This window comes from Astyanax mexicanus, chromosome 15, assembly GCF_023375975.1.
Source record: "Astyanax mexicanus isolate ESR-SI-001 chromosome 15, AstMex3_surface, whole genome shotgun sequence".
Taxonomy (NCBI): Eukaryota; Metazoa; Chordata; class Actinopteri; order Characiformes; family Acestrorhamphidae; genus Astyanax; species Astyanax mexicanus.
Window position 1 is genome coordinate 170,862 of NC_064422.1, and position 72,089 is coordinate 242,950.

General features: G+C 39.8%; 3 protein-coding genes and 1 non-coding gene across 4 annotated transcripts; 3 read left to right on the top strand and 1 right to left on the bottom strand.

Moving 5' to 3' along the window:
- The first annotated feature begins 889 nt into the window (after nt 1-889).
- LOC111188849 (uncharacterized) lies at nt 890-5,166 on the top strand. The gene is made up of 10 exons (XM_022662724.2): nt 890-2,752; nt 3,045-3,083; nt 3,181-3,274; nt 3,418-3,943; nt 4,033-4,207; nt 4,323-4,546; nt 4,643-4,714; nt 4,796-4,959; nt 5,045-5,106; nt 5,154-5,166. The coding sequence occupies exons 2-10, from the start codon at nt 3,046-3,048 to the stop codon at nt 5,164-5,166; spliced, it is 1,368 nt and encodes a 455-aa protein (XP_022518445.2). The 5' UTR covers nt 890-2,752; nt 3,045.
- Nucleotides 5,051-6,306, top strand: LOC111188851 (ESF1 homolog). The gene is made up of 4 exons (XM_022662727.2): nt 5,051-5,295; nt 5,402-5,656; nt 5,741-5,926; nt 6,013-6,306. The coding sequence occupies exons 1-4, from the start codon at nt 5,224-5,226 to the stop codon at nt 6,226-6,228; spliced, it is 729 nt and encodes a 242-aa protein (XP_022518448.2). The 5' UTR covers nt 5,051-5,223; the 3' UTR covers nt 6,229-6,306.
- A 34,593-nt stretch (nt 6,307-40,899) lies between these two features.
- Nucleotides 40,900-48,620, bottom strand: LOC125781301 (uncharacterized). The gene is made up of 3 exons (XM_049465038.1): nt 48,443-48,620; nt 48,014-48,176; nt 40,900-42,621 (listed from the first exon to the last, which is right to left on the bottom strand). Exons 1-3 carry the CDS (start codon nt 48,618-48,620, stop codon nt 41,706-41,708), a joined length of 1,257 nt encoding a protein of 418 aa, XP_049320995.1. The 3' UTR covers nt 40,900-41,705.
- A 20,226-nt stretch (nt 48,621-68,846) lies between these two features.
- On the top strand, nt 68,847-68,918 carry trnae-uuc (transfer RNA glutamic acid (anticodon UUC)). The gene has a single exon. It is a non-coding gene; the product is annotated as a tRNA-Glu (tRNA).
- Nucleotides 68,919-72,089: the final 3,171 nt, after the last annotated feature.

The window sequence follows — 72,089 nt, forward strand, 5'->3', positions numbered from 1 at the left end:
TTCTCCTCATAGCTCCCCATTCAAAATATAACGAAAAAATACCCCGAACTCTGTAAAACGTAAGTCCAAAAATGAACGGGGCTTCTGGGGCCCCTAGGTCAAAGTATGCCTTTGAGTCTTTTTCACTTACAGAGTGCCAGGCATGTCATGGGTTGGCCATTGTAGGGTTCTGGCAACACTTTGGGACTCCCTCCACACTTTGGTGATCCAGTACCTTACATGTCCCAATGTGTCATGATTTTTCATTTCTAGGGCTCTGGCAACACTTTGGGACTCCCTCCACACTTTGGGGCTCACATACCTACATCTACCTAACAAACACTATTTAGAAAAATTCAAACTTCAGCTTTTAAAAAAACAGCCTCAACAAATAAACAACACTAGGGTTAACTATTTACAAATTAACATACAAAAAAACATACTTATGACCGCATCTAAGGTGAGCAATTCTCAGATGAGCTCAGGCTGAGCGGAACTAAGGCTGAGTCATCGTCGGTGTCGCTCGTGCTCGACTGGGCAACCAGCTGCATCTTGGACCTGGGCTCGTCTTCTTCCTCTTCAGTGGAAGACTCGAACCTTAAAACCCGCTTCAGCCGAGGTCGCTTCTGCACTGGTGGGGTGCTGGAGCATCCGGCTTGCTGCCGATCTTCCGCCATCCTCCTCTCCTCCTTACCAGCCGCCGTCTCTTGCATCTCTCTGACATGTGCAGCTTCAGTCACCGTGTTGAGCGGAATATAGAATTTTGAAGCTACCGTGTCAGAGTGGCACATGGATCTGTGTAAAAGGGCCCTCTTGGCTGGGGAGATGTTCTTGGTCTGAAAAACAGGTCACAAAACAAGCATATCATTACAACAACGCTTTGGTGAACTGGCACCACTTTGGGACTCCCTCCACACTTTGGTGATCCAGTACCTTACATGTCCCAATGTGTCATGATTTTTCATTTCTAGGGCTCTGGCAACACTTTGGGACTCCCTCCACACTTTGGGGCTCTATCACGTTACATGTCCCAATGTGTCATGATTTTTCATTTCTAGGGCTCTGGCAACACTTTGGGACTCCCTCCACACTTTGGTGGTCGAGCACGTTGCATGTCCCAAAGTGTCATGATTTTTCATTGCTAGGGTTCTGTCAACACTTTGGGACTCCCTCCACACTTTGGTGATCCATTACCTAACATGTCCCAATGTGTCATGATTTTTCATTTCTAGGGCTCTGGCAACACTTTGGGACATTGTTTACATACTTGTTAATCTTGAATAAATGTTATTAATGGTTAAGAAATGTCTCTTTCTTGAACATACACATCAATATAATAAGTCAATATAATATACACGATGTATAAGTAGTGCAGGGTTCTTTTGCAGGGTCCATGGTGGTAAGTTAAATGTAAAACCTGAAGATACACCCCTTTAATTTTTTTTTTGGTTTAGGACTAAGGATCACGAAAGTGTGGCGGATCTCCAAAGTGCTTTTTTGTCATTTTTGACAGCAGCTTCAGTCACCGTGTTGAGCGGAATATAGAATTTTGAAGCTACCGTGTCAGAGTGGCACATGGATCTGTGTAAAAGGGCCCTCTTGGCTGGGGAGATGTTCTTGGTCTGAAAAACAGGTCACAAAACAAGCATATCATTACAACAACGCTTTGGTGAACTTAGTCCCTAATTTGGTGGTCTAGCACGTTACATGTCCCAAAGTGTCATGATTTTTCATTTTTAGGGTTCTGGCAACACTTTGGGACTCCCTCCACACTTTGGTGATCCAGTACCTTACATGTCCCAATGTGTCATGATTTTTCATTTCTAGGGCTCTGGCAACACTTTGGGACTCCCTCCACACTTTGGGGCTCTATCACGTTACATGTCCCAATGTGTCATGATTTTTCATTTCTAGGGCTCTGGCAACACTTTGGGACTCCCTCCACACTTTGGTGATCCAGTACCTTACATGTCCCAATGTGTCATGATTTTTCATTTCTAGGGCTCTGGCAACACTTTGGGACTCCCTCCACACTTTGGGGCTCTATCACGTTACATGTCCCAATGTGTCATGATTTTTCATTTCTAGGGCTCTGGCAACACTTTGGGACTCCCTCCACACTTTGGTGGTCGAGCATGTTGCATGTCCCAAAGTGTCATGATTTTTCATTGCTAGGGCTCTGGCAACACTTTGGGACTCCCTCCACACTTTGGTGATCCAGTACCTTACATGTCCCAATGTGTCATGATTTTTCATTTCTAGGGCTCTGGCAACACTTTGGGACATTGTTTACATACTTGTTAATCTTGAATAAATGTTATTAATGGTTAAGAAATGTCTCTTTCTTGAACATACACATCAATATAATAAGTCAATATAATATACACGATGTATAAGTAGTGCAGGGTTCTTTTGCAGGGTCCATGGTGGTAAGTTAAATGTATAACCTGAAGATACACCCCTTTAATTTTTTTTTTGGTTTAGGACTGAGGATCACGAAAGTGTGGCGGATCTCCAAAGTGCTTTTTTGTCATTTTTGGCTAAACCTTAAGTCCTATTTTCACCAAACCTATACCTATGTGTTGGGGACGGCAAGCCGCACCAGATGACACAAAATGTTTGACCAAAAATATTCCACATCCTGTTTTCAGTTAACCAGCAGGAAATTGCTGTTGCTGAGTAGGTGTTTGGAGAGAGAGGTTGGTTAGGAGAAAGCTCCAGAGAAAACAGGGAAAATTTAAGCAAAACTTTCTTTTCTTCAGTGGATTTGAAGGTAAGTGTGTTAAATTAAGTCTTCTGTAGTGTATTTTGTAGTTATTTTTGGTAGTTTTGGTAGTTTTTAGCATGGATAAAGTGTATTTTGATTGTGTTTTTGGCCAGTTGGCCTGTACTGAAACGTTTTGTGGCCTACACTTTGGGACTCCAATTACATGTAGGTGATCTTTTTACTAACAGTAGCTAATGGGTGAGGTCATTTAGTAATGTTTCCTGATTACGTTTTGGTGATCCCATGACATGTTGGGCCTATTTTATCCTAATACTGTAATTTTTTTTTGTTGTTTTAGAATGTCTTCCAGGAGTCAGTTGTGCCTGTCTAGTGGACGGTAATAACTGTTATTACATTGCTATGACATAGCAATAGTGAAGTAAAATGTATTACTTAAAGATTATACTTACCTGCAATATCATTGTTTTGTGTAGGGTGAAGGGCCAGTTTCGATGCCAGGTGTCCGATTGCAATGTCTCTTTGAAGAGGATTGACCTACATATGGCCAGTAAACACTTCGAACTAACGGTAACTTTGTTTGTTTTAAAAAATTAAATATATATATATATATATATATATAGATTTCATTATATGTGCTTAAAATATATTACATATGTACTGTAACTATTAAAAAATACTTTAATTCATTTCATTTAATTTCATTTTTCAAGACTGATGAACAGGAGGAGATGATTAAGAAGGCCAAACAGGAGTACATAATAAAAAAGCTGGCAGAGCTGAGGGCCAGCAACCCTAAAATTCCGATGGCCAGCTTTCTGGACCAGATCTCCACCATTAGTCACAACATTGGTGCTCCCCTCTTGACCTCCACCCCTATTGAGCCTGAAGAGCCATCCACCATTCCTGAAACTCAATGTTCAGACGCCCGAGGAGAGGAAGAACAAGATGAGGACCCACACCCCAGCACTTCGCAGTCATCCTCAGCCACAAACATGCCGTCTTCTATATGCACAAACTCATTGTGCATAACGGAGAAGGCAATCATGCGGGACGAGATCAAGAGGCTTACCGACCAGCTGAAGCGTAGCGGAGGGGAGTGTCGGAACACATCATGCGTTGCCAAAGCTGCCGAGTTGCAGAAGTATGCTGCCATGTTTATTGCCAGCCCTCACCTCAAAGCTTGCAAAAAGTTTTCCCGGAAGGACACTTTTAGTAAGGCACACAATCCTAAGTATGGTAAGTACTGTTTTGTTTGTTTTCTACAGTAATAGTGTATTTCTTAATTGTAACATATTTTTTGAGTTAGGGTTATTGTTGTTTTACAGAAAAAGTCCTACAGCAGTTCCTCAAATTCACTGTGGGATGCAACCCCTCATCCAAGAAGTCTGAGAATGTGAAGACCGCTATATCCCATGTCAGGAGGTTTCTCATTTACTCCGGGGAAGGCAAACTCCTGAGAGGGAATTTTGGCTTTTTGAAGGATTCCTCCAGCATTGCCAAGTAGGAATTAAGTGTATACATATGTTTGTGTATTGTTATACTTACCTGTTATACTTACCTGTAGTACTTACCTGCATTGTCATTGTGTTTTCTCCTGTTTTCTCATGTTTTTTAGGTGGGTGGATGTCCTTTGCGAAGATGGCTTCAAACCCACCACAATGCGGATCCAGCTACTGAACATAAAAAAGTTCTTCAAGTATATCCTACACATGTCCCAAAAAGAAACAAGGCTTAGCGGTCTGGACTTCCGGAAGCTGTTTATGGAGCTGGATGCGCGCATCAAGGACCTGTCAAGCTCCGTGATCACACACCGCCAGAAAATCCGGAAGAGCCAATCCCGTAAGTATCTTGTAACAAGAAATGTTAGTAATGAAGTTATTCAATATATATATATGTGTGTGTGTGTGTGTGTAATACTGGGTGTTTTGTGTTTAGATCACATCGTGCCAAAGGAGGACACAAAACGCTTCCGAAAAGGTGTTAGGCGTGTTCTGCCGAAGAAGCTCAGTAAGTACATTTCCTTTAATAATTGTTTTATTTTATTTTTTTCCTGTAAAGACAATATGATTTCATTAAATTTTCTCACAGAAACTTTGGAGAGCAACCCGTCCTGGGAGATTTTGGATCAGGTGTATGGAATGCTGGTGGGTTACTTTGTCAGTGTCAGTGGACATCGGAAAGGCGTCCTGCAAAATTTGAAGGTGTCCGAGGTAATGGACGCAGACGTCGAGGAGGACCACGTCGTTGTGGAAGTGAGTGTTGTGTGATCAGGGTTAAAAAGGATGTTGATTTTTTTATTATTTGCAACATGTGTTTTTCTATTTTTTCTATTTACAGGTCAGCAAACACAAATCGGCGAGTACATACGGACATGCCCAGTTGGCCATGAACCATGAGGAGTATTCCTGGTTCACGAAACTGGTGTCTCTCCGTGATTTCTTTGCAGGGGGGGATTCTGAACATTTTTTTTTAACCGTTCCGGAGGGGTTTGCAGCAGGCTGCTGCCACTTTTCCAAATGGAATGGAAGAGGATGGGGTTCGGAGGTCAGTTCACCTTTAAGAACTTCAGAACCTCCATGGTCCATTATGTGAGTATATATTATCTTTTTTTTAACATTTCATTTCAAGATTTCATAAAATTACATTTGTAACTTTTAAACTTTTAACTTGTAAATTTGTTTTGTGTTTTCTCAGAACAAGCACAAGAGCCCCAAGAAGAAGCAGCTCATCCACCGTGCTATGTGCCACTCTGAGGACGTGGCCTCCAGGTTCTACACAACCCTGAACACGGCCTCAGAGGCGGCCCAAGTGCGGAAGCTCCAGGCGGAAGAGAGTTCTCCCGAAAAGTCTATCACCTCCAGCCCGGAGAAAAAAAAAAGAGGTTCAAGGAGGTGCCTTTTTGTAGAGTCTTCCCAGGAAAGTGAGGAGGAAGAAGAGCAGCAAACACATGTAAGTCATTGTTTACATATGTCTATGTCGTAGCAATTATGTCATTATCATGGTTTTCTAATAATGTTTTTTTGTATAACTTAGGGGTCTCACCAATCCCTATCCAGACCGCCGGCTTCCAAGCGGAAGTTATCTTCTCTTTCTAGTTCTTCGGAGGATGATAGTGGCCCGGAACGTCAGGAGGAAGAACAAGAAGAAGAAGAACAACAACAACAAGGAGAAGGAGAATTATTCATCCTACAAAGCCCAGTGAAGAACCCTCAAACAGATGTAAGTCATTGGTTACATATATCTATATCGTAGTAAATATGTAATAATCTTTTTGTATAATGTAATAATCTTTTTGTATAAAGTAGGCCACCATGTGCAAGATAGGGGCAGATCCATCCGCTGGCCACACCTACTTGGGCAGGCCAGTCCTTGTGAGCCAGAAGGACATGAAGCTCCTAGAGGCGAAGGTGTCGCCGAGGGTCAAGATGGTTAAGGCCAAGTGTTCCACTGTCATGCTCAGCAGTTCGGATGATGAAGACATTGAAGAGTCTGCGGTGTATGAATCCTTCAAATTTGTTTAGTATTCATTGTTGCATTTTGCCCAATTTTTCTTGTTGTTGTTGTTGTTGTTGAATTGTTCTTATTGTTGTTTTACTATGTTTTACGGTAAATTTCATGCAAGTCTGTTGTTGACATTGTTTACATACTTGTTAATCTTGAATACATGTTATTAATGGTTAAGAAATGACTCTTTCTTGAACATACACATCAATATAATAAGTCAATATAATATACACGATGTATAAGTAGTGCAGGGTTCTTTTGCAGGGTCCATGGTGGTAAGTTAAATGTAAAACCTGAAGATACACCCCTTTTAAATTTTTCTTTTTGGTTTAGGACTAAGGATCACTAAAGCGTGGCGGATTTTTTCATTTTTGGCTAAACCTTAAGTCCTATTTTCACCAAACCTATACCTATGTGTTGGGGACGGCAAGCCGCACCAGATGACACAAAATTTTTGACCAAAAGTATTTACTGTAAGGAGATAGGGCCCAGTTGTTTTTTTACAGAAAGCGAAGGGTTAATCCACTAATTCATTGGCGTGCCGACCCACCCCAACAAGTTTGGTAGCGGTCAGACTTACGGCTTAGCCAAAAAATGCAAAAAAGCGCTTTGTAGATCCGACACGCTTTGGTGATAAAAGCCCTAACCAGATGATTTTACACTTAAAAAAGCTTTTTAATTGCAAAAAAGTGAAATGTGTGGAAGAAGACCCAAGTACAATGAACATATGCGAGTTTGGTGACCCTAGGGTCAAAGGTCGCTGAGATACGATTTTTTTTTCTAATTTTTTTGAAGCCTGAGGGTGTACTCACACTAGGCAATCCGAACCGTGCCCGGGCACAGTTACCTCCCAAAGCACGGTTCGTTTGGCTAGTGTGATCGCTCCGAACCGCGACGCTACTGTAAACAAGCATGGCGGCAAAGGGCTCTTTATGGTCTACGGCAGAGGTGCAGTGTTTGCTGGATATTTGGGCGGATGAGAGCATACAGCAACAGCTGGAAACCACGCATAAGAACTCAGATATATTCGGTAAAGTTCGTGAATATCCTTTAGCTCGTGGATATCAAAGATCTGTGGAACAATGTCGTGATAAACTGAAGAAACTGCGCAGTCAGTATCTCAAGGCGCGGGATACGCTCCGTAAGTCTGGCAGCTCATCAGAAGAAAAGGACAAATTCCCATGGTATGATGCTGTGGATAAAATAATCGGGCACAAACCAACTAGCCAGCCTAATATATTGGAGTCTGCTACACCGTCCGACCCATCGGACAGCTTTACGGAGGACACTGGACCGGCAAGCCCACTGAGCAGTGAGTAACGTTTAGCCTGTGATATCTTACAAAATAATATGAAAAACGTGAAAAAATGTCTGTGGGGTTTCTACCCTATACAGTCATATAGACGAGCATGTAACACACAAAGTATGCTCTATGTTTATGACCCTAACCCTACACCTTTTGACATGGTTAACTAGTTAGCTAGCTAACTAGTCCAGTAGCTTTAAATGAGCTATGTTTTTGTTGTTTAACTGGTCTACAAACATGATCAACCTGACCAAGCTTGACAACAAACGGTCGACTAGCATGATCAAGCATAATCATATTCAAATGCAACATACATTATGCTAGTTATGAGTTGGATTTTTTAACCAGTAATTAGTGATAAGCAATATTAGCTAGGTGCTCCAGGGCTTTGTTTCAGTATGGTGTACTTTTGTTTACGTTAAGCAATCATTTAGTGCTAGTCTGATGTTCAGCCTCTGCCTGTATATTCCCTGCTGAAAAAAATCCTGCTCAAAACCAGCTGGTCATCCAGACAAAACATACCCCATGCTGGTGGGCTAGCTCATTAACTTAGCTAGTATAGGGTATGTTTTTTTCCTAAATGACCAGCTGGTTTTGAGCAGATTTTTTTTTCAGCAGGGTTATATTTGTTATTATTACAGTGGGCTAATGTTTACGTTTGTGTTTCCTTTTTTTTTGCTTTTAACAGCCACCTCACTATCTTCAGATCAGTCAATCACTTGTGATGACAGACAAGCTGAGACCTCTAATGGTAGCACACTTCAAAGAACACCCTCAGAACAGAGGAAGAACAGGAAGAGGAAGACGAAGACAGATGTGGGTGATCTCATGGCCTCATGTTTGGACATGCAAAAGAAACAGCATGATGAATTCATGCAAGGGGAGCAGGTGCGTCACCAGCAAGAGAAGGACATGCTCGATAACTGGATGAAAGCACAAATAGAGATGGAGGAGCGTCGGCAACATCTACAGAGGGAAGAGCGCCAAGAGTCAAACAGGATGTTCCACCAAATGATGACCAGACTATTGGAGTCTGCTCCCTGCTCTGCTCCCTGCTCTGCTCTCTACTACTCTGGTCTGCTGCTGTGCTGCTCTGCTGCTGAAAGCTTGCTTTAATCTTCAGCTTCTACACTTTTCTCTGTTTTCTTCTCTTTTACTCTCTTCACACTTACTAATCCACTTTTAGTCTGCTTCCTCTTTGCTCTACACACCTATTAATCCACTCTCAGTCTACTTTTATAGACTTTTTCCTCAGGTTTGCTGGATTAGCTGTTTGCTGCTGCAGTTTGTTTGTGTAAGTTTTTAATTTCAACTGAAACAAGGTGAGTGCTTTTTTTCTCCATGGCTTCTGCTCAGGTTTACACCTGTTTAGAGTGTGGCATGTATAGCTTAGATCCCTTATCCACCGATACTGGTAACAATAGTGGTATTTGTACTAAGTGTGAGATAGTTAGCTCCTTGGTGGATAAGGTGAATAAGTTAGAGCTGCACGTCCGGGGTTTAATAAGGGATAGACAGCAGGATTCACTGTTAGCAGCCCCGGGTGTCTCAGGGAGAGTTAGTACCCCCTCGACTCCGGCCTTAGAGCCCTCACAGCGGGGCGAATGGGTAACGTCTCGGCGGCATAGTCGAAAGGCTAAGGCTAATGCTACCGCAAAGGCCACAGCCAGCCCACCTAAACACCACGCTCCCCCAGTTCACGTGTCAAACAGGTTTGCCCCGCTCAGTGAAGCACCAACTGAGGAGCCTGTTAAAGGTACTCTGGTGATAGGAGACTCTATCGTCCGACACGTGAAATTAGCTACTCCTTTAGGGGCACCAGCGGCAACAGTTACTTGTTTACCGGGAGCCAGAGCACCGGACATTAGTGGCAACCTTAGGTTAGGGAATAGGAGATATTCGAGGGTAGTAATTCATGTAGGGGCCAATGATATTCGTCTGCGGCAGTCTGAAGTAACTAAGGCTAATATTAAAGAGGTGATTAAACAGGCCCAGACGCTGTCCGAGGAGGTAATCTGCTCTGGCCCCATCCCAATGAGGCGTGGTGATGAAGCTTACAGCAGGCTTTCTTCGCTGAACCGCTGGATGTCCAAGTGGTGTGCAGAAAATCATGTGGGCTTTATAGATAACTGGCTACACTTTGAGGGCAAGCCTGGTCTTTTAGGTAGGGATGGTGTCCACCCCACGCGGGAGGGTGCTGCCTTACTTTCATGCAGCATAGCTCATAGTCTTTTAGTTAGTCGGCAGAGTAGTATTAGAAGCTGCTGACAATCCAGAGCCGGGACCAGGCCGCAGACAGAGAGGCTTAACCGACCGTCTGCGAGCTGCAAAGAGACGTTACCTAGATACCAATGTATTCAGACTGTGTCTGTCCCCCGAGTCAAACAAAAACATCAAAAAACTAAAACAGTAAATCTAAATAACTTAACTTATATTAAACAATCATATCCAGACTGTAGTACTAACATTTCAAGCCTAAAGATTGGTTTACTTAATATTAGATCTCTAAATTCAAAAGCAGTTCTGGTGAATGAAATGATAACTGATCAGAAATTCGATGTTCTGTGTCTGACAGAAACCTGGATTAGGCCAAATGAATATGTAGCATTAAATGAAGCCACCCCTGCAGGCTATAATTATATACACAATCCGAGATTGTCCGGTAGAGGAGGTGGGGTCTGCATATTTTTCCAAAGTACCTTAGTTAGCAATCAGAAACACTATGAAAATTTTACTTCTTTTGAGCTTCTTTACACCAGTATAATTAATCCAGTTACAAAAAAGAATGCATTTTCTTTAATTAACATCTACAGACCACCAGGGCCCTATTTAGAATTTTTAAAAGAATTTAGTGATTTTGTCACAGACTTAGCAGTAAGTAATGATAAAGTGATTATAGTTGGAGACTTCAACATTCATTTCGAAAAATTGGATGATCCATTAAAAACACATTCACATCGATTTTAGACTCAGTTGGTATTATTCAAAATATAACAGGACCTACTCATTACTGTAATCATACTCTGGATTTAGTTTTGACCCTGGGTGTGAGCATAGATAACCCGAATATTCGTTCTCAAACCTCCGCAATTTCAGATCATTACCTTATTTCATTTAAATTACATCTTAGTCATAATATACGTACATCCCCTAGCTACTCTGTAAAACGTTCAATTACGCCTTTTACAGCCCAACAATTTACAGATAAGCTTCCAGACTTATCAACTCTAATATATTCTCCTGTAGACCCAGTAGAACTAGACAAACTAACCGAAGGTTTAGAAAATACCTTTCGCTCTACCTTAGATGTTGTAGCACCCCTTAAACACAAAATAGAGAGACAGAAAAAGCTCGCACCGTGGTACAATGATCAAACTCGTACCTTAAAGCAGTTAGTACCAAATTTAGAGCGTAAATATCCATCAACTAAACTGGAAGTGTTTCACTCTGCGTGGAAAGACAGTCTTGTTAAATATAGAAAAGAACTAAATAAAGCCCGCTCAGCATATCTGACCTCACAGATCGAGATTAATAAAAATAATCCTAGAGTTCTCTTTAGTGTTATTTCCAAATTAACTAAAAACCAGGCAGGTACTGAACCTCAGATTCCAGCCATTCACACCAGCAACGATTTTATGGACTTCTTCAATAGTAAAATTGAAAACATTCGGGATAAAATTAAACAGATAAATATTACATCCTCTCTGTCATCTGGTCTGGCTGATCTAGAACAAAACCCTGTTACTGAAGTTAGGTTGGAAGTCTTTAACCCACTTCCACTGCTAGAACTAGAGAAAATTATCTCCTCTTCAAACAGCACAACCTGCACACTTGATGCTGTTCCCACAAAATTATTAAAACAGGTACTGCCAGATATAATTAAACCTCTGTTAATGATAATAAACTCATCGCTCACCCTGGGCCATGTACCCAAAGCCTTTAAAACAGCTGTAATTAAACCTCTGATCAAGAAACCAAATCTTGATCCTAGTGTACTGTCTAACTATAGACCTATTTCAAACTTACCGTTTATTTCTAAGATTTTAGAAAAAGCTGTAGCCCAACAACTTTGCTCTTACCTGCAAAGAAACCAGATCTATGAAAAATTTCAATCTGGATTTAGGCCTTATCATAGCACTGAGACAGCTTTAGTTAGAATAACAAACAATCTACTTATAGCCGCCGACCAAGGCTGTGTTTCCCTACTGGTACTTCTGGATCTGAGTGCAGCCTTTGATACAATAGATCATACTATCCTTTTAGAAAGACTAGAGAACATGGTCGGTGTAACCGGAACTGCCTTAGCATGGTTTAAATCGTACTTAACCGATCGCTATCAGTTTGTGAGGATAAATGATATGTCTTCCAGTTATACTAAGATAAGATATGGAATTCCACAAGGCTCTATATTAGGACCGTTATTATTTACATTATATATGCTCCCACTGGGCAAAGTTATTAGAAAATATGTAAATTTTCACTGTTATGCGGATGACACGCAGCTCTTCATATCAGCCAAACCTGATGACAGAGTGAGATTAAAGAAATCGAGGATTGTGTAGAAGATGTAAAATCATGGATGTCGCACAACTTCCTCCTATTAAATAGTGATAAAACAGAAGTTCTCCTATTAGGCCCCAAAGCTGCTAGAAATAAATTATCAGACTTAATGCTAAATCTGGCTGACTTCTCCGTCACACCTGGTTCAGCAGCTAAAAACCTTGGAGTTATCATAGATTCAGATCTAGCATTCGATAAACACATATCTAATGTTACTAGAACAGCTTTTCTACACCTCCGTAATATTGCCAAGCTAAGAAATGCCCGATCACTGCATGACGCAGAAAAATTAGTACATGCCTTTATTACCTCAAGGCTAGATTATTGTAATGCGCTACTGTCTGGATGTTCCGGCAGTAACTTAAATAAAGTTCAGCTAGTTCAGAATGCTGCAGCCAGGGTCCTTACTAAAACTAGAAAATTTGACCATATTAGTCCAGTACTATCAGCACTGCACTGGCTTCCAGTCAAATTCCACATAGACTATAAAATTCTCCTGTTAACGTATAAAGCCCTACACGGACTCGCTCCTGAGTATTTACAAGACCTCATCTCCTATTATGAACCACCGCGATTACTCAGATCTCAGGGTGCTGGTTTATTAGTAGTTCCTAAAATTCAGAGGAGCTCTGCAGGAGGAAGAGCTTTCTCTTATAAAGCGCCTCAACTCTGGAATAATCTCCCCGAATATGTTCGGGACTCAGACACAGTCTCAATCTTTAAGTCTAGACTGAAAACTTACTTGTTTAGTTTAGCTTTTGGTAATTAATGTTTTTCCCTTTAGATAAGGCTGCAGATTCAGGGGTTCATGGACAGAGGGAATTGTGGGTAAACTGAGATGCTGATGCTGTTGTTCTCCCACTGCACACGGTCACTCAGGTTTGTGGACGGTGGAGTGGGTGGATGCCAGTGTTTCAGGGAGCCTCCATGTCTATGTTACCTTCTGGCTCTCTGCCTTTAGTTAGGCTTTTATTCAGATCTGCCGGAGTCATTAGATAATCACACTCTGATAATGTTTTATATTCTCTGTTTTACATAAATCCAGTCAAAACTAATTCCATCTCTCTGCCTTCCTCCGAGTTACTGACTGCCCACCTGTCTGACCCGATACCGAGGGATGTTGGACCCTCAGGCTCTCATGTCCTCTGTCTGGCCAGACTGGAAGTTTCTGAAGTCAGCTCTTCTCCACCACCACCACAGATCAGCTGCTCATCATCCATCTTACTCTATAAGCTTTTTAAAATTAATTTAAAAGCCATTTGACCAGTGGTAGGATGGTCCCCCCTTTAATGTGAGTCTTGGTCCTCCCAAGGTTTCTTCCTCCTCCTGCAGCTCTGAGGGAGTTTTTCACTGGGGGTTCTGTATTCTGTATTTTCTGTGTTTAATGTTTTGCCTGATTCTTTGTCCTGTAATCATGTTTCTGTAAAGCTGCTTTGTGCCAACACCTGTTGTAAAAAGCGCTATTCAAATAAATTTGATTTGATTTGATACACTCTTATTTTAGTTATCACAGTCCTGTTCTCACATGTTCATGGTTGCAATTTGCCTGATGACAAAAGCACTGAAATTACAAATTCAGATTTTTTTGGAAAGCTTCTACTGCCATTTATTCAATACATGAATTCTTTTTACAACTAATGTCTGCACCATGTTACTGGGCATGCATTATCGGTGTCAGTGGGGCCCAGTACAGCCTTATTTGCCAGGGAGGCCAGAATGGATCTGTCGTGTGGTAAAAATCCTTACGGAACTGGCAGCACTGAGTATGTATTATCGGTGGCAGCGGGGCTTAGTATGGCCTTAGTCCCCAAGGAGGTCAAAAGGCAATATGGATTTTTTGGAAATTGTTTTCATTGCCACTTCAACTGGAGCAAATCTGGATTCTTTTCATACCTGGACACAATGATGCACTGATGGTTCCAATTATTAGAAAAAAATTGTTTGTTTTACACTCCCTTCTGCAATTTAACCAGGACAGAATATGTCTTCAAAAAAATCCTGTTGTTTCATTTCATACTTTATCAATGCTGAAGGTAAAAAATCAGTTCTGTAAATAGTTCAATGCATTTTTCCAAAATTCATTCAAAAAAAAATCTTGCATTTTCCAAGGCCAAATTAAAAAGATATCAGTTCTGTAAATAGTTCTATGCATTTTACATCCCACTCTTGGCCAGTACCTTGACGTGGTGAGTGGGTTTAAATCATGTGTTAGTCATCACATTAACACATGAAACTGCTAGATAATTTATTTTTCCTCCAGGTGCAAGAGGTAAACTAGAACAGCCAGGTGTTTAATTCAGTATGAGATGTTTTTTTTTTTAATTCATGGCTGAAGAATTCTAATAGATAATTATTTGAGACAAAAGCTGTAGATGAGTCAAAGACGTGACGCCGACTGAACTTTTTGCCTATTAATAAACATTAAAATGAATAAAATTATAACATGTATGTCTAACACCTTCCTTATATATGCCCACCCTTACTTCTTTAAACGTGTTTAAAGGCTATTGGCCATTTTCTGCCATCTGAAGTGTGAAAACATCATCTGACAACTGGTTTTAAATCAAATTAAAATAATTTAAATCCTTACCCTATTTGGCATAATTTTAAACTTGTTTTCCATTTAATGTTATGAAACATTTGTACACACATTTCAATCATAATAAACAAACAAATTTTTGAAAATCATCTCAAAGAAGACATTGCATCAGCCAGCCTCATGGTGAGGGACTTGCAGGTGAGTAGTCACTCTCAGTTTTACAAATCAATTCTTTTTAAAACTGCTGCAGTGTATACGTCACATTTTGATATCATGTGGGGCGACCAACCTAAAACTGTAAATAATAAGTTTTATATGCAAATCTTTATTTTTAATGTAAATGTGTCAGTGATATGTGGTGAGAAGTAGCTAGCTTGGGTTCTATAGCTAAGCATTAGCCTGTTATATTTGATTAAACTTAATGATCTGGAGAGATCGAGCATCATGTGGGGCTACCACCACTGATTGCTTAAATAATAGAAAACACATCCTGTATTGGTAGTTTCTGTATGCAAATGTTTTATTTATTATATGCATTTAGTTGTTTTAAATGACTTTCTATATTTCAACAAATAATTTCCATCCTACTTCAGAGATGACTAAGCTTATTTCTTTTTGATTATTTTGTTTTAATCAGAGAAATGTGTGAATATTAAGCATTCATTCTACTTTTTCAATTCCTTTTTTAACTCTGTGTATGTTTAACTATATAACCTTTTTCTAGACGGCCCCACTAACAAGCAAAGAAAAGACTGCTCGCTACAGGCAGCGGATCAGTGCAGATCCTGTAGCAAGAGCTGACTATCTTGCCAGGAAAAAAGAAAGGTAAAATCTATCATATAAAATGTAATATCACACATGTATGTTATTTAGGCCACCAGAATCAGTGACAGTATACTAATGTCAATCATTTGTTTAAGCTACTAGAGAAGAAAGCAAAAGGACCTGAGGACCCCTCAAGCTCTCCACCTGAGCCAGCTAGGCAAGAAGGAAGTGTCCAGGATCTATGTGGAAGGTTTGTGATAGTAACATACGATGAGCTTCCATATGTAGGTCCGGTCCTAAAGGTTGTGGAAGAGGATCTGCAGATCAGCTGTATGTGTTGCCGGCGCCAGGTCTAGGGGTTTCTGGGCCAGCAGCAAGGGATACACAGACCCATCAGCACTGTGTATCCTGAGAAATAACTGGATCTGCAAGTCTGCAAGTCAGTGGAGGACACAAAGCAATTAAGCACCTTGTTCGAAGGCAGCACGAGTTTATTTCTAAAAAATCAACATTTCTTTCATTCATTTCATCACTTCAATAATTATTATTTAGTTCTTTTCATATATAATAGCAAGGTATAAAATATAATTTGTTCATATAGAAATACACATACACATTCTTGTTGTAATTTACCCTGTATATACTTCCCATTGTAAATATGTTGTAAATATGTAAAATACAGAATACTTATTATATTCGGTTTCTTTGTCAACACATACAAGTTTAGCTAGTTTCATAGTATCTCCAATAACATGACAGTAAAATGCAGATATGCATTTCAGAGTATATGTAAAATATATGTATATGTAAATCTAAATATATATATATAAGATATTCAAATATTAGCTTATACTATCACACATTTACTCAACATTACATTTTCCCCATTACACAGCTACACATACAACATTTACACCAACATCTCAACAAACACATATACTCGAGGCAGCCAAGGTAGCTTAATACTGCCAGTATTACTGCTTACACTCACAGAAAAAATAGAAGTTGCACTGTAGTACATTTTAACTTTATGAACTGCACTAATAAGGCTTCGATTGATCAGAAACAACCATTTTTTAACTCCAAAACACAGACGAAATGCATTTGCATGGATACTCATAACTCACTTATGCATAGTACTCAGAAACTCACAAAATGGTGGATACCATACCTCAGAATACTAGAAAACTGCACCGATATGGTGTCACTAGCTCTAGTTTCAGAACAAAAGTGCTGTTTAACAAAGCATGACTCTGTAATATGTACAAAGTTGGCTATTTTACATGAACAAAACATTCAGAAATACTCATGAAAAGCATGTGTATGGACTCTCTCATTGTTAGGTAAGATGGCACCCTCAGCTTAGTGATTAGTCACCCCAGAACCAAAGATTAGATTACAGGCAAAACTAAACGTTTTTTAAACAACAAAACACCTCAAAACACTTAACAAAACGCTCTCCTAGCCATTTTTATTACTATTTCTGTAAACTAGAGTGTTTAAAGTAGTGTTTTTAGTTACCTGCAAGTCAGTGGAGGACACAAAGCAATTAAGCACCTTGTTCGAAGGCAGCACGAGTTTATTTCTAAACTGAGCATGCTCAGTCCTCGAATTTTAGTGTGTTCTCCATGCAGCTCACTGGGATGAAGCGCCATCTAGCGGTTGGGAGGTGTAACACCATGTAAAAGTGTAAGACTAGCTTGAATAGCTTTTAGAATGGTTCTGATAATTCCAATAAAATACAAAAATAATAAAATAACAATAAAATAATAAAAATAAAAAAATAAGTGGGGGGTGTCTGTGTTACTACAACTGTAGATGGAGGCAATTTTCTAACCCTCTACATATGTAACAGTCTGATGACAAGAAGTTCATGCTGTCATTTCAGAACCTGATCCAGCAACTTCACGCTTCTCAAAGTTGACCTGCCAAGACTGGCTAGCATTCAGAAATAGCTGGGGTTAAAGAAATGCCTACAATGTGTCTGCAGAACGCTGCTATGTTCAAGTGTTAAATGAAATCGTAAGGAAAATGTATGTTTAAGTGATTAATGAAATTGAAAAAGAAAAATGCTGTTCAATGTTATGTCCAAGCATTTAATGCATTAGTAATACATTGAAATATTAATGAGTTGAAAATATTAATATGATGTCAATGTGTCAAATGAAGTAGTGAGGAAACTGTTAATGTTATGATGTTTATAATGAAATGAAATGAAATCGTTGGAAATCATTGAATTAATCTCCTGCTGTTTTTCATCATGTGGGGTAACCAACGATATTCAATTCTGTAGTAAATTCAAAAAATAATGTCTGTCCATTTTGGTTGAAGTATAATTCAACATGAATAAGTGGATACTATATATCTGCACATTTTGAATCAGTTTTATGGATTATATGAATAAAAAAAATGTAATTGCTTTATGATGGTGACACAGCCATTATAGATAAAATGTATTTAACATAATTTGCAATAAATGAAAGGACACATGAGTATATCTTTCTTAAACAGTTCAATTAATTACTGATACTTATTAAAATATAAGTTATGTTAAGGAAATCTATTAATTTTAAGATAAATTACGGTCGCCCCAAATGACGTTTTTAAGGTCGTTGCCCTGTTCATTTGAGTTTAAAAGCACTAAAATATCTTTGTTTGAAGTTTTCACACACATGCATGTGTAGACTACATTCCAAATCTTTAGAAAATTGCCAAATATATTATTATTTTAAGTATTTTAAAAATGGGCCTCTCAAAGGCCTTATACGTCTTTGACCCAGAGACAGTAACCATGGTTAAATATAGTCTGTTTGGTGCCCCAGTATAAATTAAAGCTTTTTTTAAAGTACTATAATAACATTTTAGATAGATAAAAAAAAGATTAAACAACAACAAAGCTGTCCTTTTTAATTTCAATTTTTTTTTATAAAGGCCCAGTGTATAATAGAATGTGAATGATAAGAATGTGAGTTAAATGTGTTAATGAACTGTAAATAATAATCTGTATAACTGGATATCTATCCTTTTTTTACTGCAGTGAATATTCAAATTAATGCTGTTCTCGGCCAAGTTAATGGAGAAAGCGGTAAGTGATCTCTTTATTAAAATCTCTTTTAGTACAAAGCATATGCATCATGTTTTTATGCATCAAGTAATTGGGTAAATAATTAACGATACATGACTGTACAAACACAGAATACCCAAATTATAAAAAAAAAAAAAAAAGATTTTTAAAGTTCTAAATGAACAGCCATCAGAAACGTGATACTGTTTTTGTAGTTTAACATATTTGGTTGTAGTCTTGTGAATGACTATGGATGTCCTAACTGATTATAATAATGTAATATAAAATCTGTTGATTTCATTAGAAGAAATTGTATTTTACTAGAACAACTACACCACAAATCAATGGGAATACAATAGTAACCTCATGGCAACAACTTAACATCTGCCAAGCAATCACTTAGCAGCACCATAGCAACAACGTAGCAACATCTCACCATAACCTGGGATATTTTAGAGACCGGTGGGAGCAATTTTAGCTGCGCAACCATCCTGCATTTCCTTCACTTTTCTAGTTTATTTTACTGTTGTACTAATGTTTCATGTGTTCTACAATAAGTGTGTTCATTACATCTATTGTGAATGTTTCCAAAATGTACTTCACAATCTGATTACACTCATCAGCACTGAGCTAGATCAAAGAACCACCACTATCTCGATGGATGCAATTGGTGAAGCAAGAGGACGTCCAAAGCTCTGTTTCCAAAGACCACATTGAGCACCTTTTAGAAATGGGTCTGGCTGTCCCAAACATAAGTAAATTACTTGGGGTGTCGCAGAAGACGTTCGTTGTGGGATGACCGAATGGAACCTATCGGTGAGAGACTCGTATCTGATGAGGAGCTGGACAGCCTGTTATTAGCTGCCCAAAAAGATTCACCATATTTAGGTCCATTTAAACTCCAGTCACTTTGTTTTATTAATTATAATAAAATAATGTAACTGTGTCGCAATGGGGGCGATATATATATTTATAGAGACTTTTATAATGACACATTGAGAAAGAATAGGACCTTTTATTTTGATACCATTTCCTGTAACTTGCTTACCACTTCCTGCCTTGTCAGCAGTTACTTCCCACTCAGTTTATATCTGTTGAAAAACAGTTTCTACTTCAGAATTCCTGACTGTGATTGATGCTAGAAGCAAAGTTGTAAGTAAAATTCATTGTTGAGTTAAATAATTGATAGAATAAGTTAAGTTTAAAGTTGAAAGAGAAGGTAATAAATAGCGTTAAAGATAATTTTTATTTACATGTATTTACAAGGATATTTCATGAGACTTCATGTGAAGCTGAACTTTGTTAAAAACAGTCAAACTTTGTTTTGTTGCAGTTTTCACTCTGCCATGTAATACTGGATTCTTAAGTAAACAACAGTGAAATGTTAACTCCTGGTTATTGCATCAGAGTTTAACTTGTTGGATAGCTTCAGTCACTACACTGCAGTGAGGACAACATAGTAACTATTATAATTTTAAGGGCCTTTATTTTGAATTTACACATCATATTGTCCTGCATTTAATGAGTGACACAAACCAGTGGTGTTCTATCAGGACTAAGTGAACTTGATCTGTGATAACAGGATTTAGTAGCACACTACAGCAGAATGACTTGATATTAAAAAGGGAGGAGCTTTTATTTTGAAATGTGTTCCTCCACATGCTATTTCTGTAATCTTTCGTGTATGCAGTATCTGCTTACTTCCTTTTCCTGATGATCTAATTTCTTTGTTTTCCCCCCAAGCGAGCTGCTGTTGTTAAAACTTATGAAGGGTTATTTTTAACAGTATTATATAAATGAATGAATAAAGAAATAATTGCTTAAAACATTAAATAAATATTTAAAATGAGATGTAATTAATTCAAGTATTAAATAATAATTAGTTTCCCAGATCCCGCATACACTAAAGATTAAATGAGATCATTGAAAAACTAGGAGTGAAAAATTGCAGGTACATTTTAATCAATACATGGTCAATTGCAGAAGTATCTAAATTATCATATAAAATAAAGGCAAATTTGTCTAGTCTAGGATCTCATAGAAATAAAATCTGGCATGTGACTCCTTTAAATTCTTTGTACAATTTAGCAGAATAAAGGTATTTCAAACTGCAGAAAAATATGTTGAATAAATATACCGTATTTTTCGGACTATAAGGCGCACTTAAAAACGTTTAATTTTCACAAAAATTGACAGTGCGTCTTATAATACGGTGCGCCTTTTGTATGGATTTTACTCGTCAGGTTGTAAGGAGCAGTAAACACACACTCCGTGCAGCGTTATAGAGAGTTTCAGTGCTATACAGAGTCCAGAGCCGTGCAGCTCCGAGGCTGGAGCAGCAAATAGCATTAGCTAGATGCTAACCGCTAAGCTAGCTAGCTTATTCACTGAGATCAGTATTATCTAAATTTTACCCGTCAGGTGTAAGGAGCAGTAAACACACACTCCGTGCAGAGCCGTGCCGCTCCGAGGCTGGAGCAGCAATAAATAGCATTAGCTAGATGCTAACCGCTTAGCTAGCTAGCTTTTTCACTGTTCAGAGATCAGTATTATCTAAATTTAGTACTTTTAATACTGCTGGAGCAGTATTATTAGAGTTAGATGCTAATCGCTAAGCGTTCACCGTTCAGAGGTGAGTTATCGGCCTGTAAGTCTGTGCTGCTTTGCCTGGCTAGCATTAGCTAGATGCTAAGCGCTAACTCTCTCAGAGGTGAGTTTTATCAGCCTGTAATCTGCTTGTTTACCGTGTTAAAACAAGCTACGGGGGACGAATCGCTAGCTAATATCTCACTGTCTTACCAGAACACGCAGGATTACTCAGTGTAACGCTGTCGTTTAAGTTTGGGTTAACTTTACTAGTTTAGGTGACTAGCTAGCGTGCTAGCGGATAGCTATGCTAACGCTGGTGCAGCAAGCCTTAGTGGACATCTGGAAATCTAAGCTTACTGTAAATAAACTGAAGCACGTTACTCACCCAAATAAACAGTTTTCAGGAGAGGAATCTGTGTAGATTAATATCCAGCACTCGTTTGACTTTGAAAGAGCTAGATTTATATATACTGAGACGCTCCACCGGCAAGCGACCACCCCCGGTGGGGGAAGGGAAACATGGCGCCACCCCTGTTCACTTTGATATAGGCACCCTTTCTAGTGTCACTTAACGCGCCTTATAATGCGATGCGCCCTATGTATGGAAAAATAGCAGAAAATAGGCGTTCTTTGATAGTGCGTCTTATAATACGGTGCGCCTTATAGTCCGAAAAATACGGTATGTATCAAACTATAAAAACTGGTCAAGTGTTGTGTAGTGGATTAAACAGAGGATTTCTTCATTGCTTGGACACACACACACACTACCCCCCATCTTATGGTCTAAAAGGAATGTTCTAACTTCACAATCACTCCCAGAACACTCTAGAAGCCTTGGAGTAATCTTTTTCAAACAACCTTAAATTTCAAAATGACATTTACTGACTATTTCTTCACTCAGCCTCGCTAAAGAGCCCTAAATGCGAGTTTAGGGTAAAATTCTGTTGACATTCCTCCAAGTCGTAAACCTCGGAGTTAATGTTAAACATTTGGAACACCAAATGAACACCATCACTAGGACGGGACGGCGGACTTAAGAGAGTGTCAAAACTTAATTAATGCCTTGGAAATTGTTAATTCACCAAATATTATACCAATTTAGGGGTTTGTGCCTAGTTATTTCTGCAATCACTTAGAAATAAGATTAATGAAATTAAGAGAAATGTTCTAAGCTTGGAAATTCCATTGACCGTTTGTAAGTGAGACTCTCTCTGTCCACCAACCTCCCCAACCGTCGTAAATTCCGACAGGCAAGGACCAAGCCTTATCTGAGCACTCAGCAGAGGGGAGAAATTTCTCACTAAGAAGATTTTGCTTAAAATACATCTATATTGACTATATAAAAAAGGTGTTTTATAGAATGTTTACTAAATAATGGTATATGTGTCTGGTATATGGTATATGTGTTTGGATGTGTCCTGATTGAATTCTCCTACACATTCAAGTCTGAATCAACAAGGTTTAATTAGCATTTGATAATTTAGCTTTATTTGGTTATCAGTGGTTTAACCATGTATTATCTTTTAAGTGATTTAATTGGGTTTAAATAATAACATGACTCTTGATCTCTTTCTGACAGAGTACCATCCATCGTTGTATTTCTAAGATTATCTTGAATATTACAAAACTGTTTGTGGGCAATATATATATATATATTACATTTATTGTGATTCAATTGTAAGATTGTTGTTTCCTGAATTTATCCTCACAAACTGGTATGCTGAAGAATGTATTTTGATCCACTGTTTAATTGAGTTTTCTTTTGGTTGGGTCTATTAGAAAAATAGACCACTAGCTGAAGCATTGTGACCATGTGGGGGGTTTTATGGCCCTTTGTGAATAAGATCATCTTCCCTGCCAAAGTTTGAAATTGCTCCTAGACCAATCAAAACACAGACATTTGGGCCACAGGGCCAATCGTAGCTCAAGGGCCAAACAGGCCACAGAGACTAATAGTTAAACTGGGCAGTTTCCAGTTCAGTTTGCAGTGCAGGTCGGAGCAGTTGGAGGAGAAGCAGCAGTTCAGTTTGGAGTTGAGGAGAGTGGAAGAAGATGGGTTGAAGGAAGCAGTTAGAAGAGAGAAGTTAGAGGAGAGAGGTTAGAGAGGGCCTAGAGATGAAGAAAGGATAAACTGTTAGTTAGTCATCTTAGGTTAGTTTTCTTAGACTAGTGCATTTAATCTTCTTCAAGCATAATGGTATTAGTTATCCTAGTTTAAATAACTAAGCTATTTTATGATCTACGGAGTTCTCCTGCTTGCCAAGATAGTTAATATAGTTCAGTAAACCAACTAGACCAACCGACGGATCACCGAGAGGGTACGCCAGCCGAGCCAGCTCCAGGGAAGGCTTTCCCTGTGCAGAGACTAGAAGTGGGTGTCGACCAGGTGCGCCGCTGGCCCACAGAGCACCATCTTTACCCTGCGGATGGGTCCACACTGGACCTTCTAGGGGTGCAGGATGTCAGCCGAACAAGAGGTTTAAACAGCGGACCGAACCGATGGGGACCCCCCTTTGTAGACGTCTCAGAGTAAGGCAGTTTGGGTATTTCTCTCAGTAATTGGTGTTTTGGTTGGTCAAGTCTAGTTTGGTTATTGTCCTTAACTCTTTTCTTAGTATAGATTCATTTTTAGTTATTTGGCGAAAGGGATGATCTTTGTAGGCCGTAAAATATCTTACTTATCTACTTATTTTAGTGTTCTCATTTGATTAGTTTGACCTCATTACATTAAGACCCTTATTTAGAAATATTCACTTAATAGTTCTATTAATCTTTATTCCTTTCATACCAGTATTATAACGTGTTTGTTCTTTTATTTTTCATTTATTATTCTACACTATGATTTGATATCTAATGGCTACATTATGACTTTTTAATTAATTATTTACTCATATCTGTGTGATTTAATAAAATACTTTTATTTTACAAAACCTGTAATTTCAGTGTGTTTTTCTGGATAACTTGGTTATGAAAATTTCTGTCACCTGTAGAAACCACACCCTGAGATGTCTTGTGTTATTAATTTGATTAATTAATTAATCTAATTAAATTAATTTAATAACTGGCGCCCAATTAAAAATATTTCAACATCTCAATTAGCACCAGGTATTAAACCACTGAGCCCGCTACAGTTGTAAAAGATATACTGTATTTACAGTGTCTGTTACTGACAGATCAGTTCATTACTGGTAGCTTTCATTTTTATTCCTGTTATTCAGTCATTTATTTGCCCCTCAGCTAAAATTCAACTGAATATATGTAAATACTCTCTTAAAAAGGATAAATGCCATTACATTTGTTTAATTTAGCTTAATTAAGCACAGAGCATATAATTAGATTTTTTTTATAGTTACAATAATTTCAATATTTTGCAGCATAAATCACAAATGTTTTATTTATTATTTTACATTTAGATTTACTTATTTTTAAAGAGAAGTACAGGCACCTATTAAACCTGCTGAAAATGAAAAATAAGATTAAAGGCTCCTTTGACGTCACGGAAAAGAAGACAATGTGTAAAAACCGTGTGGAGCGACTCCATCTCCGGTAAAACACCACTAATCTTTCAGCTTCTTTCAGAGTCACACAGATCTCCATGCAGAGATCCGCGTTTTAATAAAGCTGAAAATGATATTTCATGATCAGATAGAGTCTTTAACTCTGCTCTGTACATATAGCTAGTATTAAAAGCAGGAACAGGTCAGGAAAAAAAAAGTAATAATAAAATCAGTGAATCTATGAACCCAAACGTCAGGGTTAAATTCCCTACAGCACTTTCTCATAAGCTGATCTCATTTATAGACTGTAGCTACAGTAGGTGTGCTGGTTTAGTGCTGGAGATAAAACTAGATACTTTATAAACTGTGTTTTTACGTCAACAGCTCTGTTCAAACTATAATTTAACCATTCAAATGTTTTATTACCTGATTTCCAAAACAAAATTTAAATGTAAAATATTTAGTCATATACCGACAATAATAATATACATTAAATCATATATAAACAAATATTTCACGTTCAAACATTAACAATATTACACAACTGGTTAATAAATGTTTAATTTTTATTAGTGTGTAGTTAATAATTAAAGGGAAATGATGAAAAAGCTTTTACATTTAAGTCGACTAAAACTAGACTATTATATTTTTGTCACAAGACTATGACTAAAACTAAATTAAAAGGTGTTGTCAAAATTAACACTGATCCTAACTAACTAACTGACTAGATTACCAAACTAGCTAACGAACTAACAAAAACTAACTAGCTAACAAGCGCTCTCAAACAGCTCGCATCTTTTACATAATAATTAAATAAGGTTGCTGCACTTGAATTCTAAATTAGTTTGAAATGTTACTTTAAAAACAAGCAATGTCAACTTCAATTAATGTAAGGAGAATAGTAAAAAAAAAAAATCCTAACCCAGCTGATTAAGCTTTGTGAACGTGAGTAGCACTTGGTTTTTTGAGTTTATGTTTAACCATTCTGTGAATTAAAAAAATAAATGATAATGTTGACTTATTTTTTTGCTGATGTTACCTCAGATTCTTATAGTGTATCACAAGTCAAAAAGGCTCTATGTGAGTTCATTTCTGATAGGCTATTTAATCCTCAATTCACTGATCACCTGTATTAAGTTATACCTATTCTCTTTTAAAGGCTTCAGGAGGACGTCAGACTTCGACGTTGTGGTCACTAATTCTACGACACAATTGAAGGGTCCACTTTGATCTACACAGCCATCAGGACGAACGGTAGCTACATTTAACAAAGATTTACGTTATTATGAACTTACTAATTAATACATTTACCACTTACTAAACCCTTTTTTCCATTCTTTCAGGTCATTATTGTAAAGTAAAGGTTCTCTACATCACCTCAACTACCCGACCATTCCCATCCCAGGCACCGAGACAGAGCTCCAGGAGTGTCTCGTCTCTGACGGCACAGCAGAAATAACTCTGCAGCTTTGGGAGCACCGCGTCAACATCGTCCAGATGCTCTTCAGCTACCGCTTCACTGATCTCTCCACCAGGGTCTTAAAGGGGAAAGTGCAGCTGACCACAACCTTCTCAACAGCTGTAGTGAAAATCCCAGACCTGCACGTTTCTGACACGGACGTTAGCACCCCGGAGCCAGCGGTGAACTCTGTTACCGGTTCAGTGTTCGATCTGGAACTCCGGGCGGTCATGAAGATCTCCGTCTGCAGGATCTTCACACCGTGTTTCATCATGAAGCAGAAGATCTTCATCTTCAGAAGATCTTCAGAAGATCTTCATCAAGCAAAAAATAAGACAAGGGCACACTAGCAGGGCTAACAGGAACTTCAAGCTACACCAGACTGCTCTTTTACTTTACTTTCACTTCAGCTACGCTGTAGCAGCGACAGCAAACGCGCTTTTTAGCGCGCTTTTCGGACAAGGTTGGGCGAGTTGCGTTAGAGCGGGGCGTGGCAAACCCCCTCATTCACACTTTCTCTGTCTGCGGACCTCGGGGGCGTTACTCACGGCTTTAAAAGACAGTCTGGTGGCGCTGATTTCCTATATCTACATCACTCACACTCGCCGAGGCGTCAGCTGTTGTGTGAAGACCAACGCGGGTAAAAGACCTGCGAGTCTACCTGCGCGAGTCCACCGAGCAAGGCCACCGACAAGGCAGCCCATCCCACTGCTTTCTAAAATGTGCTCCCATCACATTCCTGTCATCTCCGGCACGCACAGAAGGTGAAAAAACACCCACAGGCGCCAGGACCATACTAACCTGCGGCCACTAAAACAAACCACGCCCACTACTACCTCATTCTCTGTTGGGCTATGGAACTGCCAGTCGGCTGTTAATAAAGCAGACTTTATCGCCTCTTATGCAAATCATCTGGCCTTACAACTGCTGGCACTGACTGAAACTTGGATTAAACCTGAAAACACTGTTACTCCGGCGGCTCTTTCCAATAATTACTCCTTCTCCCATACTTCTCGTCCCTCAGGACGAGGAGGTGGAACTGGCCTATTAATCGCTAATGGCTTAAAACATACTCCACTATTACCTGCAAACTCATACAGTTCATTTGAGTATCATGCCACACTGGTTAATACTCCAGCAAAACTTGCCATTATTGTTATTTACCGTCCTCCTGGACAAATGGGCGAATTCACACACGAACTTGACATGCTACTGTCTTCTATCCCTGAGCAAGATTGTCCCATGCTCATTCTAGGGGATATGAACATCCACAACGACAGTACCAGCTTCACAGACTTCCTATCCCTCATGCAGTCTTTCGAACTGGAGCAGGTCCCCAGCCCTCCAACACATAAAGCTGGCAAACATCTAGACCTGATCTTCACTCGTAACTGTGACACCGACTCTTTAACTGTCACTCCTTTGCACCTCTCGGATCACTACTTCACGAGATCTCTCAGCAGACCAGTACTCCTCGCTGGTGACTGACAATATGCCTCCACCAGGCTCATTTTCATCACTCAATGTAAATGATGCCACCGATACACTCTGCTCCACACTAAGCTCCTGTTTGGACAACCTCTGTCCTCTTACATCTCGAGCCATTAGCTCTAGCAAACCGCAGCCATGGCTTAAAAATAACTCACTGAGGGAACTATGTTCCAAACTCCGAGCTGCCGAAAGACAATGGCATAAAAAACAAAAACAAGCAGACCTAAAAAATTACCAACTGCTCCTGGCTTCCTTCTCAGCCACCATCATGACTGCTAAAGCTGAATTTTATCACAATAAATTCTGCTCTCTCACAGACTCCCGGAAACTATTTGCTACTTTTAAATCACTACTGAACCCTCCTCCTCCTCCTCCTCCGGCTACCTGCCTTACGGCTGAAACACTTGCCTCATTCTTTACTGGAAAAGTGGCAGCTATCAGCAACCAGTTTACTGATGTAACATGTAGCAGTCCTACATCATGCTCTGCAGCCCGGTGTCCCTCCACCGAAGGCGTTGCGCTCTCCTCGTTCACTTCTCTCACTGAGAACGAGACACTGGCTCTCCTAACACGTAGCCGTCCTACTACGTGTCCGCTTGACCCAATTCCCTCAAACTTACTACAAACCATCGCACCTGCAATCATTCCGGCTATCACTCACACCATCAATGCCTCTTTAACTTCTGGTGTTTTCCCAACTGCTTTCAACCAAGCACATGTGACACCACTGCTTAAAAAGCCTTCTCTCAACCCCGCCCAGGTTGATAACTACAGACCGGTCTCACTACTACCCTTTCTCTCTAAAACACTCGAGAGAGCAGTTTTAAATCAGGTCTCTGGCTTCCTCTCCCAGAATGACCTTCTGGACCAGAACCAATCTGGATTCAAAAAAGGACACTCTACCGAGACGGCTCTGTTGTCTGTGACTGAAGCGTTGAAAACTGCTAGAGCTGCAGGACAGTCCTCAGTGCTCATTCTGCTGGACCTCTCAGCCGCCTTCGACACGGTCAACCACGACTTCCTCCTAACTATACTCTCAAACATGGGGATCTCAGATAATGTGCTGTCATGGTTCAGATCAGACCTCACTGGGCGCTCGTTCAAGGTGTCGTGGCAAGGACAGCTGTCCTCAGCCCGCTCCCTATCCACTGGGGTTCCCCAGGGTTCGGTACTGGGTCCCCTTCTCTTCTCAATATACACTGCCTCTCTTGGTCGGGTTATCCACTCACATGGCTTTTCCTACCATTGCTTTGCTGATGACACCCAGCTATACCTGTCGTTCTCACCTGAAGATCACTCAATCTCTGCACGGATATCGTTGTGTCTCTGACATATCCTCATGGATGAAGGAGCATCACCTTCAATTAAATCTCTCAAAGACTGAACTTCTGGTCATACCAGCAAAACCATCTTTTCAACACAACCTCTCTATAAGCATCGACTCTCTCTCTCTCTCTCTCACCGACAAAGGTTGCTAGGAACCTGGGTGTCATGGTTGATGACCAGCTCTCCTTCACGCACCATGTGGCCTCGGTTGCTCGATCCTGCCGCTTCGCGCTTTATAACATCAGGAAAATTAGAAAGTTTCTGACGTAACAGGCCACCCAACTCCTGGTGCAAGCGGTCGTCATCTCACGCCTCGACTACTGCAATGCCCTGCTAACTGGCCTCCCGGCCTGCGTAGTAAAACCAGTCCAAATGATCCAGAACGCAGCAGCACGTCTGATCTTCAACCAGCCAAAACGGGCACATGTCACCCCGCTGCTCATTGAGCTCCATTGGCTACCAGTTGATGCTCGCATCAAATTCAAAGCTCTTACAATCTCCTACAAGGTGATACAGAACAGCTCCTTCCTACCTGCACTCACTCCTGAAGACTTACGCTACCTCCCGGCCGCTGCGCTCCTCCAATGAACGTCGCCTCGCTTTACCAAACAAACACTCACACAAAGCAATCCAGACTGTTCTCATACAGAGTTCCCCAATGGTGGAACAAACTACCTTCCACTACCAGATCAGGAGAATCTCTCACTATCCTGGTGCCCGTGGGCGTCTGTCGCCTGTTTGGGTCCCTCCCTGCGCTGGGGAGGGTCTATGCCTCTCTTGGGCGCGCCGTCGTGGGGGGTGGTGGTTTGGTCCGTGTTGGGGTGTCTGGTTGGCATTCCGGGATTCTGGGTGCCCTCCCTGTGGGGAGGTAGGGGCGCTCAGGTGGGGAAGCGGCAGTCTCCCACTTAAGACCAGTTGGTCCTGGGCTCAGGACCACTGTGTGTGTATGAGAAAGAGTGGGATGTTGAGTGTAAATGTGTGTGTGTGTGTGTGTGTGTGTGTGTGTGTGTGTGTGTGCGTGTGTGTAATATCTGTTGTCTTTTGTATGTGAGTGGGGTGTGTATTTATGTTGTATTGCAGTGTGGGGATGGGGGCGCTGTCTTGCAGAGCGGCGGTGTCCTGGGGCCGTAGCCGCTCTACACCCTGGACTTGCCTTCCCTGTTCTGCGGTTGGGTGTATGGAACTGGGTGCCTAGTGAGCCAGCAGTAGTTGGCTCTCTTCCTCCGGGGGGTAGTCCTCTGCCCCTCGGTCCTTTCCTGGCCCTTCCCCGACTCCTACTCAGTCTAACATCGCATTACACATACAAACTCATCATACAGCTTACACACATCATATTACACATAGGGTTTTGGGGGGCAGGTGCTCCCTGCTCCTCAACTTTATTTTTGCATTTTAGACATTGAGGGCCTTTGGGGGGGCAGTGTGGTTGGGTGCTGTGATTCAGTTCTCATATTACATCTGTCCCTCCAATTTTAATAGCACTGTAGCTTTCATTCATTCTTCTCATTAAACACATTCATATCACTGCAACATGCTGGGTGGGGGAAGGAGGGGGGTCAGGTCTTCTCACACCCTGGTTTCGTGCACCCTGCCTGGGGTGTGGGTCGGGTGGTTGTTCGGGGCCGGGCTGGCTGCTTCCCTAGGTTGCCGCTGGCTCGGTACTGGTGCCCGCATGCCCGCATTAGGTGTCTATGTATGTTCTGTATGTGTGACTGGTCTGTGAGTGAATGTGCACGTGTGCGACGGGTGTATGTGTGACGGATGTGTGTGTGACGGGTGTGTGAATGTGCATGTGTGCGTGAACAGTTGGTCCTGGGTTTGGGGCTGACTGAGCATGGACACCTGTGGGACATGGTTGCGTAGGGCGGGTTTTTGCCCTCCCTACCGCTCCACGCTGCTCTCCGCCGATCGTCACTGCCGTTCCTGGGGGGGTGGGCGTCCGTGGGTCCATGGGTGCGTGGCCGGATGCCCTAATATGGTCTCTGGCCCGCCCCCTTGGTGGCCGTGGCCTGGGGGGTGGCTTGGGCCCCCTTGGCGTGGGAGGGGGGGCCTGCCGGGTGTCGGGCTGTTCCCGGGTGCTTGGGATCTCGGGGGCCGCATGCTCGGCTCGTGCAGGGGGTGCTGGCCTGCCGGAGGGGTGGGCTGCTCGCTTCCTTTGGCTCTCTGGACTCTTGCTCTTTGCCATGGGGGCTTCGTCTGGAGTCTCCCCCGTCCTCATCTGGGGTGTGCACATGGTTACCATCGGGATGTGTGGCCGCGGGTCTTCTGGGCTCCTAATGGGCTGTGGATGGTCTGGGTCCACTGGGTTCTTCCCTATCTGCCTCTGGATCGCAGGGGCATGGTGGCGGTTTCTTGCCTCCATTGTGGTAGGCATTTCATGACATAATCCGTAACACATGACATATTTTTGCAAAAAACAATAGAATAGAAGTAACTGTGCGTGTGTGTGTATGTATTTATGTGTATGTATTAATATGTATGTATATTTATGTATGTGTGTATATGTATAAGCATATGTATAGTTAGATATGTGAGTATGTGTATGTATGTATGTTTGTTTATTTTATGTTTATTTTATTTTATTATTATTTTTTTTGTTTGTTTGTTTGTTTGTTTTTTGTTTAGTTTTTTTTCTCTCTCTTTTCTTTTTCTTCTTCTTGTACCCCCCTCCTGTACCTCACACTCCGATCCTTCCAACCCTGAACTCCCACAACTATATCCACACAATATATATATATATATATATATATATATATATATATATATATATATATATATATATATATATATATATAAAAATAATAAAAAAAAAAAAAAAAAATAATAATAATAATAATAATAATAATAATAAATAAAATAAATAAATAAAAATAAAGTATTAATTGTCCTCCGAAGAGGGGGGGTGGTGGTTGGGCCAAAAAAAAAAAAAAAAAAAAAAAGAAAGAATCTCTCACTATCTTTAAGAAACTCCTGAAGACAGAGCTCTTACTCTCTTAACACCTCTAACACACTTACTACTTCTAACCCCATTTCCTTCTTCCCCTCCTTCACTCCTCTATCCCTTTATTTCCCTTCGACCTCCTTTAAGCCCTATCTAAAAATGGGTTATCTAAATTCCTATTACTTTTGTACTTCATTATTGTAAGTCGCTTTGGACAAAAGCGTCTGCCAAATGAAATGTAATGTAATGTAATGTAATGTAAGAAAAGCTGCTGTCTGACGCTCAGTTCTTGTGCGTGGAGAGCGCACTCATATAAATGGTTGGGTGGAAATCATGAGTTATTGGTGGGAGAAGTAAATTACTTTTTAGTACTATTAAGTCAAGTTAAATTTATTTCTAAAGCACATTTAAAAACCACAAGGGCCAACCAAAGTGCTGTACAATACAGAAGTACGAACAACTAAACTACAATAAGATATAAGATAAGTAAATAAAAGTAGCATCAGCAAACAAGATTTATACACCTGTATGCTGTTCAGTTCTCTTGGTGGGTGACAGGTAAACTGTGTGATTTAAATCTTTTAAGTTACTAATTTGTGTTTTTATATTAGTGTTAAGGCATTTTATACGCTGTAATGGCTGTAAAGTCTCTTTTCTCTTTCTTTGTGAAGCAGAATTAGAAACCCCAGCCAACACGTCCCCCGACAGCCAGATATCTGCCAAATTACATTGTTTAAAAACTAATTCAAAGTTTAAACTAAAAGTTATATATAATGGTATTTGATGAAAGTATGAATCACTGTTTACAGGTTTAACATTAGAAATGCTTAGCAGCTCAGTACATATTAATACATATTAATTCAGTTATACACAATAGAACTCTCAGGATTTCACACAGTTTATTATTGAAGATTGTCAGCATTGCTTAAAAAAATATTTTTGTTTATTTAAATACATTTAAAGTAATATATAGGCCTGGTCTACTATAATCAGTTTTGACAGGGATTATTTGTTTTATTCTTTGTTTAAAGATTGTATGGTCTCTAAAATTTGCCGTGAAGTCTTGGAAAAATGTATTGGTGGAAAAGTGTATGAACCCTGTAAATACATTGGGGGACGTGAGTACAAATTTACATCTTTTCCCAAATTAAGTTAAGATAAGATAAAACACAAAATATATTAGAATCGCACCGTCTGCAGTCTAATAAAAGTCATAGGATTATTATTTTAATGTGTTGGTATTTTACATATTGTCCCAACCGTTACAGAGGGGTTTGGGAAGATTATAGATCTGAGGTTTTCAAAATAGCAGCTACTAATAGATCATATTTTAAGAGAAAGAAATCTGAGCATAACTGTTCATTAATGTATTACAGAACAAGCAACAGAACTGTTTTTTTTACTTTTACTGTCTACAACAACAGTGCTTCTTTTTATCCTCAAAAACGACTGGAGAAACCTGGAGAAAAGAAGCTTTAAATGCCTTTAATGGACTAATATATTTGCAAAAGGACTTTAAACAGTAAACCCATGCTGCAGTTTTACTTCAGTTTTTCAGTGTTTGGCGTACCTGTTTGTTTGAGCACTGCCCAGTGTTAGTGAAGTTAGAATAGATGATGAAAGGGAGATAAAGTCCATCACAGCAATGAAGAGCTAAAAAGAAGAGCAATAAAAGCAGAAGCTCAGAAAGAAAGATAATTATGAATAGATAAGAGAGAGATAATTACTTCTGTATTCTTTAAACATGCTTTAAGGAATCAGTGGTGAATCTGGATGCAGAGATCAGGTATCTGGTCCTGCAGTTTATAAAGTCATTTCTTGTGAACATCGGAGGAAACAAAGGAGACGGTGAAATGAAGAGCCTGCAACTAATAGCAGAGGGAAAAAGGCTCTGATGATGAAGATGCTCCTAAAGGTGTTTTTGCATCCGAGAGGGGGAATACTGTGATCTTGATGTCATGCGCTTGTCAAGAACCAAGCATGACGCTGGTACAGGGAATATAACTAAAAAAACTAAAGTAGAGAAGCTCTGTTGTATATTTATGAGCTTTAAAACCACTCCCAGCTGCAACATACGTAACCTGTGAGCACAAAACGGCTTCAGTTCTGTTCATACTGAGTCCATCAGAATGCACCGGTACACCAGTGATGATCATATGTGATGGATCAGTTTTCCTCATGCAATCAATTTCCATTACAATCTGCATAATGAGCTTATTTAATCTACTTTTACATCGTCACAGCAGAGACCAATTTTACCCACATTAACATTTCAATCCTGCATCACTGCCTCAGTCACATAATAAATAATAAGGCCTTATGCAAGAAAGTATTTTTCATTTTTACTCACAAAAAAGTTTTAATAAGAAACAAACCCCACAACAATCATCTAACTGACTGATTTGATCAGTGGTTCTATAGTGCTCTGAAACAGCTCTACACTACAGCTTAGTGATGCATGTGTTTGGCTCAGTGAGCTACACTGAGAGCTGGGTGAAGTGGTTTTCAGTGCTTCATGCTGTTCTCCAGTACTTACAGCATTTTGATCTAAAATAATACTAACCAGAAGAAAAAATACTAACCTCAACTGTGGAAGAGAAACACCATATTTCAGAGAATAACATTATTTCAGGGTCAGTTTACAAAATTAGGTTTTGTAGAAAAGTCGGTCACAACTTTCGTGGTTGAATTTGTTTTTAGAGGCCAGTTATGTAGGAAGTGTCAGAAGTAGCTGAGAGCTGGTCAGTGGTTATGAATGAGAAAGAAAGAAGCACTTTTAGTAATACATGTTTGTACTTAACAACATACCTCTTTGCCATCTTAAAGATTGACATACAAACCATACATTTTATAATATATATTGGTTCAGATTTATGGTATTTCTTAGTTTTATTTTCTCTATATATTTTTTTTTTCAATTCTGTATTTTGCGAGACAATCCCATCTGCACATATACCCATCTTCCAGATCAATTTTAGTACATCTTTTCTGAGGAAATCTCATCGTTTATACAATAGAGATTTTGGACCAATAGAAAAAGCCTGATAATTAATTAACTGATAAATAAATTAGCCTAGCATTTAGCCCAATACTCAAATATTATAATAACTCTGCAGCCCTTTTGGCCACAGTGGCTCTTACTGTTCATAAAGGTCTCAAACTCAGAAATCACACTCAATACTCGAATAATCTGAATCACTTCAATTCACTTTTTAAAAATCTATCAAAACTGAAAAATCCAGGTAACTGTCCCTAAACAGATTTTATTACATCACACAGGTTTTAATCTTTTGTGGATTTTGGTGGACGTCTAAGTGCAGCTGATCTGAGATCAGAATGTTGCTGAGGCTTTTTAAGATGTGTAGCAGCTGAGGTTTAACTGAAGCAGATCTGCTGGTTTCCATGCTGCAGCACCGATCGCTGTAGTGTAAGTTAAGTGTTACGTGCTGGCAACCTCGGTGGGCGGGGTTAGTGTTGGGGAAGGAGCAGCAGGAGGAGTCAGAGGACAAAAACACAAAACTCCGGGACTGAGTGACATTTAAAATAGGAATGTACTACTGAATCCCTGCTGACAAGAGCTGCCAGTGCTTTCACTCAACATGTTTCCTAAATATCTGATGATACATCCTGATCATTTTCAGATGGCCACAGAGACTTTTTAAAAGAATGGAAAATACAGAACTACAAATCCTTATCCTGTGATCCCTGGATCAGTTCTATCCAGTCTGAATATGTTTTATTAAACGTGACCAAAACCTGTGAGATCATTTTGACCTTTGAAATCTGGATTAAACGTTTTGTAAAACGGTCCCCCCAGTAGATTAGATTACTGATCAGATAACTGCAGCTCATTCAGAACACTGCCACCAGAGTCTGAACCAGAACAAAGAGGCAGGAACACGTAACTCCAGTACTCAGGTCATTACACTGACTCCTGATCAGCTGGAGAATAGAGTTGAAATACGGCTCCTCGTTTATAAAGCACTAAATGGGTTCGGACCAGCGTACTTCTCTGATCTGCTGGAGAAATACCGGCCTGTTAGACTCCTCAGATCATCAGAGATCTGTTAACAGTATATACACTGCTCAAAAAATAAAGGAACATTTAAATAACACATCCTAGATCTGAATTAATTAAATATTCTCATTAAAAACTTTAGTTTGTACAAAGTTGAATGTGCTGACAACAAATATCACACAAAAATCATCAATGGAAATCAAATTTATTAACCAATAGAGGCCTGGATTTGGAGTCACACACAAAATTAAAGTGGAAAAAACACACAACAGGCTGATCCAACTTGTAATGTCCTTAAAACAAGTTAAAATGAGGCTCAGTAGTGGGTGTGGCTCCACGTGTCTGTATGACCTCCCTACAACTCCTGGTCATGTTCCTGATGAGGCAGCGGATGATCTCCTCACAGACCTGGATTAAAGCCCACTGAACCAGCGTATGGTCTCACAATGGGTCTGAGGATCTCATCCCGGTACCTAATGGCAGTCAGGGTACCTCTGGCCTCCCCACACCATTACTGACCCACTGCTAAACCGGTCATGCTGGAGGATGTTGTAGCAGCAGAACGTTCTCCATGGCGTCTCCAGACTCTGGTAAATGCCAATCGGCCTGTGTGGTGTTGGGCTGTAAGCACAAGCCCCATCTGTGGACGTCGGTCCCTCATACCACCTCATACTAATCCTGGATGAGCTGCACTACCTGAGCAGCTTCTGTGGGTTGTAGACTCCGCCTCATGCTTCCTCTACGGTGAGATAACTGACAAAATGCTAAAGTGACCAAAACATCAGCCAGAAAGCATAGGTACTGACAAGTGGTCTTTGTTCCCCACCTGCAGAACCACTCCTTTCTACCTGTGTTCTGTTCCATTTGCACAACAGCAGGTGAAACTGATTCACAATCAGAGTTGCTTCCTAAGTGAACAGCTTAGTTTCACAAAAGTGTGTTTGAGTTATATTGTGTTGTTTAAGTGTTCCCTTTATTTTGGTCACCATACCTTACAACAAAATGTTGGTATTTTACATCAATTTGACAATTTGTCTAATGATGTAAGAGCTTTAAATCAAGCTGATGTTAAGATTCTGACATTTTGACCCAGATGTTGGGTTTTGGTTTTCATACCTTACGTCGATTTGATGTAAGGATGTGATGTTTGGTTGATGGTTTTTGGTTATCTAAAATTATGATGCGAAAAGAACTAAATATCTAAGAACTAAATGTCATATGTCATCACTGTTCAACGTCAATTTGACGTTAGTAATAGACGTAATCTAGATGTTAAATAGTTATCTGACGTCATGATCAACACTCAACCAGGCCAGCTGGGAACATATTATGCTAGCACAGAGAATTGGTGGGGCTTTCAAAAATCTCCCAGCATACCTTATTTCTCTTTGCCTGTGTTATGTGCAGGATTGTGTTTGGGTGTGTTTAGTTTAGTTTATTTAGTGCTTCCAGTGAAGAGTTATTCAGCTTTCTGGTGTTGGTGTGGAGGGTGAATAAGAGTCTGTCGCTGTGTTTCCATATCAACGTTTGAATTCAACAGGATTTCTGTTGTATGAAGCTGATAATTATTATTACTACTGTTATATATTATTACTGTTATTATAGACTGTAGGAGATTTCTCATGAACAGGTGTTTCTCCAGGTACAGAGGAATTAAGATCAGTGCAGGATCCAGACTCTGAGTTAAAGTATCATTTCCCTTTAGACAGAATCCATTATCAGGTGACTAAGCTCCAGTTTCTGCTGATCTAAAGGTGAATGTTCTACCTGAGAACCACGGTTCTCTCTATAGAGGCAGTCTCATATTTAGTACCTGTCTACTGCAGCTCTCCTCTGACTGATCTTCCTATACGAGTTATCAGACAGACTCACCCTCAGATAATCCCTGTATCTCCTCTACTGATCCTCCTCACTGTCTCCCAGTAGCTGCTCAGATTTAAAACCCTGACTCTGTCCTACAGACTCCCTCTGTACTGGATAGCAGTGATCAGACTCTGATCTGTACTGAGATTTAACAGGATCTGATGGAGCTTTAGGTTCTAGTCTCAACTAGTTTTATTAGTAAACAGTGAAATTTGAAATCATTCTAAATATGAGGGTCTGTTAAATAACTTAATTGTAAATCTACGTTAAAACCATGTAATTCCCTTAGGAAGAGTCGTTGTTGTGTTTGTGTGCATCTTTTCCGTGCTTAAACACTGCAGATGAGTTTAGAATCTAGATCATGAGGGACTGTTTTGAGGAGAAAAAGCTTCAGAAAGCTAAAATATTTTTATAAAAATCAGATAAACAAACAAAATCCATCAATAACAAAACCCACAAACACCCACATTAACACACATTTCATCAGAAATGGGCGAACAAAGGTCTATATATAGACAACACTCACCTGGGAACACTAACGTGTGGGCGGAGTTACAGATTATCAACAGGTGTAGAGGATAATGAGGGGGCGTGGTTAAGGTGAATATAAGGCAGAACTGGGGCAGATGGACAGAGGGATGTTCACGCTGCATAAAGAAGCTGTGCTAATGACTGTGTTCACACATCAACAGAAACTCTATAAAATCTGATTTACTGCCCAAACTCTTCTTACTGTGATCAGAATCAGACTTTATTTCTCTCAGTATAAACTGAGTAACTCTGTGCTCTTTAACAGCAGAGTCTCTAATGGAGTTCAGTCTATAATCAGATCTTACTGTTTGAAGAAACCAGAATAATTTCTCTTGAGCGTAATTTCTGAATTAAATCCAGTTGAGAATAATAAATGGAGATTTATTTATCTTTATATCACTCTATCAGGCTGCGTCTCCAGGCATCAATCAGACGGTCATTGGGAGTTCCATGGTGAACAGTGTCCTGGTCACCACATACAGTATATCACTACCTATTAAATCACATGCAGCCTCCTCCCTCTCTTCAGTTTAAGCTCAGCTGAGTGTAATCTCGGGTTTAGAGACAGTCGAGCACAGTCCTGAGTCAGAATCGTGTTCTATGGAGAAGAAACTTTATCCAGTCCGGGTATGAATGAGGGAGAAACACACAGCATATATAAGACTGAACACACTTCACTTTTTTCTGCTTGGCTTTGTGTTTAATTTAATTTAATCTCTGTAATGAATCAAATTCAGCTTGATTTTTCTGATCATTTTTTTTATAAAACCCCTCCATGAGCGTCAATACATCTGATTACCTGACCAGAATTATAACCCTTACTTCTCTGCACAAACTGCAAATTAATAATGAGAATTTTATTAATTTCCATTTAAATGATTTTCCATTTAAAAGTATTTGGAAGACTCCAGATATCACCCGTCTTCAGTACTGCTTTTCTTGCTGTGGAACTGTTTTGGAAGTGTATGTTTTTGTGCACAATGGGCTAAAGGTTGATTTTGTAGTCCATTTTAAAAAGTTCTTAATTCTGTAAATCATTAAAACTGCACAGATTCGATTTGAACGAGTTATGGCCAATCAAAGTTGGTGCAGCAGGCCAGCTCACCTCAGCTGCCTGATGTGCAGTCATGCTTTATTTACAGGTCTTTCCTTTTTAATAGTTAGAACAGACTACATTAGACTAGACCTTACTGCTTGCATGTTAAAGAACAAACAAGACCAGACAAATATCAGCAAACCGTTGCTTTATTGAATTATTTTTTGCAGAAGTTGCAGATAGTGTGTACACACAACTTTGTGAACATATATTACACATTGCAGCAGATGTGTTACTAATCCTAATCTTATCCCTAACCCTAATATTTACAGTATCTACACAGTTACATATATATATTTACATTTATAATGCAATTTAAATTTGTGCTGCTGGGACTACAGCCAAATTAAATCTAAACCCTCCCCAGCAAAGGATTCCTCTTGACACCGTAATCAAACAGAAGCTCCTCGTTCACTTTAATGTTGCATATGGCGATGAAGAGGATTACGTCCTTGGCATTCTTTGAGGTGTGATCAACTAGCTGGCCTAATTTTTTGCATTCCTGGATGGCACGGACACTCCTCCTCATGAGCATCAATACATCTGGCTTCCTGTCCAGAATTATAATGAAACATGTAGCTACTGTGGGTCGCTAAGCCCTCCTGTTTTGACACCACTTTACCGTGGTATTCAAACAACTTCCCCAAAGGCAAAAGGCCTTGCAACCAACACACCCCCCTACCCTTCCCCTCTATCTCTGCCACTGAGAGTCCCTTCAATATCTGCGTCCTGCAAAGTTTCTGCAGCACAGCACTGTCTGTCGCTGTGTCGATGCCCCAGATGTCTTCCACTGCTGGACAGTAGGTGCAGCATCAGGAACATTTGCAGACCACCCTTTCTTCTCAATCAAGGTCTTCACTCTGGGTTCAGAGGACAGCCTACAGGAAAGGAAGGCTGTGAGGGAAAAGTTCAGACACAATATGATTTGTGTTCAAGGTAGTAATTAGAGTTGAGACTAAGACAAGGGTAAGAGAAAAATCCCTAAAAACTCACCTAGAACTTGCTGCACCTGATTCTGGAGCTGATCACTACACCAGCGGTCGTAGCGATGGCGCTTATGCACCCCTGCCAGGGACGCCTGCTCCGAATGCTTTGGTGGAACCCCGTCCAACAACACTGGATATGCCTGGAGCAACTTGCTGTATGCAGCTTGGTCCCTCAAGTAGGACGAGGAACCAGTAGCAATGTGATCGCTCCACTCACCACTTGAAGTAGAGGAAATGAAAAATAATGAGTATAGAAAACAGAAAAAAATATCAAACATTAAAATATAACCATGCAAGACTATCCTAGTGAAAACATGAAGAAATACTTACTCTGAATCACCACAGAGGCTCTTCAGTATCAGGCAAGCATCTACCGTTGAGCTAATCTCCTTCATCCGGTAGTGCTTCTCTGCTGTTGTGCGTGTGAGCTAGCCTGCCACCTTGGACTTTTCGGCATCAGACAGGTTCTTTGTAGCTGTCTCGTATGCCTGCCTGGCCTGTCATCTTCAGTACCTCATAAATATATTCTTTAATACTCCTATTGTTTCCCAAACCTTTAGTGAGGAAAGAAGAGTATTGCAGAGCTGCATTGAAGTCCCAAGTACATCCAAGGAGTACAGTAGGGTCCTTCTACTGACCAGTCTGGAAAAAATCAAATCAAATCAAATCAAATTTATTTGTATAGCGCTTTTTACAACAGGTGTTGGCACAAAGCAGCTTTACAGAAACATGATTACAGGACAAAGAATCAGGCAAAACATTACACATAGAAAATACAGAATACAGAACCCCCAGTGAGCGCGGAGGCAAGGAAAAACTCCCTCAGAGCTGCAGGAGGAGGAAGAAACCTTGGGAGGACCAAGACTCACATTAAAGGGGGGACCATCCTACCACTGGTCAAACGGCTTTTAAATAGAAATTTAAAAAGTCTTTTATACATCTATATAGGTTTTATGTACTCAGGAGTGTAATAGCGCCACTAATGGCTTGGATGTAATCTGTAGTGGAGAGTAAGATGGTCGATGAGCAGCTGATCTGTGGTGGTGGTGGAGAAGAGCTGACTTCAGAAACTTCCATCAGTCTGGCCGGACAGGAGACGCGAGAGCCTGAGGGTCCAACATCGGTATCGGGTCAGACAGGTGGGCAGTCAGTAACTCGGAGGAAGGCAGAGAGATGGAATTAGTTTTGACTGGATTTATGCAAAACTGAGAATATTAAAACATTATCAGAGTGTGGCAAATGACTCCGGCAGAACTGAATAAAACAGCCTAACTAAAGGCAGAGAGCCAGAAGGTAACATAGACATGGAGGCACCCTGAAACACCAGCATCCACCCACTCCACCGTCCACAAACCTGAGTGACCGTGTGCAGTGGGAGAACAACAGCACCAGCATCTCAGTTTACCACAATTTCCTCTGTCCATGAACCCCTGAATCTGCAGCCTTATCTAAAGGGAAAAACATTAATTACCAAAAGCTAAACTAAACAAGTAAGTTTTCAGTCTAGACTTAAAGATTGAGACTGTGTCTGAGTCCCGAACATATTCGGGGAGATTATTCCAGAGTTGAGGCGCTTTATAAGAGAAAGCTCTTCCTCCTGCAGAGCTCCTCTGAATTTTAGGCACTACTAATAAACCAGCACCCTGAGATCTGAGTAATCGCGGTGGTTCATAACAGGAGATGAGGTCTTGTAAATACTCAGGAGCGAGCCCGTGTAGGGCTTTATACGTTAACAGGAGAATTTTATAGTCTATGCGGAATTTGACTGGAAGCCAGTGCAGTGCTGATAGTACTGGACTAATATGGTCAAATTTTCTCGTTTTAGTAAGGACCCTGGCTGCAGCATTTTGAACTAGCTGAAGTTTATTTAAGTTACTGCAGGAACATCCAGACAGTAGCGCATTACAATAATCTAGCCTTGAGGTAATAAAGGCATGTACTAATTTTTCTGCGTCATGCAGTGATAGGGCATTTCTTAGCTTGGCGATGTTACGGAGGTGTAGAAAAGCTGTTCTAGTAACATTAGATATGTGTTTATCGAATGCTAGATCTGAATCTATGATAACTCCAAGGTTTTTAGCTGCTGAACCAGGGGTGGCTGAGAAGTCAGCCAGATTTAGCATTAAGTCTGATAATTTATTTCTAGCAGCTTTGGGGCCTAATAGGAGAACTTCTGTTTTATCACTATTTAATAGGAGGAAGTTGTGCGACATCCATGATTTTACATCTTCTACACAATCCTCGATTTTCTTTAATCTCACTCTGTCATCAGGTTTGGCTGATATGAAGAGCTGCGTGTCATCCGCATAACAATGAAAATTCACATTGTGTTTTCTAATAACTTTGCCCAGTGGGAGCATATATAATGTAAATAATAACGGTCCTTATATAGAGCCTTGTGGAATTCCATATCTTACCTTGGTATAACTGGAAGACATATCATTTATCCTCACAAACTGATAGCGATCGGTTAAGTATGATTTAAACCATGCTAAGGCAGTTCCGGTTACACCGACCATGTTCTCTAGTCTTTCTAAAAGGATAGTATGATCTATTGTATCAAAGGCTGCGCTCAGATCGAGAAGTACGAGTAAGGAAACACAGCCTTGGTCGGCGGCTATAAGTAGATCGTTTGTTATTCTAACTAAAGCTGTCTCAGTGCTATGATAAGGCCTAAATCCAGATTGAAATTTTTCATAGATCTGGTTTCTTTGCAGGTAAGAGCAAAGTTGTTGGGCTACAGCTTTTTCTAAAATCTTAGAAATAAACGGTAAGTTTGAAATAGGTCTATAGTTAGACAGTACAGTAGGATCAAGATTTGGTTTCTTGATCAGAGGTTTAATTACAGCTGTTTTAAAGGCTTTGGGTACATGGCCCAGGGTGAGTGATGAGTTTACTATCATTAACAGAGGTTTAATTATATCTGGCAGTACCTGTTTTAATAATTTTGTGGGAACAGCATCAAGTGTGCAGGTTGTGCTGTTTGAAGAGGAGATAATTTTCTCTAGTTCTAGCTGTGGAAGTGGGTTAAAGACTTCCAACCTAACTTCAGTAACAGGGTTTTGTTCTAGATCAGCCAGACCAGATGATAGAGAGGATGTAATATTTATCTGTTTAATTTTATCCCGAATGTTTTCAATTTTACTATTGAAGAAGTCCATAAAATCGTTGCTGGTGTAAATGGCTGGAATCTGAGGTTCAGTACCTGCCTGGTTTTTAGTTAATTTGGAAATAACTCTAAAGAGAACTCTAGGATTATTTTTATTTATCTCGATCTGTGAGGTCAGATACGCTGAGCGGGCTTTATTTAGTTCTTTTCTATATTTAACAAGACTGTCTTTCCACGCAGAGTGAAACACTTCCAGTTTAGTTGATCGATATTTACGCTCTAAATTTGGTACTAACTGCTTTAAGGTACGAGTTTGATCATTGTACCACGGTGCGAGCTTTTTCTGTCTCTCTATTTTGTGTTTAAGGGGAGCTACAACATCTAAGGTAGAGCGAAAGGTATTTTCTAAACCTTCGGTTAGTTTGTCTAGTTCTACTGGGTCTATAGGAGAATATATTAGAGTTGATAAGTCTGGAAGCTTATCTGTAAATTGTTGGGCTGTAAAAGGCGTAATTGAACGTTTTACAGAGTAGCTAGGGGATGTACGTATATTATGACTGAGATGTAATTTAAATGAAATAAGGTAATGATCTGAAATTGCGGAGGTTTGAGAACGAATATTCGGGTTATCTATGCTCACACCCAGGGTCAAAACTAAATCCAGAGTATGATTACAGTAATGAGTAGGTCCTGTTATATTTTGAATAATACCAACTGAGTCTAAAATCGATGTGAATGCCTTTTTTAATGGATCATCCAATTTTTCGAAATGAATGTTGAAGTCTCCAACTATAATCACTTTATCATTACTTACTGCTAAGTCTGTGACAAAATCACTAAATTCTTTTAAAAATTCTAAATAGGGCCCTGGTGGTCTGTAGATGTTAATTAAATAAAATGCATTCTTTTTTGTAACTGGATTAATTATACTGGTGTAAAGAAGCTCAAAAGAAGTAAAATTTTCATAGTGCTTCTGATTGGTAACTAAGGTACTTTGGAAAAGTATGCAGACCCCACCTCCTCTACCGGACAATCTCAGATTGTGTATATAATTATAGCCTGCAGGGGCGGCTTCATTTAATGCTACATATTCATTTGGCCTAATCCAGGTTTCTGTCAGACACAGAATATCGAATTTCTGATCAGTTATCATTTCATTCACTAGAACTGCTTTTGAATTTAGAGATCTAATATTAAGTAAACCAATCTTTAGGCTTGAAATGTTAGTACTACAGTCTGGATATGATTGTTTAATATAAGTTAAGTTATTTAGATTTACTGTTTTAGTTTTTTGATGTTTTTGTTTGACTCGGGGGACAGACACAGTCTGAATACATTGGTATCTAGGTAACGTCTCTTTGCAGCTCGCAGACGGTCGGTTAAGCCTCTCTGTCTGCGGCCTGGTCCCGGCTCTGGATTGTCAGCAGCTTCTAATACTACTCTGCCGACTAACTAAAAGACTATGAGCTATGCTGCATGAAAGTAAGGCAGCACCCTCCCGCGTGGGGTGGACACCATCCCTACCTAAAAGACCAGGCTTGCCCTCAAAGTGTAGCCAGTTATCTATAAAGCCCACATGATTTTCTGCACACCACTTGGACATCCAGCGGTTCAGCGAAGAAAGCCTGCTGTAAGCTTCATCACCACGCCTCATTGGGATGGGGCCAGAGCAGATTACCTCCTCGGACAGCGTCTGGGCCTGTTTAATCACCTCTTTAATATTAGCCTTAGTTATTTCAGACTGCCGCAGACGAATATCATTGGCCCCTACATGAATTACTACCCTCGAATATCTCCTATTCCCTAACCTAAGGTTGCCACTAATGTCCGGTGCTCTGGCTCCCGGTAAACAAGTAACTGTTGCCGCTGGTGCCCCTAAAGGAGTAGCTAATTTCACGTGTCGGACGATAGAGTCTCCTATCACCAGAGTACCTTTAACAGGCTCCTCAGTTGGTGCTTCACTGAGCGGGGCAAACCTGTTTGACACGTGAACTGGGGGAGCGTGGTGTTCAGGTGGGCTGGCTGTGGCCTTTGCGGTAGCATTAGCCTTAGCCTTTCGACTATGCCGCCGAGACGTTACCCATTCGCCCCGCTGTGAGGGCTCTAAGGCCGGAGTCGAGGGGGTACTAACTCTCCCTGAGACACCCGGGGCTGCTAACAGTGAATCCTGCTGTCTATCCCTTATTAAACCCCGGACGTGCAGCTCTAACTTATTCACCTTATCCACCAAGGAGCTAACTATCTCACACTTAGTACAAATACCACTATTGTTACCAGTATCGGTGGATAAGGGATCTAAGCTATACATGCCACACTCTAAACAGGTGTAAACCTGAGCAGAAGCCATGGAGAAAAAAAGCACTCACCTTGTTTCAGTTGAAATTAGAAACTTACACAAACAAACTGCAGCAGCAAACAGCTAATCCAGCAAACCTGAGGAAAAGTCTATAAAAGTAGACTGAGAGTGGATTAATAGGTGTGTAGAGCAAAGAGGAAGCAGACTAAAAGTGGATTAGTAAGTGTGAAGAGAGTAAAAGAGAAGAAAACAGAGAAAAGTGTAGAAGCTGAAGATTAAAGCAAGCTTTCAGCAGCAGAGCAGCACAGCAGCAGAGCAGCACAGCAGCAGACCAGAGTAGTAGAGAGCAGAGCAGGGAAGCAGAGCAGGGAAGCAGAGTAGAGGGAAGACCCAGAGTCTTGAGCAGCGCCCGTTAGAGAGCGGCCAGAGCCCTCTAGCTCCCACAGGGAACCCGAAGTACTCAACCAAACCCACCCCGAGGGAGTCAACAATCGTTTTTCCAGCCCTTTGAAAAGGACCAGGATCCACCAAAAATTGCATTTAAATCAGTTTTAGATGCTCTAGGCTTTAAACAAAATGTAATTGGGCCCACTCACCGATGTAGTCATACATTAGACTTAGTTTTGACACTGGGTATTGAGGCTGAGAATGCAGTATTAACAGTTAACTTTCACTGCTAAGCTGATGACGCGCAACTTTTACATATCTACTAAACCCAACGAGGAGCTCTGTCTAAATCAAATAACAGACTGTATTAAAGAGATTAAAAATTGGATGAGACACAACTTTCTCTTACTTAATTCTGATAAGACTGAGGTCCTTCTATTGGGTCCTAATATTGATAAAAACATAAATGTTAATACTGTAGACATAGACGGTCACTTAATTATACCTGGTAAAACTGTGAGAAACCTTGGGGTCATCTTTGACCCAATTCTTTCGTTTGATGCTCACATATGTAGCATAGTCAAAACTGCATTCTTCCATTTAAGAAATATAGCTAAAATCCGCAGTATACTCTCTCTGGAAGATGCTGAGAAGCTGGTACATGCATTCATAACCTCCAGGCTGGACTACTGCAACGCGTTGTTGGCTGGAAGTCCACATAAATTACTCCATAAACTCCAGCTAGTTCAGAATGCAGCCGCAAGAGTGCTTACCAGAGCTAGAAAGTTCGATCACATAACACCTATTCTTTCATCCCTACACTGGCTACCTGTTAAATTTCATATAGATTAGAAAATACTTCTCCTGACGTATAAATCCCTCAATGGTCTGGCCCCGCATTATCTACAGGAACTCCTTACTCCTTACAATCCGCCGCGTTCACTCCGCTCCCAAGACGCTGGCCTGTTATTAGTCCCGCGTATTAGAAAAAACTATGCAGGAGGAAGAGCGTTCTTTTATAAAGCTCCCCAACTTTGGAATAGCCTCCCTATTAATATACGGGACTCAGACACACTCTCAATCTTTAAATCTAGACTCAAAACATTTCTATTTGCTCAAGCTTTTGAGTAATGTCTCATTACAATTTTCTTCCTCTTACAGCTTATCCAGCAAATATAAACCCTGTCCTAATCATCTGCTTTCTCTTTCTCTCTCCGGTCTTCCTGGATCTGTCTGTTTGTGGTTCCAGCTTTCAGGAATCAGCCCTGTCCTTCTACTCATCAGAATTATTTCACAACCCTTCTAACTCCTGCTTTTTTTCTCTTCCTTTCCTTTCTGTTTTCTCTATCTATCTCTTTTACATGTATGGAGATGCCCTGTTCCTGATGTTCCCAGCCTGGCTCTCCACTGCCCGCTGTGTTGTTCTCCGGCTCTGCAGCCCTGCACTGATTACCATTAACACACTCAGTATCTGTTTCTGTATTAGCCATAGCTCTATAGTTTGTGCCCATCACATTCTTATATTCATAAATTAGTACCTGTTATATTAGCCATAGTTCACATTAATTCTCTGTACTGTTTTTGTTCTGTTATTTGTTTGTTGTTTGTTTGTACTGAGCGGGTCGACCCGAGTAGGATGGGTTCCTCGGACTGAGTCTTGGTTCCTTCCAAGGTTTCTTCCTCTTAAAGGGAGTTTTTTCTTGCCACTGTGTCACCATAAAATTGGCATCTCTGTGGTGCTGCTCATAAGAGGCGTGGACCTGTTTTTCCTGTAAAGCGGCTTTGTGACAACCTTTGTTGTAAAAAGCGCTATAGAACCCCGTCCCCAGTCTTGGGTTTCAATACCGTGCAACACTGCTTAAAGCACACCAGCACAACTCCGGTGAACATCCACACAAACATACATGTGACCATCTCACACCCAGTCAAGCAAGAACTGTGTTAAATTTTTATTTATTTATTTATTTTTTTTTTTATACCGTCTGGGTTCGTTCGACATGGCTTGATGGTTTTCCAATACCTCTTTTTCCGTGAGAGCTGACTCAAATGGATAGTTATCAGCATCTCTCTCTGTCAGGAACCTTTTCAGCCTGCCAAAGAATCCTGGGACTTCCCATTTCTCCTTATAAGCTCCCTCAACAACTGTGAGGGGAATGGGGCAAACGGTAGATGTACTTCCGTCTAGGATTTCTTTAGCGAGACGGGCCGGATCGCTTCTGAAAAGCCTCTGGCACCTAATGAAGGTGGCTGTTCTTACTTTCTCCCTCCTGAACCTACTGCTGCTGGTCACTCGCCGTTTAAGTGACCTACGAGAGGTGAGACGTCACACAGACCTTCTCAGCTTCCGAGTGCCTGAAGTACGGATTTGAGGACTGAGATATGTTGGTCCTTGGAGGTCCCGGCCGCACCGATCATGTCAGCAGCCAGCCCCCCTGTATTTCTGCAGGAGACCAGCCACCAGGACTCCGGCTCCTGACCCTCAGTCCTCATGTCCTTACTACTCTCCTTGCTCTTAAATCTCTTCTGTCCACAGAGTCGGGAAATGGAGCCAGGGTCCCGATAGCACTTGTGCTTTTTGACAACCATACGTCATTTTACTGCTTCCCGCTCCGCTGGGGTCCACGCCTCAGCCAGCCTACTAAGGTCCTCCCGTGGACTATGCGCTGCTGAGTACTCGGACCTCTCCTTGTTGAGAAGCAAGCTTCACAACTATAGCAGGAGTGACTGCGATCCACCATATGCAGAGTCTAGTAGTGGAGGCTCGGATGCTACTGTATCTTCTGCCGGACGGCATCAGAGCGAAGAGCAAAAGTTTTTAGCTGCTGAACCAGGGGTGGCTGAGAAGTCGACCAGATTTAGCATTAAGTCTGATCATTTATTTCTAGCAGCTTTGGGGCCTAATAGGAGAACTTCTGTTTTATCACTATTTAATAGGAGGAAGTTGTGCGACATCCATGATTTTACATCTTCTACACAATCCTCGATTTTCTTTAATCTCACTCTGTCATCAGGTTTGGCTGATATGAAGAGCTGCGTGTCATCCGCATAACAATGAAAATTCACATCATGTTTTCTAATAACTTTGCCCAGTGGGAGCATATATAATGTAAATAATAACGGTCCTAATATAGAGCCTTGTGGAATTCCATATCTTACCTTAGTATAACTGGAAGACATATCATTTATCCTCACAAACTGATAGCGATCGGTTAAGTACGATTTAAACCATGCTAAGGCAGTTCCGGTTACACCGACCATGTTCTCTAGTCTTTCTAAAAGGAGAGTATGATCTATTGTATCAAAGGCTGCGCTCAGATCGAGAAGTACCAGTAGGGAAACACAGCCTTGGTCGGCGGCTATAAGTAGATCGTTTGTTATTCTAACTAAAGCTGTCTCAGTGCTATGATAAGGCCTAAATCCAGATTGAAATTTTTCATAGATCTGGTTTCTTTGCAGGTAAGAGCAAAGTTGTTGGGCTACAGCTTTTTCTAAAATCTTAGAAATAAAGGGTAAGTTTGAAATAGGTCTATAGTTAGACAGTACACTAGGATCAAGATTTGGTTTCTTGATCAGAGGTTTAATTACAGCTGTTTTAAAGGCTTTGGGTACATGGCCCAGGGTGAGCGATGAGTTTACTATCATTAACAGAGGTTTAATTATATCTGGCAGTACCTGTTTTAATAATTTTGTGGGAACAGCATCAAGTGTGCAGGTTGTGCTGTTTGAAGAGGAGATAATTTTCTCTAGTTCTAGCTGTGGAAGTGGGTTAAAGACTTCCAACCTAACTTCAGTAACAGGGTTTAGTTCTAGATCAGCCACACCAGATAACAGAGGATGTAATATTTATCTGTTTAATTTTATCCCGAATGTTTTCAATTTTACTATTGAAGAAGTCCATAAAATCGTTGCTGGTGTAAATGGCTGGAATCTGAGGTTCAGTACCTGCCTGGTTTTTAGTTAATTTGGAAATAACACTAAAGAGAACTCTAGGATTATTTTTATTTATCTCGATCTGTGAGGCCAGATATGCTGAGCGGGCTTTATTTAGTTCTTTTCTATATTTAACAAGACTGTCTTTCCACGCAGAGTGAAACACTTCCAGTTTAGTTGATCGATATTTACGCTCTAAATTTGGTACTAACTGCTTTAAGGTACGAGTTTGATCATTGTACCACGGTGCGAGCTTTTTCTGTCTCTCTATTTTGTGTTTAAGGGGAGCTACAACATCTAAGGTAGAGCGAAAGGTATTTTCTAAACCTTCGGTTAGTTTGTCTAGTTCTACTGGGTCTATAGGAGAATATATTAGAGTTGATAAGTCTGGAAGCTTATCTGTAAATTGTTGGGCTGTAAAAGGCGTAATTGAACGTTTTACAGAGTAGCTAGGGGATGTACGTATATTATGACTGAGATGTAATTTAAATGAAATAAGGTAATGATCTGAAATTGCGGAGGTTTGAGAACGAATATTCGGGTTATCTATGCTCACACCCAGGGTCAAAACTAAATCCAGAGTATGATTACAGTAATGAGTAGGTCCTGTTATATTTTGAATAATACCAACTGAGTCTAAAATCGATGTGAATGTGTTTTTAATGGATCATCCAATTTTTCGAAATGAATGTTGAAGTCTCCAACTATAATCACTTTATCATTACTTACTGCTAAATCTGTGACAAAATCACTAAATTCTTTTAAAAATTCTAGATAGGGCCCTGGTGGTCTGTAGATGTTAATTAAAGATAACTGGATTAATTATACTGGTGTAAAGAAGCTCAAAAGAAGTAAAATTTTCATAGTGTTTCTGATTGCTAACTAAGGTACTTTGGAAAAGTATGCAGACCCCACCTCCTCTACCGGACAATCTCAGATTGTGTATATAATTATAGCCTGCAGGGGCGGCTTCATTTAATGCTACATATTCATTTGGCCTAATCCAGGTTTCTGTCAGACACAGAACATCGAATTTCTGATCAGTTATCATTTCATTCACTAGAACTGCTTTTGAATTCAGAGATCTAATATTAAGTAAACCAATCTTTAGGCTTGAAATGTTAGTACTACAGTCTGGATATGATTGTTTAATATAAGTTAAGTTATTTAGATTTACTGTTTTAGTTTTTTGATGTTTTTGTTTGACTCGGGGGACAGACACAGTCTGAATACATTGGTATCTAGGTAACGTCTCTTTGCAGCTCGCAGACGGTCGGTTAAGCCTCTCTGTCTGCGGCCTGGTCCCGGCTCTGGATTGTCAGCAGCTTCTAATACTACTCTGCCGACTAACTAAAAGACCATGAGCTGCATTAAAGTAAAGCAGCACCCTCCCTACCCAAGACCAGACACAACAAGGCACAAGAAATCAGTGATTTTGACAAGTGACCTTTGACCCTGTAATGACATGATCAATCTAAAACATGTCAGATGTCATGGCTACCGGCCTGTCCCACTGTTATTTATGTTGAAACAATGTCCCCATTGACAATCCCTAACTGATCCAATCCCCCATTGTAATGGATCCTTTAATAGTATTGAAACAGATGTTAACAGAGAATATAAGGGGCACTGTCATTCAAACTTTTTGCCAGGTGCCCTTTGACCCCTCCCCCACACCACGTGCCTCCTTTTCTGGAATGTGACCTTTGACCCCTCAGATCACCCTATGATGCTGTCTGTTAGTAATTATGTTTTCAATCATTTGTAATTACCTTTGACCCCTCAGATCCCCTGACCCTTGAACTCTCTTAATTACTTTTCTGATATCAATGACCACAAGTCTCCAGTAATTATTAACTGGTGGCGTGTAATTACCCCTGCCTTTCGTCATTCATGTTTTGGATATGAGGTAAATTAAACCATGGTGACACACCGCCCCGCCCATCCCTCCGCCCCTTCCTGCCCCATCCCCACCTCTTCCCGTCCCGCCCCAGCCCCCGCCCCATCATTATTCAGATTGTCCTGATTGGTCAAAAAAATTATTGACCAATAAGGTTGTTATTCCTATGGAGCAATCACAGCAAGCCTACGAGTGAAATGTGTATTTAAGAGTTAGGGGTTAGCGAGATGTGTGAAGGAACGAGAGAACGGAGCAATGGAGTGTCTTTCTAATGCACCGAAATAGCCATTTCCTGCAATGTCCAGAACTACGATAAAGTTGAGCGAGTTGGACAAGACTCAAGTCTGGCGTCTAGTAGACGGGACCTACTTTGGTTTTGTTTTTGATGAGTACTCTCCATACGTCACTCTTTTTAACAGCGAGACAGGAAAAGTTGTGGATGCGTCAGATCGAGTCGCAGTGCATTATAAGAGCTGGACCATATTTTCAGGACACTGTAAAAGCATGACCCATCATGTGAAAATGTTCTGCTTGGATGAAAATCCTAGCTTCTCTGCAGTGATGGAGCCATGGAGACCCTCAATAAGAGAGGAAGATCCACACTTCCTAAAAGTATATGCCAGCAGGGGTGAAGATGGAGAGTTTGTGATATGCCTGTCTAAGCTATGCTGTCGCAAGCGGACATCAGATGGCAAGCGGGTTTATAAAGATGCCCACGTCAAAGTAAGGTGGCGTGACTGGAAAGAATTGTATGACGATTGGGTAAGAAACATTGATCGGTTGATTGATGAGATGGAAAAAATTAAGGGTCTGGAAAGATTGAAAATGAGGTTGAACGACTATTTTGAATGCAACATTAGCCACCCATTTACCGACAAGGTTGTGGTCGTGGACATTGACCTTGTGTATGTGAAAGAAGTCAAGGGAGGAGTCAGAGTTTTGACCCGCCCACAAATGACGCAGCATATAAACCCTATGGTTATCGAGTCACAGGCTTCTTCGTCTCCTGGGGCAGCATCAACAACCTCTGAAAAATGACTCAAGAACTCTTAAACCTGTACTCCTATGTTCCTAACATGGACTATTACATCAGGATCAACTCAGCCGGAAACATCGGATGAAATTGACGGATGTATAAGCGCGGCTGTGCTTTCCATCATCCGGGGTGTGACCGGTGATCTGCTGGATCAAATTATTGTAAAGGATATAAATCAACACTGCAACGGTTGTGCAATTGACCACCCCAGTCAAACACAACACAGTTGTCTCTTTGACCCTGAAGACTACTATCTACACTTCAACGCTAAAAGACTTTTGACAAAACTGTTTAAGCCTTGGTTGAAATACACCTTAGCCAGAGCGCTAAAGCTGTGCGGAATTTCGTCCATACCGTGTTTGGAAAAAATCCAAGCCGTCGCTGAAGCGGCCGTGTGTGAATTGCGAGACGAACCTGACTTCAAGGCGGCTCTGAGAAACATCAAAGATAAAACTTTACCAGTTTACAACGAACAAGTGAGCGAAGATATTATTGATTACTGGAATTTCCACAGCTCTCTGGAATCAACTGATCCGCCGCTTGCATGGGTAACTTCATCTCATCCCTCAAAGCCTTCTCCAATAAACGACTGAAAGACCGGGCTGCATCTCTACTCTGCAAAGTGATTCAACTCAGAGTTAATAATGAGACATTTAATACAAGTCGCTTGATTATAGATCAACACACAGTTTCAGAAGTAGAAAAGAAAATGGATGTTGTACGATGTTCAACAGCTGAATGGGACAATCTTCTCTCTACGGCTGTAAGTAGCTCATACCCGTTGGACGAATTTATACATCAAGTTTTAAAGCAAATGTTTGAAACATCATTTGATTATAGTTCTAGTCATTTACTATGTATCTTTACCTATGTAATCGATGCGTGTGTTTTAAAAATGTCAAACAAGGAAAATGTCGATGTTGGAAAAACTATAGACTGTATGTTATCTTTTTTAATGGAAAAAAATGTAAATATTTTTCACATAACTAGACTTTTGAGTTTGTAAGAATAAAAGATGATTACACACTCATTTCATGTCCATTATTGCGGAGACACGGTAAAATGACTGAGCGGCTGTTGAAAAATATATACTATAAGCCCTCAAACCCGGGGTCTTACGGAGGGGTTGAGAGTTTACAAAGAGCTATAGTTGAAAAAATAGGTGCGAGAGCAAACGATGGCGATGTGAAAAACTGGTTGGCGGCCCAGGATGCGTATACTCTTCATAGGTCTGTTTCTGTGAAATTTAAAAGAAACAGAGTTTTTGTCAAAAACATGGATGAACAATGGCAAGCTGAATTGGTGGATATGACTAACGTGTCAGAAAAGAATGACGATATGAAATTCATGTTGACGTGTATAGATATTTTATCTAAATATGCTTGGGTACGTGTAATGCGAAACAAGAGCGGCGCTGAGGTGACCAAAGCGTTTGATTCCATTCTAAAGGAAGGGAGAGTTCCTAAAAAACTGCAAACGGATCAAGGAAAATAATTTTTCAACAAAAACTTTCAAGGTTTAATGAAAAAACACAACACTGTTCACTTTGCTACCGGTACTGGTCAGAAAGCATCCATCTGTTTTAGGTTTAACAGGACGCTCAGGAATAAAATGTGGAGATATTTCACAGCCGTTAATACTAGAAAATATATAGATGTAGTTCAGGATTTGGTTCACGCGTACAATCACAACTACCATAGCAGCATCAAAATGAAACCTGTCGAGGTAAACAAAACAAATTCCTTCCAAGTTTTTAAAAACTTGTACGGTTTGATACCTGCAAGAGCAAAGAAACTACGCTTCAAGTTTAAGATGGGTGACACCATCAGGATTTCTCGAATAAAAAGACAATTTGAAAAAGGATACGAGCAAAATTACACGGATGAATATTTTACAATTTCCGAACAGATACCGAGAGAACCACCGGTATATAAACTGCAAGATGCAGATGGTGAAAAAATAGAAGGTACGTTTTATGAACCGGAACTGCAAAAAATTATAGTGGGAAAAGACAAATCCTATAAAATAGAAAAGATATTGGAGGAAAAGATTCAAAATCGGAAAAAGATGTGTTTAGTGAAATGGGTGGGATGGCCTGATAAATTTAACTCTTGGGTCCCAGCCAAGGATGTTGTGGACATTGTCAAAGAATAAATTGTTTCATTGGTAACAAATTGTTCATCATAAACTACGCACCATGGAAGAGAGCGGTTTCTTTGTGACTCTCCCCAGCAACTCTTCCAACGACATTTATCCAAATAATAAGATTTCTTGTTATACGACTAAATTTGCAAAACCCATCGAACTGACCGGTGACTGGGAGGTAGCGCTCACAGAGGTGCAATATCCACATACCTGGTACTCGTTGAAGGATTGGGAAAGCCTGTTTTTCATTCGCTTAAAGGATGGAACAAACAAAGAATTTTATACATGTCAAATGTATCATGGGTATTATGGCAACATAGAACATGTGGTTTATGAGATGAATAGAGTTTTAAAAGGTTTAGCTATTGACTTAAAAATTATTTACAATGCGCTGACCAACAAAATTCGCATGCAAACCGATAAGCCTTATACACTGGAGACTACTCCAGGAAATTTATCCCGCATACTCGGCATGGATCAAAACAAACCACTCACGCTTGATGACCCTGAAGCTCCTTATCCGGCCGACATTCATGGAGGTTGGGGATAGTTTTGTACCGTTGTTGAGGTGTGTACATATAAGAGGGAAAAACAACAAAATCGTCACAATAACTTATGATAAGCCACACTACGTACCTGTGAGTAAGAGTCTTATAAGCGATGTTGTTATCGAGGTAAAAAGCGACCAGGATAACCATATTTCTTTTCTCTACGGAAAATTCGTTGCCAAGCTTCACTTTAGACCGGCAAAACATTCTTTTCGGGTTTGAACAATGATTGGGGGAAACTACATAGACTCTCAGACCTATGTGGACTATTACAAACATCAGGCAGGCAATGGAACCCCGACCGTGTATGGATCGGGGTTCGGTGGAATCTTTAAAGCACTTTTTAGAATGTCTGTACCGCTTATTAAAAGAGGAATAACGATCGTGAAACCTCATTTAAAAACCGCAGCAAAGGGTATCGTAACTGACGTTGTGAGCAACATCGTATCAAACAGAGCTTCGCAAAAGCAGGAGGGGTCAGGACTAGCTGCAATTACACGCAAGAACACTAGGAGACCTCCAGGGAGGCGGATTGTAATAGTGAATAAAAAACGCAAGACCTCTGAGAAAAAGGTCAGACTGACAAAGACGGCCAAAAGGAAGAACAGGAAGCGCTCTCCTTCCTTCTCCTTCAAACGAAGAAATCTGAACATATTCTAAAAGCAATGGCTTTCCTGCATAATCTTTCTTCAGAATGCACCAAGTCGGAATTGGATATTTTTACGCTGCCGTACACTCAAACTAGCATTGAAAAGTACACTTATGTCGAAATACCGCCTCTTTCAGCTGTGACGGACAACGGACCTTTGGAGTTTTACGTGGCTGGTAACGGTGACCTAGACTTGAACAATACGTTTTTACATCTGAGGTGTAAAATCACAAATGCTGACGGTACAGATTTAGCTAACGATGCAAAGGTCGGAGTTGTAAACTATCCTATAGCGTCTCTTTTTTCACAAGTAGATGTTATGCTGGGTGATCGACTCATTAGTCAGTCAAGCAATACCTACCCTTACAGAGCTATAATGGAATTACTCTTAAATTACGGTAAAGATGCCTTGGAAACGCTATATACAGCAGGTCTGTTTTACAAAGACACAGCGGGTCATATGGAATCAACAGATCCTCAGGGTCAGAACAGTGAACTCACTAACAGGGCCCTTTTTAGCTCTGAAAGCAAAACCTTTGACTTGATCGGCCATATCCACTCCGATATATTTTTTCAGGATAAACTTTTACTGAATGGAGTTGACTTGAAAATTAAAATGGTGCGAAGTAAAGATGAATTTTGTCTAATGAAAGAAGGAGCCAGGGATTACACTCTTAAACGACTATCGGCTTCTCTCTATGTGAAAAAAGTTTCAGTTTCTCCGGCCGTCAAATTGGGTCATGCGCAGGCATTACTTAACGCGACTGCTAAATACCCCATCGAAAGAGTGTGCATGAAGACGTTCAGTCTACCAGCAGGGAGCCGTATATGTACACAAGAGAATTTGTTTCTGGGACCTCTCCCTAAACGTCTTATATTTTCGATCGTGGACAATCAAGCGTACTCGGGTGATTTTCGTTATAACCCTTTCAATTTTAAACATTATGATCGAGTTTATAGCTCTTTATGTTGACGGAACACAATACCCTGCAAAACCATTTCAACCTAATTTTGAATCCGGTAACGTCGTCCGTGAATTTCAGTCTTTGGTTTTGGCATCCGGAAAACATCTTTAAAGATCAGGGTCTTTCAATAAATCGTCAAGAATACACGCAAGGATACACGCTGGTTGCTTTCAACCTAAGTCCTGACGATGATTGCGGGCAGCATCTATCGCTCATAAAGTCGGGAAATATGAGGTTGGAGCTAAGATTTCGAAACCCTCTTCCGAGGACCGTAAATCTAATTGTATACGCCAGTTTTGATTCAATTCTGGAAATCAACAATCGACGAAACGTGCTCATCGATTATCAGTAAATCATGGACACCAGAGAACTTTTAGAGTTGATGAAAAGCTGTCCTTTTGTAAAAAAGACATTTTGCGGTGTTTTACCCTGTGACGAGTTACCTGAAGGTGTGATGATGCAGTTTCCTGCACTTTTCATCGTGAACACTCACCCCAGTCACATGCCTGGAGAACACTGGTTGGCAATATGTCTCAATGACGGTACTTCGGGAGAATTTTTTGATTCGTACGGAAACTCCCCAATTTATGAACTCTTTCCTGATTCTATTTATTCTTTTTTAAAAAAGAACTGCGTTGAAATAAAACACAACTCGAAGCAAGTGCAAAGCTTTGACTCAGTTTGCTGCGGACAACACTGCATATTCTTTTTATGTCGCAGAGCTAAAGGATATTCTTTTAATCAAATTATGCCTTTGTACACCAATGATTTGAAAAGAAACGATGACATGGTTGTATCTTTTGTGAAAAAAATGTATCCTAGAGTAAATAAACACTGTCATGAAATGTGTTCAAAGAGTCGGGTATACCTTGAACAAAGCGAATGTTTACAACGTTCATCAACTCATCATAGAGAGGTTGCCAGCAGGAATAACACCATACAATTTGATCTGGAATTTTTGACATTGAAACCGCACAATTTTCTAGTAACGTTTTGATAAAAAACGATTTCCCGCTATTGCTGGGTCCACAAACGATACATGAAAAAGGAAGCTGAAGTCTAGCGTCAAACGAGTTGGGTATCACCATTTTATAAGGTAATTTTCTGTTAATAACCGTAAGGTAAAGTTGTCAAATCTGGCAGCAGAATACGCTTGTCATACACAACTCTGAACCGTTTCTTTTGTGGTTTGTTTTTCAAATGAAAGCCTCTTTTATCTTTTCCAATTTGGTTATAAGACGTCGTCATTTCAGCGTCACAGTCTGGGTTTTTAAAGGTTTTGTCAACCAGTTCTGTCAACGATTTCAAATTTACATATTGAGCATTGGTATAGTTTAACGTTATACCTTTGACCTTCATCACACTCTTTCCTTTGAGAGTGCGATACCCGTAGGTTTTTGGTCCCCCGCTAACAAATTCTACAATTTGATCACCGGCATCCAATTCACTCGTCAGACCCCCCAAGTAATCGCCTAGAGGCGGCATCCAGTCACCCTGTTGACTTTTGAAAATCACAGAGTCTGTGTCCGTATAGAGACACCTCTGTTGGAGTCGATCCATCAGGTTGTACAGTTCAAGTCTAGCGTACGCTGTGGTAAAAATTCCTATAAAAACATTAGCATTACCCGGTTTCAGAAACCTCTCATCACTGTATCGCCACTGAACCATCGCCACATCCTTGTTCAAAAATGAGAAATGACTTACATCATACACGTCAGAAAACATGTATTGTAAAAACTCGCTAGGGTCTTGGATTAGAGTTGTGTTTGACCTGTCGGATCTCTGACACATCTTTCCCCACAAGGAATTCAAAGTTTTGCTACAGATCTCTTGGCAGGATTTACAACTATGTGTGAAGGATCAAGTTCTATGCCTTCATTCTCGCGGTACTTTTCAACGTATTCTTTTTTGCCAACCTCCTCAACTACCCAAGAGGGGTACCCTGAGCTTTCCTGTTTTGTTTTTAGAAACATTTTAATGTAATCTGCAAACAACTCATCCGTCTGGTTAGGAAAGTGCCAGATTTCGAAAACCTTCATCACTCGGTAACCTTTCTCAAGAGCCTTCAAAACCTCTATGCTAGCCCAAGTTCCAGTCAGAGCCCTCTCCTCGTCCGTGTGGTTACAAATTTGCTGTTGTAGTTCAGCACACATTCTACACAAAGGAAACAGGAGCTTGCTTTTCACTCTAAAAGGAAGAACAGGAGCCCATAGTCCTTTGGGAGGTAAGAGTTTTAGTCTCATGAGACCGAAATAATCTTCCAACGGCTTAAAGTTGCGAAAGATGATAGTGGGGTGACCTACGGGGTACCTCTTTGTCTTGTTTACGTATGGATAGAGAGATGTGAAATCATAGTAATCTATTCTCTCACAGGGTTGAGCCACAGTGTAAATGCAACGCATGTGTACGACCGCCAAACAGAGCGTCTCGCGGCTTCATTCGCTCAGGAAAGTCAAAGTGATCGAGAAATTTTTTAACATCATGATTTGACCTTTTCATCTCATTCCATGTATGTTCCCACATTACTGTGACGTGCAAGTTGTGAGTGTTTTGTAAAATCTGAATCTTTTCCAAAGACTGCTGCAAAATTTCACCAAAGGTTTGGTAAGTCTTACTTAGAGGATGAGTCAGGTTTGAAGGGAAGCATTTGTCACATCCGTGATAAAAACATCCGAGAAACTCAAAAGCTTTTCGGACATGTAGAAAAAGCTGTCTTAGCTTTTTGTGTTGCATGTTCGTTGATCCAAGGATTCAGACGACACGGAGATTGAGAGTGAACAAGTATGATTTATTTCAGATCTGGGAAGAACATTTCAGATCTGGGAAGAACATTACAGGCATGCATCCTAGTTCTTCTGAACCTCGGCCTTTCTGACTCCATCCTTTATACCCTTTTGTGACGTATACCCTTTTGTGACGTACCTAGTTGCTAGGTGGCTTCTCATTTTTATGCTTATCTTTCCAAATATGGTATACTTCAGTTTTCCAGACTTTCTTTAGGAACCCGAAAGCTGTCTTGACCTTTGCTTCTGAGAAATCGTAGGTGGTCAACTTCCCTTGCCAAGGTGACAAGGGAGAATCATTTCCCGTTTATGGCATGTCTTGAGTTCAACAAGACACACTTCCTCTCAGATCATATTTTCCTGCAATTACAGCAGTTCAGTTCGTACTCTCTTATTGATAATAGTTCTGCTACATCTACAGTAAGATTAGTTAGTTATAATACCTGTAATAAAGCTTGAAGCTGTATGCATAATTTTGTAGACTCAATCTTCTAATGCAAGGTTACACAATGTACTTCATTCACTGGTTTCTATACGGCTCTCCCCTGGTTGACCTGTCCCTAGAGTGTAGGAGTAAAAGAGGAACTCTTTTAGTCTGCTAGCCTCTGTAACCTCAAGATGTTTACCAGTACAACGAGGAAGCGTGCTTTCTCGGTTGGGCCATTCAAATGTCATTGCTGATTTTATGAATCAAATAATAACTGTGTGTACGTGTGGTTTTAGTGACTAACTCTTGATTCAGTGATTAATGATTAGTAGAATATAGATTTATAGCTTTCATAGATCTATTTGTGTAATATGTTGTAGCGGGCTCAGTGGTTTAATACCTGGTGCTAATTGAGATGTTGAAATATTTTTAATTGGGCGCCAGTTATTAAATTAATTTAATTAGATTAATTAATAACACAAGACATCTCAGGGTGTGGTTTCTACAGGTGACAGAAATTTTCATAACCAAGTTATTCAGAAAAACACACTGAAATGACAGGTTTTGTAAAATAAAAGTATTTATTAAATCACACAGATATGAGTAAATAATTCATTAAAAAGTCATAAATGTAGCCATTATATATCAAATCATAGTGTAGAATAATAAATGAGAAGTAAAACAACAAACACGTTATAATGCTGATATGAAAGGAATAAAGATTAATAGAACTATTAAGTGAATATTTCTAAATAAGGGTCTAAGGCATTTTGAGTCTACGAAACCAATTCTTATTTCCACCCAAGACACTCAAAATGAGTCATCTATACTAAAGACGCTCTATTAAAGACCCGACCCAAACCATGACCAACAGACACCATCTGCCGAAAGATTAAAACCCAGCTCTGCCTTACTCTGAGGTGTTGAAATGGGCCTCTGTGACGTCCGTCTGTGTTGGTCGTCTGCTGCTTCACCCCGAAAAAGGATCACGTGAGCCTGTCTGCAGGGTGGTTTGACTTCCTGTGTCAGCACGGAGCCCCATTAGAACCCACAGGGAAATCCCTTCGCTCTCAGGTGGCTTGCTGGTGGCCTCCGGACCGCAGGTTTCTGGGTTGGATCTGGCGGATCTCCTTTTCAGCTGTACTTTAGCTAAACTTAGATGGAATAATGCTTGGCTTCGTAGATTGTAAAATAACCTTAGATATTTTAACTAGGATAGCTAATATTAATATACTTGAAGATTAAATGCACTAGTCTAAGAAAACTAACTTAAGATGACTAAACTAACAGTCTATCCTTTCTCCATCTCTGGGCTCCCTAACCTCTCTCCTCTAACTGTTTTCCTCAACTCATCTTCTCCAACTCCTTCTCCCACTCCTTCTCTAACTGCTTCTCCTCCAACTGCTCTGACCTGAACTCCCAAAACTCAACTGGAAACTCAAACTGTGTCTGCCCAGTTTAACTATTAGACTCTGTGGCCTGTTTGGCCTTCGAGCTATGATTGGCCCTGTGGCCCAAATGTCTGTGTTTTGATTGGTCTAGGAGCAATTTCAAACTTTGGCAGGGAAGATCTTATTCACAAAGGGCCATAAAACCCCCCCTCGCTCACATGGTCAGCATGCTTCAGCATTTTTCTAATAGATCAAACCAAAAGAAAACTCAATTAAACAGTGGATCAAAATACATTTTTCAGCATATCAGTTTGTGAGGATAAATTCAGGAAACAACAATCTTACAATTGAATCACAATAAATGTAATATATATATATTTTGCCCACAAACAGTTTTGTAATACTCAAGATAATCTTAGGAATACAATGATGGATGGTACTCTGTCAGAAAGAGATCAAGAGTCATGTTATTATTTAAACCCAATTAAATCACTTAAAAGATAATACATGGTTAAACCACTGATAACCAAATAAAGCTAAATTATCAAATGCTAATTAAACCTTGTTGATTCAGACTTGAATGTGTAGGAGAATTTAATCAGGACACATCCAAACACACATACCATATACCAGACACATATACCATTATCTAGTAAACATTCTATAAAACACCTTTTTTATATAGTCAATATATATGTATTTTAAGCAAAATCTTCTCAGTGAGAAATTCCTCTTCCCTCTGCTGTGTTTAGATAAGCGGCTGGCATCGGAATTTACGATGGTGGGGGAAGGAGTTCTTTCTGCACCCCACAGAATTTGAGCCTGCAATGTTGAAAATGGAATCCCAAGCTTAGAACATTTCTCTTAATTTCATTAATCTTATTTCTAAGTGATTGCAGAAATAACTAGGCACAAACCCCTAAATTGGTACAACATTTGGTGAATTAACAATTTCCAAGGCATTAATTAAGTTTTGACTCTCTCTTAAGTCCGCAGTCCCGTCCTAGTGATGGTGTTGCAAATGTTCCAAATGTTTACATTAACTCCGAGGTTTATGACTTGGAGGAATGTAAACAGAATTTTACCCTAAACTCGCATTTAGGGCTCTTGAGCGAGGCTGAGTGAAGAAATAGTCAGTAAATGTCATTTTGAAATTTAAGGTTGTTTGAAAAAAAAAATTACTCCAAGGTTTTTTTAGAGTGTTCTGGGTTCGAAGTTTCCTTATAGGCCGTAAAGTGGGGGTAGTGTGTGTTTGTGTCCAAGCAATGAAGAAATCCTCTGGTTAATCCACTACAATGTGTTTTAATCATAGTTAAGGCAAATATGTGTTTTAATCATAGTTTAAGAAATCATAGGTTAAGATTTTGGCTATCATGATTATTGTAAGCTAATCTTGTTATTTTATAATCTTCCACAGACACCACCATCTTCAAAGTAACCGTCTACAAAGTAGTTGCCAATCTTTACCTCGCCTTCATTAAGGGCATGCTGAATGGGTATATTGTCTCTGCCAGAGATGTATTCAAGCCATTGTATTGCGGGTGTGGAGAATGATTTCTGCCTATTGATGTAATTGTCCAGAGGCGGAATGGTTAACATGTTCTCAGGCAGGAAGTTGGTTCTAAAGATTTTCAAACATACGCTAGCTATGGTGATGCACTTGAACGGATCTACACCCGTGCTACTCAGTATCTCATTCCTGAAAGCCATGCACCCCATTCTGAGTATGCGAACATCATTTTGACAATAAGCAACCAACTCTTGCTTAAAGTCAAAGACCTTTCCGTCGAGTGTTTTGTACCACTCAAAAAATTCGTCTCTCTCTTTTGACCTCATGCTATCTACACCGTAAAACTCGGGATGCGGATATGGACCTACATAGTTTTGATTTTTTTGGGTATTCCAGAAATGCGGAAAATACCCCTTTTTTTCAGCCGTGAATCCCATAGCCTTGGGAATTGTGCTAAGTTTCATGGGCAGAAACGAGAGACTGTCGATGTATCTCTGATCAAACTTTTTATCTTCAAAGCACAAGATTTTACCGCCTTGTGTTATGAGGCAAGGCGTAACACCTTCTACGACTAAACGGTTCAACAGTATGTAGGAATCGTACCCTCTAGCGTTGTGGGCTATAAAAGTATAACCTTTGTATTTGTTCCTCCGAAACTTTTTGAAAAATGCGGAAACACAATCGGTACCTTCAGCAGACCAAACATTACCTTTAAAATCAATGCAACATATATAGTTTGCTACGTGGTACCCCGTCTCCTGATTAGATTCAAAATCATAAAAGATGTACTTTTCATCCGACTGTTCTCGTTTTAAAGGTTCCATAAAACATTGATGATCAAAGTTAGACTCAATTTTAGCGCTGCAGTGTCTACACAGGGTTTTAAGACACTCGTGTTTTTTTTAACCACGATCCTGCAATGTGTTGCACCCGGTACAGTAGAACCTAGTTTTACACAAAGATTCATCCGTACCATTCTGAGATTTATGCTTTTGAAAACAATACTGGGATCTACAGATCCTCAGACAGTCTTTGCACTGTACAGTTTGCTTAGCACGTTTGGGACATTCGCTGTCGAGACACACGTTGCAGTGGTAATCCCATTTATGATGTTTCTTATCGTTAAATCCTGCATAACAGTAAGAACATACGTACGTTGTACCTAGTACAGCTTTGAGGTTTTTCACTCCATAATAATGATTCTCGTGCAAAAACAGAAACAAGGTTTTGCTGTGGGGTGTTTTTGTAGTCTGAAAAAAAGAATACCCTTTTTTGACCTTGGTGGTTCGGAACAACACTACAATTTTGCAATTCAACTTTTGCTCAAATCGTGTAATGTCTGCAAAGCTAACCGTATCATTTACAGATAATCCTACATCAGATTGTAATTGTCTCGCGTTTTGTTCTATTTGATAATCACTTTGTTCCGGATTCAGCAATTTGGAAACGCATAAAGCAAAACAAAGGTTGTCACGGTTATCAAAAACGTAAAGATGTCTAATTTTTTGTTGTACGTCAGAATTGAACATCTTGGACATACTATTGCGTGTACCACCATGTGGTGCATGTACAATTCGAATCACCAGTTCTATAGTTTCGTCAGAAAGTATTTCAAACCTACTCTGTATCGATTTTTCTATCATGGTCAGAATCGAATCGAGTTCTATGTTACCATTGATTACCTCAACACGTGATGAAACATTGAGAGATTCGCCTTGTATTTCAACATGAACTACGTCACGTGGGCCTACTTTATCGTTCCCAACTTCAAGCATGCGGTTTAAAACCTCCAACACATAGCTGTAAAAATCCCCAAATGAATCAACGTTTCCTAATGAGGAAAAGTTTATCCTCCGTCTAATTTCTGTTGTATTGAAGTTGTCTATACGATTTATAACTATGTTTGGATCTAAAACATGTCCGGGTTGATCATCTCTCCCAAATCCCATTTGCTCTCCCTCACTCACACTAGGCATCTGATGTATTTCCGGCTGTTGCTCATTACAGCTGTTGGGTGTATGGATATCCTCCATTTCATCAGTAGATGGAGAAGGGCTATTTGAAACATTCTCGTTAACAGGACTACTTGGTAAAATGTGTGAATCCTGACCCATGTTTGCAAGAATTTCATTTAATCTCAAGAGACTCTGGTTTAGTTGTTGTAATAATTCCTGAGATGTTTCAAACGAATCATTTATAGGGGATGGTACAGTGGCGACACAAGGTTGTGGTTCTGTCATGCTTTCATTCAGCTCATTTATCATTTCCATTAGAAAAGGGTTCAGAGCTGTGCATGTGTTGTGCTGCGTTAGAGCGGTTTGAATGATGGATAGATTTTCTGACATATTTTCAAGATTAGAAGCTAATTCATGATCCCTGTGTTCATCAATAGACCCCAATCTTTCGTTAACCTCATTAATCTCATCTACCATTTCTAACAGAAAAGGGTTCAGAGTTGGGTTGTGTTCTATTAATGCATTTTGTGTGTTGGTTAAGCATTCGCTTAATCCCGAAAACAAATTGTATGGTGTTTCTGATGTATTTTCTAGATTAGATACAATTTCAGAGCTGTGTTCATTATTCAACCTTTCATTACTACCATTAATCAGAAAAGGGTTCAGAGCTGTGTTGTGTTCTACATGATTTGTTTGTAGGTTTGAGGTACTTGGTTCACTGATTAATGAATGTGGGTTATTGTTTGCTTCATTTGAATAAGGCGAGTTGTTGGATTTTTTAGCTTTATTCTTCTTTAACAAAGAATCACAACCGGGGCGTTTCTGTGACATTCTTATCTATATCATCAACACAATGTCTAACCAAGAGCAATACACGTTCTGTAATCAAAGGTATAGCCGACCTATAATCCTCCCGTGATCTGCTTGCAGCTGCACGTTCCAGCCTCCGTAGCGAAATCTCCACGGCCCTTTTCAGATATCGAAAGTCGTACAGGTCGTCCAGTTCGCATCCTTCTTGCTGTTGGAGATCTGTAATACAAAAAAAAAAATATGAGAATTATTATTGCTGTATGCATGAGTGTGTGTGAGTGTGTGTGTGTGTGTGTGTGTGTGTGTGTGTGTGTGTGTGTGTGTGAGTGTGTGTGTGTGAGTGTGTGTGTGTGTGTGTGAGTGTGTGTGTGTGTGTGAGTGTGTGTGTGAGTGTGTGTGTGAGTGTGTGTGTGAGTGTGTGTGTGAGTGTGTGTGTGAGTGTGTGTGTGAGTGTGAGTGTGTGTGTGAGTGTGAGTGTGTGTGTGTGTGTGTGTGTGTGTGTGTGTGTGTGTGTGAGTGTGTGAGTGTGTGTGTGGGACTATTGAAGAACAGGAGCCATGGGCCCCCAGGGGTGGGGGCTATGGGTGGAGTGTGTGTGTGTGTGTGTGTGTGTTTCTCACCGGAGAAATTTGGGTGATCAGACAATGCAGGACTGTTTCCTATCGAAAAAAAGATTTCAATTAGCGCATGTTATTTAACAAAGGATAATTATTACATAATTTCAAAATTTGACTCACTAGGTGTAGTTGGTCGGTAATCATTTGATTGTTGACTCGTCACTGTGGAAGGAAAAGAGAAAACATGTTGTACTTTTTTCTCCATTCCCTGTAAGAGTAAACCTGTGTGTATAAGTTTCTTACCAGAATTAACATCATCAAATTGTAGCTTGTCAGACGCTGATGGGCTGTAACTGTTTTCTAATGAACAGAAATCACATGAGTTAGAATATTTTAAATTAAATATTTACATATATTACATATTTCATTAAGTTTCACTCACTGTGAATGGTTAATCCGTAGTTACTAGATTCCGGATGAAAAGCTATAGAAAATAGAAATAAACATTTGAGTTTCATATTGAAGGAATCAAATCATCACGTTTGAAATTAAATACTTATTTTTAATCAAAAATGAATAAAAACTTACTTTGAAATGGATGATATAGTGTCACAGCATCACAGTCTGTCACAGTTTCAACAATGAAACATTCTGATCCTAAAATAAAAGATGAATGTATATACTACATATTTCATATTACGTAGAAAAGTAGTCTTAAATATCACTTACATTTGGTTTTGCATAGGATACATAGAACAATGTTAACCACTCACATTAATTAAGCTGAAAGATGAGTGATTCCTATTAAATTCCTATTAAACCATAAGAAACAGTCATTTAACTACTTAAAGGTAATTTCAATAAAGGTAATATATTGTGATAATTTCATATTAGAAGTTTTTTCTCTCACCAAAGTCCATATTGCGGTTGAAATCGAGGAACGTCAAAACGTTTGAGGTCTTCAAGCGTCGAGGCTGTCTCCAGAATGTTGTATATTGTGGATTACCAACGGGTTTTTTATTTTTTGATTTTGATTTTGATTGAAGACCTCAGGTTATGACATCACAGAAAAGAGCGGGAGGTGTGTAGTGTGTGTGTGTGTTTCATTCATATCAAGCATCCGCTTCAAGGTATGAAGTTATCGCTATTTCAATTAGAAATTCAGCTCAAGTTATTGACGGTCGAGTTATAGTATTCATTATCAGTTTTTTAACAAAGGAATCAAACCATCAAAAAGACACTGCTCTGTTTTAAATTTTAGTGATCTGATCAGAACATTCATGAATAGACTTTGGTTGGGAGTCTGGAATCCCTTATAACCAGTTGCACATGAAGCAACATGTGAGAATCAAACAATGGGCTAGTTCACTAGTTCCTTTACCCATCAATACACTGATTGATCTAACTAATTCATATCTTACTCTCAGGAAACGGCTTCCTACCACCACCCCCCCACCCCTTAACTCCACCAGCAACCACTTACCTCTCTTTAGCCTCAAGGAGTGGGGTAACCATCTCAACTCACATGAAAGAGAGGTAATTTAGCTAAAGTATAGAAAAGTATAGGCTAAAAAAGTATTAAAATGTATAAAAGTTTAATGTTTAAGAATATAATGTTGGTTTTGTATGTTTGACAATAATCAGAAAATCTATTTGTTCATATAGAACAAACTGTCAATTATTGCGAAGTAGACACGATTCATTCTTTTGAAGTCTTCTGAATTAAAAACAACCTGGAAATCGCGCGAGTGCAGGTCATTTTCAATTGCATAGCATTTTAAATCTTGAATGACACTGAGGCTTACATTACATCCGAGGCTTGTCATAACCAGCGCGAGATTAAAACGCCTAGACTTTCCTGTATTCAGAGGTTTCCAAATTAAATTCATGTTCTCCTGAAAAATGGGCTGCATTCTGTATTTCTGTAATTGATGTAGGCATTAAAAACAGAGCAGTGTCTTCTGAAGCTAAACCATTCTATATGGTTCAAAGTAAAACGAGCTGAGGCATCATCGTATCTAACCGTTTTTCCGACGTACATAGCAACGCTATATATATCCTTAAGAAAAACATATCCGAAGTAAGTTCCATCTGACAAACGCCAGACTCGATCCTTGAGCGCTCCTTGAGCGACTGGTTCAGGAATGCTCTCCATTGTTCGGTACCTTTTTAGATTCTCGTCATCGTGCTCTTCTTCTACAGATCCTCCCATATGGTCTAACGCGTAGGATTTCTGGCTTTCATCCAGACGGTCCGGGTTCGAATCCCGGTATGGGAAGCTTTGGTTTTCAGCAACCTCAGAAACACAAGCCATTGCTCCGTTCTCTCGGTCCTTCACACATCTCGCTAACCCCTAACTCTTAAATACACATTTCACTCGCAGGCTTGCTGTGATTGCTCCATAGGAATAACAACCTTATTGGTCAATACTTTTGGCGGGAATTTTTTTTTGACCAATCAGGACAATCTGAATAATGATGGGGCGGGGCTGGGGCGGGATGGGAAGAGGTGGGGATGGGGCAGGAAGGGGCGGAGGGATGGGCGGGGCGGTGTGTCACCATGGTTTAAATTACCTCATATCCAAAACATGAATGACGAATGGCAGGGGTAATTACAGATGATTGAAAACATAATTACTAACAGACAGCATCATAGGGTGATCTGAGGGGTCAAAGGTCACATTCCAGAAAAGGAGGCACGTGGTGTGGGGGAGGGGTCAAAAAGGGCACCTGTCAAAAAGTTTGATTGAAAGTGCCCCCTATACTCTCTCTTTCAGCTTTAACTTTAACCCTATTCCAACTGTAGGCTTAACCCTAGCTGTTTTGGTTATCATAACCCTAACCCTACTACGTGTTATAAAACTGACTAATTAAAAAATAAGCATTGTTACATGTAAGGTGTATATATATAGGTGTACATGACAAAGTTGATTTAAAATGATTACTTCTAACAATGATTGAGTTTAATGCATTTATTTGATAGTTAATTTAATATAAAATAAATGAACCAACTAATGTAAAAATGAGCTTTGTAATATGAAAGGACTATATCTCTACTTGACAAAGTTGATTTGAAATTATTACTTCTAACAATGAGTTGAATGATTTTTGTCACGCAGCCTTGTTCTCCTTCCACACTACCGGACTCCATTTCTCAGAATTCCCCTGGTTACGACATCAATAATAACCTTTCACCTTCACCCAATCGCGTTACGCTCCGACGCTCTGATTCACCTGTATTCTGAATTACTTCCGGTTCATTCTTGTCTAGCTCCTGTATTTAAGGCATCCGTTTGTAAACAAACACCGCGAGGTATTGTCGACTCATGTTGCATACTAAGCGTTTTCCTATGTTCTGTTTTTGCTTTCTCGTTACGACCCTGTTTTCGGATTATCGGTTTATGTCTTTTGTTTTGCCCTTATTGGATTTGTTGTACGGTTGGACTGTTTCTCGGTTTCGAACTCGGACTGTATTTTGTCTTCTGGTATCGGTGAGACCGCTGTTTGCCTGGCTTTCCTGTTAGCAATATCTGTTAGCTTGCCTGCTAATAAACCTGTTTGTACTTTTAACTCTGCTTGCGTCACTCCTCTCTACCTGGCGTCACAATTTTATTTGATCATTAATTTAACATAAAATAAGTAAACCAACGTTTTATAGTTAAATAAATGCATTAAACTACTAAATTATCATTTGATGTCATATTTTGAAACCATGTATTCCGTTTATTTATTTAACAATACATTTTATAGTCAAATAAATAACTCAGTTAAAAAAAAAATCTGTGTTTTCTATTTATTGCATTTTAGTCATTTATTCATTTGGAGAGAGTACTTAGTGTGAAACTCGCTTGACCATCTAAGAATCATCTTGGTGGCAAGAATTTATTAGGAAATCCACTCCTGGTTAATATTTTAATGTAATCTTATCAGCACCTTTTAATTTTCAATGTACCCTTTATTTTTTATATTGTAAACTGTGTTATACTAAAAATCCAAAAAGATTTTTGTTATTGTTGCCAACATTTTTTTTACATTACACTTTGCATTCTGGGATTTTTTTGTCATATTTTAATACACTTCATTGATTAAGTAGTGTTTTTTTTAGCTAAGCCCTGTTTAAATTATTTAAATACATATCTACATTTAATGTATGTATTTAGGGTAAAAATTAATTAATTTGTTTACTATATGTATTATTGTATTATATGTATTATTGCACAGTATGTATCAAAAGGCACATGTAATACCTCAAAAATAGCAAACAATTTTGTTTCATCAAAAGGTGAAATTCAGTCTCAGCTTTACTACCCAAGCTATTCACTGGTGGTGTGTGAAAGCATTTATCCATAGATTTGGGTCTGTCATACCATCCTGTTTCACCAATCAAAGACCACAAAAAATCATATTCATTTAGAAACTAGATACAATATTAACGTTGAGTTCAGAAATCAATATTCAGTGCAATAACCCTGATTTGTAACTCAATTGAAAACCTATGGAATGTAATCACGAGGAAGCTGGATGGACCCAAGCCATCAAATCAAGCTGAACTGCTTGAATGTGTACACCAGGGGTGGCAGAAGGTCACCCAAAGGAGTGTGAAAGACTAGTGGAAGAGAACATGCCAAGGAAATGCCATGCCATGTTATTTCATGCCATGAAGCTGTGATTAAAAATCAGGGTTATGACACCAAATATTGAACTCTTAAAACATTAATATTGTTGTTTCTAAATGAATATGAATTTGTTTTCTATGCATTGTTTGAGGTTTGAAAGCTCTGCGTCTTTTTTGTTATTTCAGCCATTTCTTATTTTCTGCACATAAATGCTCAAAATGACAATATTGTTGTTTGGAATTTGAGGAATTTGATGTTTGCTGTATATAATTTGGTTTAATATATTTGTATATGTATTATGCTTTCTAAAATATAATATTTCCTTTAGGTTTACACTGTTTGAAGAAGTATACATTGTATACCTGTTTTTGAAAACTCTGCAGTTTCTAGATATTTGTTGCACTTATATAGACTCATAACATTATTTAAATGCAAATGGTAGGTATATTTTTGTCATCCACACTTATGATTACACTCAGTTGTCCACAAATATACACTGTAAAAAATGCTGTGAAATCCACAGTAGTACACTGTGTTCCTGCAAAATGAACTACTGTAAATACTTTTACAGTATTATACTCTGAATACAACCAAAACTACAGTAATTAACTTGAAAATGATAAAATCACAGTAATAATCCTACTACTGTAGAAAATCACAGCAATACACTGTAATAATCCACTAATGGACAATCAAAAGGGGGCAGTGGTCATTTGGATTCATTTTGGATTCAATTAAACTACAACCTAAAGAAGAAAAGTGGTGCAGCACTGAATCCACTATTCCATGTAAGTATCACAGAGCACAATTCTGTTTCTTGACTAACTAAAATCT

Coding starts and splice junctions, on each gene's coding strand:
- LOC111188851 (XM_022662727.2), top strand. CDS start 5,224: ATGGAATGGAAGAGGATGGGGTTCGGAGGTCAGTTCACCTTTAAGAAC. Junction 5,296..5,401: donor GAACCTCCATGGTCCATTAT/GTGAGTATATAT, acceptor GTGTTTTCTCAG/AACAAGCACAAGAGCCCCAA. Junction 5,657..5,740: donor AAGAAGAGCAGCAAACACAT/GTAAGTCATTGT, acceptor TGTATAACTTAG/GGGTCTCACCAATCCCTATC.
- LOC125781301 (XM_049465038.1), bottom strand. CDS start 48,620: ATGGTTGTCAAAAAGCACAAGTGCTATCGGGACCCTGGCTCCATTTCC. Junction 48,177..48,442: donor GCTGGCTGCTGACATGATCG/GTGCGGCCGGGA, acceptor TTCCCCTCACAG/TTGTTGAGGGAGCTTATAAG. Junction 42,622..48,013: donor ATGTCGAACGAACCCAGACG/GTATAAAAAAAA, acceptor TATATAAGGACC/GTTATTATTTACATTATATA.
- LOC111188849 (XM_022662724.2), top strand. CDS start 3,046: ATGTCTTCCAGGAGTCAGTTGTGCCTGTCTAGTGGACG. Junction 3,275..3,417: donor GTAAACACTTCGAACTAACG/GTAACTTTGTTT, acceptor TCATTTTTCAAG/ACTGATGAACAGGAGGAGAT. Junction 4,960..5,044: donor AGGACCACGTCGTTGTGGAA/GTGAGTGTTGTG, acceptor TTCTATTTACAG/GTCAGCAAACACAAATCGGC.